The sequence below is a fragment of the Erythrolamprus reginae genome, chromosome 5 (assembly GCF_031021105.1).
Source record: "Erythrolamprus reginae isolate rEryReg1 chromosome 5, rEryReg1.hap1, whole genome shotgun sequence".
NCBI classification, from domain to species: Eukaryota; Metazoa; Chordata; class Lepidosauria; order Squamata; family Dipsadidae; genus Erythrolamprus; species Erythrolamprus reginae.
The window spans coordinates 113,262,073-113,321,663 of NC_091954.1; the positions used below are offsets into that span (position 1 = coordinate 113,262,073).

The following is a 59,591-nucleotide window of genomic DNA, read 5'->3' on the forward strand; positions in this document are numbered from 1 at the left end:
TGACAGAGTCATGTGATAGCTTAGTCAACCAATGAGAAAACCAGTGCTACTGAGCATGTGCAAAGACCTAAGCTTGGTGTGGTCTCCAGTCTCAGTCTGTATGTGTAAAGTCTTCATTGTGCTATGATGTCTATAAAAGGTATGCTCTCAATTTACTGTAAAGGAGAATGTATGGTATTGTAAATATTTTGATATAATGATAAATAAGTTATTTGAATCAGCTAAATACAATCGACTGAAAGCTTCTGATTTATATTCTTTAACAGAGATAAAATTATCTGATAGATGGACACAAAACACTGCTATCTACTAGCAAAATAATTCTATAGTTGTTGCAATACAAAATACATTCTAACAAATAGTGAAATATAATAATGATGATGATGATGATGATGATGTATGGATCATCAACATCGCAATCCCAGGGGACAGCAGAATTGAGGAGAAGCAGCTAGAAAAATTAGTGAAATACGAAGATCTAAAAATCGAGCTGCAACGACTCTGGCATAAGCCAGTGAAAGTGGTCCCAGTGGTACTTGGCACGCTGGGCGCAGTGCCAAAGGATCTCAGCGGACATTTGAAAACCATCGGAATTGACAAAATCTAGATATGTCAATTGCAAAAGGCCCCTTTACTGGGATCGGCAAATATAATTCACTGCTACATCACGCAGTCCTAGGTGCTTGGGAAGCGCCTGACTGGTGATGAAATACGAAATCCAGCACAGTGATCTCATTTGCTGTGTTGTATTGACATAATAGTAATAATAGTAATAATAGTAATAATAGTAATAATAGTAATAATAATAGTAATAATAGTAATAATAGTAATAATAGTAATAATAGTAATAATAGTAATAATAGTAATAATAGTAAGAAGAAGAAGAAGAACAACAACAACAACAATAACAATAGTAATTTATTAGATTTGTATGCCGCCCCTTTCCGAAGACTCACAGCAACAGTAAACAATGTATAACCAATCCAATAATTAAACTATGACTAAAAATCTGCTTAGGTAGGAAACCTTATACCTGTTCTGCCAGTGTGTCTCAACCGCCCGTAATTACAGGGTAATTAGTCCAGAAAGACACACACCACACGATAGAAGGAAAACCCAAAAGTCTTTATCAACAGAAAAACAGAAACAGCTCCCTTTTTAAATGTCAAAGGGATTTTCTGCTACACACAAGGCACAGGTTAAACGCAATCCAATTTCTCACCCAATACAGTAACTGGAGGGACTCATGGAGCTCAAGAGAGGAGAAAGGTGGGAAAATGAGCAGGACAGGGTGGGTAAAAACAGGAGGTACCCATGGAGCTCAAGAGGAGAAAGGTGTTGGGAAAATGAGCAGAACGGGGTAGGCAAAAACGGGAGGGACTCATGGAGCTCAAGAGGAGAAAGGTGCAGGGAAAATGAGCAGAATGGGGTGGGCAAAAACATGGACCCATGGAGCTCAAAAGGAGAAAGGTGCAGGGGAAATGAGCAGAACAGGGTGGGCAAAAACGGGAGGGACTCATGGAGCTCAAGAGGAGAAAGGTGCAGGGAAAATGAGCAGAACGGGGTGGGCAAAAACTGGAGGGACTCATGGAGCTCAAGAGGAGAAAGGTGTGGGGAAATGAGCAGAACGGGGTGGGTAAAAACGGGAGGGACCCATGGAGCTCAAGAGGAGAAAGGTGCAGGGAAAATGAGCAGAACGGGGTGGGCAAAAACGGGAGGGACTCATGGAGCTCAAGAGGAGAAAGGTGTGGGGAAATGAGCAGAACGGGGTGGGTAAAAACGGGAGGGACCCATGGAGCTCAAGAGGAGAAAGGTGCAGGGAAAATGAGCAGAACGGGGTGGGCAAAAACGGGAGGGATTCATGGAGCTCAAGAGAAGAAAGGTGTGGGGAAAATGAGCAGAACAGGGTGGGCAAAAACAGGACGGAAAGACCCATGGAGCTCAAGAGAGGCTCTTTTCGCCTTTATTCATTGCCGGAACCAATTAAGTTCATAAGACAAGGTATTACTGTACAAAGTAGATATAAAAAAGATCTAGTAGAATTCGGAATAAGTAAAAAAATAAATGAAATAGATAAAATTTTAACAGGCCCCAACAAGAAATTTATTACCAAAATGTATAACTATCTACTAAATTACAAAAATATAGAAGAGATAGTTAAACACAATATGATAGCGTGGATGACCAATTTTGGTTATGCTATCCAATTGGAAGACTGGGAAAAATTATGGAAAATAAATTATAAGATAACACTATCTATACCTTACAAAGAAAATCTATACAAAATGTTTTTCCGTTGGCACTACGCCCCGGCAAGATTAGCTAAAATTTATACCAATACAAGTAACAAATGCTGGAAATGCAAAAAAGAGGTAGGGACTTATTATCACATGTGGTGGCTATGTCCAGAAGCAAGGAAATTTTGGAACCAAATTCAGATCTGGATGGAAGAAATATTAGATTATAAATTAGAGTGGAAACCTGAAATGTATTTACTAGGAATAATTAGAGGACAACACAGTAAAGGAAATTATTATCTAATAATTCATATATTAACTGCAGCAAGATTGGCATTTGCGCAAATCTGGAAGCAAGAAAAGACGCCAAATGAAGAGATGGTAATTAAAAAAATATTAGACTGCGCCAAATTAAGCAAATTAACTTACGAAATACAAAATCAACAAAATAAAAACTACTACAAAGTATGGGAAAAATTGTACAACTGGATCAAGAGAAAAAAGAGAAACTAGCAGTAAAAGATTATTATGTACAGTAAATGAAATTGTAAAAAAGTCAACTTGTGTTTTATGTATATAGGGAAATGTTAAATGTTAAATGTTGTCTGTGTGTTGGTTTGTCAAAAAACTCAATAAAAACAATTATTTAAAAAATAGACTGAACAACCATTTGGCTGGGATGATCCTGATTCTTGTACAAATCGGTTTGTTTGTTTGTTTGTTGTCAAGTACGTATTGGTAGTATACATAGATATTGTTGTGAATGTTCCCAGTCAGCCTGTGGAAATGTCAGATTCAGAAGACGAAAACATTAAAGTTGTCTATTACGCTGATTTAAGAGAGGTAGGAGAGGATAGAGGCATTGAGAATTTAATAGAAATTCCATCAGACGATAATATGCATAGTGATATTTCTTCAGATAACGGGGGTATAGCAGATAGTCCTTGGTTAAAAGACAAATTTATAAGGTCAAAGAAAAGGAGGGAAGAACTTGGGAGGAAAGAGGTTGTGAAATAATATTCCAAGTGTGTAATTAATTAATTACCCCACATCCGGAATTGACCGGAAGAGACGGATGCTTTCTTCAAAGTGAAATAAACAAGATGGATGCTTTTGCCGTTTCTCCAGATAAGTGAGTCTTTGCTTTGCATAATAAAACTGTTTTTAAGTAGTGTTAACCTGACCCAGAGATAAGGAGATGTTTGAAGTCACCAGCCTGTTAATTTAGAAAGAATTATGACTTTGTAGTTTGCCTGAAAGTTTGGAATGCATATTGCATGCCGGAGATATACTGATGAATTCCAATGTGGAAGAAAGTAAAATGAAGTGTTATTTTAAAAATTATAAGCCTGTAAAGAGCGTATTCTTGGAACAGCCAGCCAGACCAAAGCAGATATAATGTTGTTTATGTACATGAGATTGGTACTAATAAGAGGGAAACATTAGGACCGGGATAGTAGACATGCTGGTGCACTTATGCACGCCCCTTACTGACCTCTTAGGAATCGGGAGAGGTCAACAGTGGATAGTTTAAGGGAAAGGTTTGGGGGCTTTGGTTAATAGGAGAGACTGGATTTATTATAAAATACCTTCCTTTGCAGGGCAACCATTTGACCCTTCATTTTCAATGCTAAATGCGGTTTCTAACGTCATATGTGCTTTGAGTTTTGGACATCAGTTTTCTGCAGAAGACGAAGAGTTCCAGAAGCTGGTTCAAGCCCTTCAAATTATTTCCAATTTCTTTGGTGACTCTTTTCATGCGGTGAGTCATTTTTTTCTACTAAGGAAGCAACAATCTCCCTCCACTAAGCAAACTATGTTTCCACCATTATTTTCATAGAATCCTAAAATGGATATCATGCAGGACGTTTTGGAAATCCTCTCATCTCTTCTCCTCCTCCTCCTCCTCCTCCTCCTCCTCTTCTTCTTCTTCTTCTCCTTTTCTTCTTCTCCTCCTTCTTCTCCTTCTTCTTCTTCTCGTTTTCTTCTCCTTCTCCTTCTATTCTTCTTCTTCTTCTTCTTCTTCTCCTTTTCTTCTCCTTCTCCTTCTATTCTTCTTCTTCTTCTTCTTCTTCTTCTTCTTCTTCTTCTTCTTCTTCTTCTCCTTTTCTTTCCCCAGCCAGGAAGGATGCCTCAGTGATGTCAAAGCTCCGCCCCCGGAATCCCCTCATGGGATTCCCCACCTCCTTTTGTGCCTCCTGACTGGCCGACAGCTTCCCGGCTGTTTCTGAAGGTGACAGCAGGGTGGGAGTGCTTCCCGGTATTCTCCCAAACCCGAACCCAAACCCGAACTTTTGCCGAACTTTCAAGTTCGGCGTTCGGGAGAGCACTGGGAAGTGCCGCCGCCCAGCTGTGACCTTCAGAAACAGCCAGGGCGCTTCTCGGCGGTATCCCGAAAGCCGAACTCAGAGGTTTGGCAAAAGTTCGGGTTCGGGAAAACGCCGGGATGCGCCCCAGCTGTTCTGGAAGGTGACAGCTGGGCAGCAGCACTTCCTGGCACTCTCCCGAACCCGAACTTTGGCCAAACTTTTGCAAAAATTTGGGTTTGGGTTCAGTATACCAAACCTCACAAAGTTCGGTACGAACCCGGATTTTGCGAGTTCGGTTCGCCCAACGCTATTGACTATTTCAGTCCATTTAATAGCTTGGAATATCCCTCTCAAGCTTTCCATAGCTTCAAACCATAAGTCATTCCTACCCTCCTGTCAAGCACCAGGGAAATCAGGAGATTCAGGCAGTTCAAATGAGCGTGAAGGTTTATTGGAAGCTTAAGTTCTCTACAAGAATCTAACGGTCCAGGGATATTTGTGAGAGCAAAGAAAAGCATTCAAGGCATTCTCTTGTGGGCATGCAGTGACTCAAGGCTAATGATATGTTTTACACTTCCCTGCTTTACTTGTGGTAGGGAATAAATAACTTTCCCTCTTCTCTCCCTGGTAGATGTACGATTTGTTCCCACAATTAATGAAGCACCTGCCAGGTCCTCACAAGGAAGCCCTGGCTTCTGTGGATATTATCCTTGCATTTGCAAAGCAGGAAGTGGAGAAACACAAGGAATCTAACTCCCTGCATGAGCCACAAGATTTCATTGATTACTATCTTTTTCAGATGGAGAAGGTATGAGTTTATTGTGGTTCAATATACAGGCAATAAATTATTGCTGTAAATAAACAGGCAGAGCTACTTTACTTCATCTTGGATTTTTCTTTCCTTCTTATTCAGTTCCCATTGTGAAGATACTATGCTTTTAAATATGTTGTAAGTCTGGTTTTGTTAGATGTGAAGGTGGTATTTTTTTAAAAAAAATTCTGCATAATTTCCATATATACATCAATGCATGTACAGTGGTACCTCTGCTTACAAACTTAATTTGTTCCATGACCAGGTTTTTAAGTAGAAAGTAATAAGAAGCAATTTTTCCACAGGAATCAATGTAAGAGCAAATAATGCGTACAATTGGGGAAACCACAGGGAGGGTGGAGGCTCTGTTTCCTCCCAGGAGATTCCTAGAGAGGCCCCATGGAGGCTTCTCCCTGCCTTTTCTGGCCCTGTTTCCTCCCAGGAGATTCCTAGAGAGACCTCATGGAGGCTTCTCCCTGCCTTTTCTGGCCCTGTTTCCTCCTAGGAGATTCCTACAGAGGCCCCATGGAGGCTTCTCCCTGCTGATTTTGGCTCTGTTTCCTCCCAGTAGATTCCTAGAGAGGCCCCATGGAGGCTTCTCCCTTCTTTTTCCGGTTACAGTTTCGGAGGCTCGGGTTTGTAAGTGGAAAATGGTTCTTGAGAAGAGTCAAAAAAATCTTGAACACCTGGTTCTTATCTAAAAACGGTTCCTACATAGAGGCGTTCTTGGGTAGAGATTCCACAGTACCTTAAAATAGTCAGTATAAACATAATTATACATTTTTATTCAATCCGTCGTAAATTAATATCCTATTTTGCACCTATTTTATATTTCTGTTATTCTTCTTTTCTTTAAACTCCCCTCCCTCTATCTGCCAGTCTTAGATCTTAGAAATTAAAAATAAAAGAGATTGGGGGGAGATTGTTTTGTTCCAAGAGACTAAAAAAAAGAAAAAGAGACGCATTACTTCAAAATATTATATTTGTTATTTTTCAGGTTCTTCCTGCCTTAATCCTTTCAACAAGCTACAAAGTTCAAAGCAGGGGGGGGGAGAGAAAAAAGGGTCTGTTACTCCAAATAGATGTATAAACCGGTACTCCAAACCCAGACAGCATATGAACATCAAAAAGACTCTCTTTCTTAGAACAAAACAGATTAAAAAGTTACTTTGTCACACAATCAAGAAACCCCCAGCTGTTTTCAAATTTATATTCCAACGTGTTCCACTAGATGGCACTGTGATTCATTTAAAACTTCCAATGATCCAGCACAGCTTAGCTTAGCAAGAGGGGGGAAGAAGGGGAAAAAGTAACACTCTGGTGTCACATTGAAAATTGACTTTTCATCAAATCTTCTCTCCAGTCAATATCAGTTGTGAGTCTAGGAGAAAGTCAGAAACAAAAACAACCATAGGAAAGCTACATAGAATTCATGGTAATTTTCATTTTCTCTTTCAAACATCAGAGCAGGAATGACACCAACTCAGCCTACAATGAAGAGAACCTGTCTCAGTGTATTTTTGATTTTTTTGCTGCTGGAACAGAGACAACCTTCGCTACTCTGATGTGGGCTCTGCTGCTCTTGACAAATCATCTTGACATTCAAGGTGAGTGAAATCTGGATTATGGGAACAAGGGTCAGTCTCAGGTTTTAAAACACAGAGGAATTATTTGGAAGTATGTAAAATAGCAAAGGCGGTTGAATGATGAACTGAATCTATTCTTCATAGTAATTTTCCTAAGTGGATTCCTGAATTATGAACATGATCTTAACATGATTAAATGAAAACGTAAAAGGTATCAAGGTGCCATGTAACACCTCAATGAAAGAAGACTCTGTGACAAGCAGTTCCTCAAAGTTCCACTTTATTAGAGATGTCATATTGGCACATCTGGGAAAACCAAAATCTGAAAGTTCCTGGGTTTTCCCCACCCAAAAGAGAGTCAAAAACCCAGCCCCTCCATCCACATGTCCATCCCCATGCTCCCAGTCACACCTCTTCAGGTGCAGGCTAAATGTCCTTGACTCTTAGAGAAAGAATATTGTTATGGCTAAATAACTTTACCAACTCCATGCAACTGCCCTACCACTTTCCCACAGTGTGGCAGTCCTGAAGATCCAAAGAAAAAGATGGCCTCAAGGACTGACAGAGGGGCTGCATGAACACTTGTATAAGATAGTTTAGTTTATCTTGATGATATATTGATTTATACTGAAACTAAGATGCAACATGTTAAATTGCTACAAGAGGTTTTGAAGAAATTAAGGGCAGCTAAGTTGTTTTGGGATATGTTTTTTATTTTTTTCTCTCCACATACAATCACACAATGCAATGTACCATCTATTTTTCATTACAATAAAAGGCAGTATCATGTTAGTAAAACATATGATCACAAAAATTCATATTTATTGATTTCGGTATACATCATTTTTCATGTTGCCAACTTTCTAATTTTGTCAACCAGATAAACTAAGTTGTTTGCCAAACTATGTGATTTTCAGTCAGCCTCTAGGGCTGATAGAAGTTACATACGGGGAGACTTCTTTGATATCCTCATTCAAGTATTCAGTGAGGAACTAAAAACTGGAACAATTGTGTATATTTTAAATGCAGAAATCTACCAAAGTTTTCAGATTCTTCCCCTCAGCCAAAATTATGTGTAGGAGAACCAATTAGGATGATAATGAGTATCTACATCTACATCTATATTTATCTCTATCTATATTATCTCTATCTCTATATCTCATCTCTATCTCTATATCTCATCTCTATCTCTATCTCTATCTCTATCTCTATCTCTATCTCTATCTCTATCTCTATATCATATCTATCTATCTATCTATCTATCTATCTATCTATCTATCTATCAATCTATCCATCCATCCATCCATCCATCCATCCATCCATCCATCCATCCATCCATCCACCTATCTATCCATCTAATCTATATCATATTGATATACAATTTGATAAGTTGATATTAAATCCTCTCTAAGCAATTTACAAAGTCAGGCTACTCAAACCACAGTTCAGGTCCTGTTATATTATTCTCTACATAAGGATTCTGCCCTTATGTTAGAACTCCTTATCTGGTAAAATATTCGGGGAAATTCTTATCTCCTTTATAAACAAGTTTTACTATTGGATCAGTATGACACATTTCTTTGAATGTGGCTACATTCCTCTCTAAAGAGGTAAAATTATACAGAATTGTCCACTTCTCAATGATCTCAGCATAAGCTGTAAGGTAAAATTCTGTCTTATTCTGTTCAATTGTTTATAAAGTCTTCATTTTTAACTCTGGTCTGTGATCATAATGATGGATTGATGGATACCTCTGAGGATTAAAATTGGGAAATGAATAAATAAATGAACAAAGGAATTAAAAATGCAATATTGAACATAAAGCTTCTGTTTACCTCCTCCTCCTCCTCCTCCTCATTATTCCAGAGAAAGTCCAGAAAGAGATTGAAGATGCGTTTGGTTCCTCAGGGTCAATTTCCTACCAGGATCGGAAGAAGCTGCCCTACACCAATGCTGTGATTCATGAAATGCAACGTTTTAAATATATCTTGCTATATGGGGTTCCCAGGCAAAGTACAAAGGATGTGACCATGAAGGGATATCACATTCCAAAGGTGAGAATATGTCCAGGATGCATTGTAGCAGCCCATAATGAAAGAAAAAGGGAAATATGGCCCTTGGACAGAAGGTGGCAAACGACAATTAGCCTTGTAAAATTAAATAAGCAAGAATATCAAACATTTTTGAGGGATGAATTATGGGTGTAAATCCAAAGACCTCTCTGATTTTAAAATTAGAACCTTAAATGTTTTATATTTATCCTAGGAAGTTGATAAGAGTTTTAGGGGCTAAATTTTTAAATATTACCAACAAATATGAATAAATCATAGCACTATTATACCATTGAAACAAGAAGGATATATGACTGATAAAATGATATGAAGATCACAAAATGTACCTATGTAATAAATGTATAATAACGTATCAAAAGGAAGATTTTCCTTTGCAAATTAGACATAAGCTGCATGTAAAATACACTACTCCTTGAGTAGTTCTAATTGTAAATAATGATATCAAATATGTAATATATAAAGCAGAATGCTTTATCTCTCTCTTTTTTACTTTTCTATTTTCTTTCTCTTTCTCTCTATCTCGTATCTTTTCTTCTACATTCTTTTTGTGTTTATACTTTTGTTCTTTGTTGTGTAATTTTAATGTAAATATTCAATAAAACTTTTTTCAAAAAAAAAGAAAAGAAAAAAACATCCAAGAACTGATAAACGCTAAAATTCCAAAACAAGTGCCTTGCTCCACCCCGCCACCACCTCTCAACACCCAGTCCAGGCCTCCAAAACCTCTATCTCCAAACCCTACTACTGACATCTCCTCCCTGGTGCAAGATGCCGTGGAACGGCAACAAAAACGCCATAACGCCGTACTTTTTAGCCTAGAGGAAAATGGGGAAACCGATCTATCAAATATTTGTAGCATCATCCACAACCATCATCCTCAATCAATCGCCCCTGATGATATCTTAGAGGTTTCTAGAAGTGGCCCTGTACTAAAGTACAGTGATGGATCAATGGCTCCCCGGTTGTGCAGAATAGTCTGCAAAAATGAAACTACCAAACAACAGTTCATTAAGACCATGAACTCCATCGCCAGAAATAATGCAAAATGCAACAAACTCAGATCCAGACCAGACCTAACACTACTCCAACGTATCTGCTCTCAGGAACTATGGGCCAAACTCCGGAGACGTTGTGACCAAGGTGAAACTAACCTTTACATTGACTAACGCTCTGATTGCATCAGGACCAAAACTCATAACCCTCCCTTCATCTCCAAACCAACTGTCCCTCCTCAACCATCCCACACTTCTCCACTCACCATCCCTCATCTACAAACGGACCCCCCAGCACTTCAAGCAACAAATAGGATAGCGCGCCTCTTACTACCTCATTTCAATCCAATTTCAACTCAACTCAATCCAATCTCACCCCTGATCACAAACTCAATCTCAAATGTAAACTAATCAATGCAAGAAGTATTATCAACAAGTTGTCTGAATTCCTCATCCTACTTGACACTAACATATTTGACTTAATCTTTGTTTGTGAAACATGGCTGAATCCTTCCTATCCTGACTCCTTGATCACACAAAGTAACTACCTGGTCTTCTGGTCTGACCGTGAATCCCGCAGAGGGGGTGATGTAGCCATATTCTACAAAAGCTCACTCAATCTAAAAAACATTCAAGTTGCACATGATCTTATCCTCCCTGAAAGTCTAGTTTGTGACATTTCCCTCAACACTACACTCTATTTCCTACTGTGCTACAGAGCTCCAAACTACGACATTACCCATGCAACTAAACTAACCTCCCTCCTAACTTGGGCAACCTCCAACCCCATCCCATTATCTTCCTTGGTGACCTCAACCTACCACACATCAACTGGTCACTAAATGAATGCTCCACTGAACCTATACATACCGCCATCTATAACACCGTCACCAGCCTAGGACTGGAACAATTAGTATCAAACAACACCAGACTCAACAACTGACTCGACCTCATATTCTGCAACAGCAAAAGTGCTATCTATGGACTACACACAAAAGAACCCTTCTCCAACAGCGACCACAGTACGATCAACTTCAACCTCAACCTACATCATCTAAACACTCACCGGAATAACGTGGCTCCTAAGTACAATTTTAGGAAAGCCAACCATGATCTCATAGATGTCAATCTCTCAATCCTTAACTGGCAATCCTTGTTCTCTAACTATATCACCACTGATGATCTCTACAATATGTTCTTAATCCAAATCAAAAGGCTTATAGAGCTACATGTGTCAATCACTTCTTCCAGAGGTAAACGAAAAAATAACATACCTGCCTCGACAAAGAAACTACAAACCAAAAAAAGATCCCTCTGGCGTAGAAACAAAAAAGGACCAGTAACCAACTTTAAAGTCCGCTACAAAAGCTTATGCCAACAAATAAAAGCAGAATGCCTCAACTATCACAGCAAACAAGAGGAAAGCCTCCTTCGTAACAAGTCTAACCGAGCGTTCTATAACTTCGTCAACAACAAACTCAATGACTCAAGACCTATTCCACCACTCGTAGGACCCAATAACAAAGAATACCATGATGACCCATCCAAAGCCAACCTCTTCAACTCTTTCTTTGGCTCTGTTTTTGTTAACAGCAATGGTTCTTCCCCCATCTTCGCAAATTGTACCTCAAACCCACTAAAAAACCTAACCCAAATCGTCTTCACTGTAGACCGTGTAGAAAAAGCAATCCGTGACCTCAAACCCTCCCTATCTGCCTGACCAGACGGTCTCTGTGCATACTTCCTAAGGAAACTTTCTTCTGCTCTTGCTGAACCCCTAAGCATTATCTTCCAAAAATCCTTCAGAACCAGCACGCTCCCCAAGCTGTGGTCAAAAGCAGGAGTCATCCCCATTTTCAAAAAAGGAGACCCTTCACTAGTGGACAACTACAGACCAATATCTCTCCGTTGCTAAATCGATCAATCACCCTCTACTTAGAATCTAATAACCTACTCTCAAACAAACAATTTGGATTCAGAAAGAAATTATGATGCAACCTACAACTACTTCACTGCAAAAACATTTGGACTACCCACCTCGACCAAGAAAAATCCATTGATGCAATTTATATAGACTTCTGCAAAGCCTTCGACTCAGTGGTCCACGACAAACTACTCCTAAAACTCAAATCCTATGGCATCTCAGGACTCCTCCACAACTGGATTACTGCATTCCTGTCAAACAGGCAACAAATTGTCAAAATTGGTAGCGCAATCTCCACCCCCGTCCCTGTCATAAGTGGCGTTCCCCAGGGAAGCGTACTAGGTCCTACTCTCTTTATTCTCTACATCAATGACCTCTGTGACCATATTGAAAGCAACTGTGTTCTTTTTGCCGACGATGTGAAACTTTTCAACACCACTGACAACACACTCACTCTCCAAAAAGACCTGGACTTTGTTTCAGACTGGTCTAACACCTGGCAACTTCAAATATCAACCAGCAAATGCTCTACCCTCCACATCGGGAAAAAGAATCCCAACCGCACATACAAACTGAATAAACAATCTCTCACTGCCAACCCACACTCAGTAAAAAACCTTGGAATACTAATATCGAATGACCTAAGTGCTAAAGCCCACTGCAACAATATCGCCAAAAAAGCTTCTAGAGTTGTTAACCTGATCCTACGCAGCTTCTGCTCAGGCAATCTCACACTACTCACAAGAGCCTACAAAACTTTTGCCAGACCCATCCTAGACTACTGCTCATCTGTCTGGAACCCATACCACATCTCAGACATCAACACCCTTGAAAATGTCCAAAGATATTTCACCAGAAGAGCCCTTCACTCCTCCACTTGAAACAGAATATCCTACAAAAATAGACTAACAATCCTGGGCCTAGAAAGTCTAGAACTACGGCGCCTAAAACACGATTTCAGTATTGCCCACAAGATCCTACCGTTCAATGACTACTTCAGCTTCAACTGCAACAACACAAGAGCACGCAACCGATTCAAACTTAATATGAAATGCTCCAAACTTGTCTGTAAATATATGATTTCAACAATCGAGTTATCGAAGCGTGGAACTCATTGCCGGACTCAATTGTGTCAACCCCTAACCCCCAACATTTCTCCCTTAGACTCTGCATGATTGACCTCTCCAGGTTCCTAAGAGGCCAGTAAGAGGCGTACATAATTGCACTGGTCTGCCTTTCGTCCCCTGTCCAATTGTCTTTCCTTTCTCTCACTTATCATATATACTTTCTGTCTTTCATATATCCTCTCCTCTAAGTTCACTTTACCCTTATATATATTACTACATGTCTATTTTTCTTCCTATGTATTTGTGTATTGGACAAATGAATGAATGAATGAATGAATGAATGAATGAATGAATAAATAAATAAATAAATAAAATACATATATAATTACAGGGGACCTTTATCGTCGCAGACCTGCGCTCTGTTCTCCTTGATCCTGAACAATGGGAGACTCCTGGAAAATTCAATCCAAATCATTTTTTAGATAAGGATGGTAAATTCATTGACCGAGAAGAGTTTCTGCCCTTTGGAATAGGTAAATCTGTGAGCTCAAAGTGGCTTACTCAATTCTTATTTCATTTATTCATTTTTTAAAATTACATTTATATTTCACCCATCTCATTAGCAAGGGATTCTCGGTAGCTTACAACTTAAAGATTCCCACGACCACATCTCCTGAGCTGTCCTGAGGTCATCCTGCTCTGAACAGGAAATCAATGAATCCTAATTTCTTCTAGTAGTTGGGGAAGATTCATGGCAAACTTTACATTCTGGACCATTCCTGAACAGACAAGATGACCATGAAACATAGAAGACTGATGGCAGAAAAAGACCTCATTGTCCATCTAGTCTGCCCTTATACTATTTTTTTGTATTTTATCTTAGGATCGATATATGTTTATCCCAGGCATGTTTAAATTCAGTGACTGTGGATTTACCAACCACGTCTTCTGGAAGTTTGTTCCAAGGATCTACTACTCTTTCAGTAAAATAATATTTTTTCATGTTGCTTCTGATCTTTCCCCCAACTAACTTCAGATTGTGTCCCCTTGTTCTTGTGTTCACATTCCTATTACAAACACTTCCCTCCTGAACCTTATTTAACCCTTTGCCATATTTAAATGTTTTGATCATGTCCCCCCTTTTCCTTCTGTCCTCCAGACCAGAGGTCCCCAACCTTTTTTGCACCAGGGACCGGCTTTAAGCTAGACCAGTTTTCCATGGCCCGGTGGGGGGGGGGAGCTAGCTGTTAGCGGCGCCGTAAAAGGGGCGATCAAGAGAGGAATGGGTGAATGAATGGACGGAGGGTGGGAAGGAAGGAAGGAAAGAGGGAAGGGACAGGAACAGAAGAAGGGTGCAAAGGAAGCAAGGAAAGGTGTGAAAGGGGAGAGTAAGAGAGGAAGGAGTGAAAGAAGGGAATGAGGGAGGAAAGAAGGGAGGAAGGAAAAGGAAAGCAAGAAATGGAGGGAGGAAAGGAAGGAAAGAAAGAAAGAAGGGGGGAAGGGACAGGAACAGAGGAAGGAAGCAAGGAAACTTATGAAAGGGGAGAGTAAGGGAAGAAGGTAGGAAGGAGAAAGAAAAGAAGAAATAGAGGAAGGGAAGGTAAAAGAGAGAAAGAAAAAGAGCAAGAAAGAAAGCAAGAAAGAGAAAGAAAAAGAAAGAAAGAAAGGGAACTTCAAAGAAAGGCTCACTGAGCATCTCTCACTCTCTCTCTCTTTCTATCCCTCTTTCTTTCTTTCTCTTCCTTTCTCTCTCTCCTCTTCCTTTATCTCCTCTCTCTCTCCCTCTCTCTTTCTCTCCCCCCTCTCTCCCCTTTCCCTCTCTCTTTCTCTCTCTCCCTCTCTTGCTATCTCTCCCCCCTTTCCCTCTCTCTTTCTCTCTCTCCCTCTCTTGCTATCTCTCCCCCCTCTCCCTCTCTCTTTCTCCCTCTCCCTCTCTTTCTCTCTCTCTCCCCCTCTTTCTCTCTCTTCTTCTCACTTTCTCTCGTTTTCTTTCTGTCTCTTTTGCTTTCTCTCTCTCTCACTCTTTCTTGTTTTCTTTCTCACGCTCTTTCTCTCTCTTGTTCTCTCTCTTGCTATCTCTTTCTCCCCCCCTTTCTCTCACTCTCTCTTTCTCACTTTCTCTCTATCTTGCTGTCTGTTGCTCTCACTCACTCTCGTTCTCCGTTCTTCTCAGCGGTGACGCGCGCACGCCCTGCCCGCCTCACCTTTGCGAGAGCACTTTCGCCCCGGGCTCTCAGCAAGGGGGTTTGCAGGAGAGGTGGGGCCGGCGAAGGTGATATTCAATGTCGGGGGCGCACAGGCGGTTGCACGCGCTCCCTATCTCCCTGCTAGCCCACTCGGAATATTCAAAATAAGAAAAGCCTTCGCCGGCAAAGGTTTTTCTTATTTTGAATACTCCGAGTGGGCTAGCAGGGAGATAGGGAGTGCGTGCAACCGCCCGTGCGCCCCCGACATTGAAGACCTCCGCTGAGAAAAGCCTTTGCCGGCATTTCCTCTCGGCGTCAAGGAGGCGCAGCGGCGGGCGGAGAGAGGGAAGGGGGGGCAGCGGCGTCCCTCCTGGCCTTGGCGGGCCGCCCGACCCTCCCCACCTCCTGCAAACGCGGCGGGCGGCGGGGGGAGAGCGAGGAGCCGGTTCCGGCGGGCGCGGGGCTTGACTGGCTGGCGGGGGGAGCGCCGCTGGTGGTGCGGAAAGGCCGAGGGGGCCCTGGCGCCGCGGACCGGCTGAAAACCCCCAACGGCCCGGTGCCGGTCCGCGGACCGGCGGTTGGGGACCTCTGCTCCAGACTATACAGATTGAGTTCACTAAGTCTTTCCTGATACGTTTTATGTTTAAGACCTTCCACCATTCTTGTAGCCCGTCTTTGGACACGTTCAATTTTGTCAGTATCTTTTTGTAGGTGAGGTCTCCAGAACTGAACACAGAATTCCAAATGTGGTCTCACCAGCACTCTATATAGCAGGATCACAATCTCCCTCTTCCTGCTTGTTATACCTCTAATTATGCAGCCAAGCATCCAACTTACTTTTCCTACTGCCTGACTCCAGAACTCAGAACTGAAGATTTAAGTCCCTGGCCAAAAAAAAAGGTCAAATGCGATCAGCGGTGGGCCACCATTGCCCGGCACTATTTATTTATTCATTTATTGGATTTGTATGCCGCCCCTCTCCGCAGACTCGGGGCGGCTAACAACAATGATAAAAAACAACATGTAACAATCCAATTTAATAAAACAACTAAAAACCCTTATTATAAAAACCAAACATACATACAAACATACCATACATAACTTGTAATGGCCTGGGGGAAGGAATATCCTAACTCCTCCATGCCTGGCGACAAAGGTGGGTCTTGAGTAATTTGCGAAAGACAAGGAGGATGGGGGCCGTTCTAATCTCTGGGGGGAGTTGATTCCAGAGGGCCGGGGCTGCCACAGAGAAGGCTCTTCCCCTGGGGCCCGCCAAACGACATTGTTTGGTCGACGGGACCCGGAGGAGGACAACTCTGTGGGACCTTATCGGCCGCTGGGATTCGTGCAGTAGAAGGTGGTTCCGGATGTATTTTGGCCCAATGCCATTTAGGGCTTTAAAGGTCATTACCAACACTTTGAATTGTGACCGGAAACCGATTGGCAGCCAGTGCAGGCCGCGGAGTGTTGCAGAAACGTGGGCGAATCTAGGGAGCCCCACGATGGCTCTCGCGGCCGTATTCTGCATGATCTGAAGTTTCCGAACACTTTTCAAAGGTAGACCCATGTAGAGAGCGTTGCAGTAATCGAACCTCGGGGTGATGAGAGCATGAGTGACTGTGAGCAATGACTCCCTGTCCAAATAGGGCCGCAACTGGTGCACGAGGTGAACCTGGGCAAACACCCCCCTTGCCACAGCCGAAAGATAATGTTCCAATGTGAGCTGTGGATCGAGGAGGACGCCCAAGTTGCGGACCCTCTCTGAGGGGGTCAATAGTTCTCCTCCCAGGGTAATGGACGGACAGATGGAATTGTCCTTCTTGGGAGGCAAAACCCACAGCCACTCCGTCTTCTCTGGGTTGAGTTTGAGTTTGTTGACACCCATCCAGGCCCCAACAGCCTCCAGGCACCGGCACATCACTTCCACTGCTTCGTTGACTGGGCATGGGGTGGAGATGTATAGCTGGGTATCATCGGCGTATTGATGATATCTCACCCCATGCCCTTGGATGATCTCACCCAGCGGTTTCATGTAGATATTAAATAGCAGGGGGTAGAGGACCGACCCCTGAGGCACCCCACAAGGGAGAGACCTAGAGGTCGACCTCTGACCCCCCACTAACACAGATTGTGACCGACCGGAGAGGTAGGAGGAGAACCACTGAAGAACAGTGCCTCCCACTCCCAACCCCAGAAGGATACCATGGTCGATGGTATCGAAAGCCGCTGAGAGGTCAAGAAGCACCAGGACAGAGGACAAGCCCCTGTCCCGGGCCCGCCAGACATCATCCATCAATGCGACCAAAGCAGTTTCCGTGCTGTAGCCGGGCCTGAATCCAGACTGTTGAGGACTGTTGAGGAGTGCTCCTGGCAGATGTGCCCTCCTAGTGTGGGATTTGGCTTCCTGAGCATGCCCATAAGTCAAATCTTGCGCAAGAATGCTTGTGCACGCAAACGTTTGCCCATTTTCAGCTTTTTTGAGCACTGTAGTTTAATCCCCAAGCTTTTGATCCTTTTAGTTGCCCTTCTTTGAACGTTTTCCAAAGTCTCGATGTCTTTTTGATAATATGGTGGCCAAAATTGGTTGCGGTATTCCAGGTGTGGTCTTACTAGGGTTTTTATAAAGGTTTTATGATGATGGGGTATAAATCTGTAGAACAGATTATTATCCTCTTTATGCATGTTTTGTCTCACATACAGGTGAACGTGTCTGTGTGGGAGAGCAGCTGGCAAGAGTTGAGATCTTCATCTTTCTGACCATCCTGTTGAGGTCCTTCAGCTTCCGGTTGCCTGAAGGAGTGAAAGAACTCAATGAAGAACCTGTTCCAAAGGTCGCAATGCATCCTCACCCTTACAAACTATGTGCTATTCCAACACAGGCTTAAACTTTTAAAAACACCATAAAAGGCATAAAACTATTTTCTATATGCCTCTTCACTTAATTTATTTTTCCCCCCTTCATTTATTCTACATTAAAACTTTGTCACAAACATACCCAACCACGTCAAACCAGAAGGTCATGTTTGAACAATATGCTAAGTAGGTTTGTTACATTTTGCCTTATTTTCCTTTTGCATGCCAATAAAGAACAAAATTGTCCCTGTTGCCATCATTGTCCTTGTGGAACTTTCTCTCTGGCGCTTCCAAGTCAAGCTTAAGGTACAGTAATACCTCGTCTTACGAACCTAATTGGTTCCGGAAGTAGGTTCGTAAGGCGAAACGTTCGTAAGACGAAACATTGTTTCCCATAGGAAACAATGTAAAAGCGATTAATCCATGCAAAAAGAAAAGAAAAAATCGCAAAATGGCACTCCGCTGGGCGCCACCGCCTGGCTGTCACCTTTTAAAACAGTCGGGGGGGCTTCTCGGCGTTCTCCCAAACTCGAACTTTTCGTGTTCGTGTTCGGGAGGCCGCCGAGAAGTGCCGCCGCCTGGCTGTCACCTTCTGAAACAGCAGGGGGGCTTCTTGGCGTTCTCCCGAACGCCGAACCCGGAAATTCAGGTTTGGGTTCAGGTTCAAGTTCCGGAGGCCGCCGAGAAGCGCCCATCTGTTTCAGAAGGTTACAGCCGGGCGGCGCCGCTTGGCGGAGCGCCGTTTTTGCGATTGGCGGCGGCGTTTTTGGCCGATCTGGAGGCTAGAAAGAAGGTGGGGAATCCCAATAGGGAATTCCATAGGCGGAGCTTTGACGTCACGAAGTTCGTAAGAAGAGGCAAAAAATTTCCGAACCCCGGGTTCATATCATGAGGGGTTTGTATCACGAGGAGTTCGTATCATAAGGTACCACTGTAGTTATTTCCTTTTGTCTAACACTTTTTGTTTTTCTTCCTGGTTTCTGTACTTCATTGATTGGAAACAAATAGCAATGCATCTTTCGATGACCTGTAGGATTTAGCACTGGTATCCTGTCAACAAGTGATTGCCACATTCATTCTCATACTTCTGACCTTTTGCCACTTAAGTAGCAGAGGAAGAGAGGGTTTTTTGTTTTGTTTTTTTAAATCAAGGACATGAGGTGAGAGTCAAAGCAGTTAGGGAAAGAAAGTCATGTATTGTATACCTTCTAGAGCAGTGTTTCTCAACCTTGGCAACTTGGAGATATTTGGACTTCAACTCCCAGAATTCCCCAGCCAGCATTCGCTGGCTGGGGAATTCTGGGAGTTGGAGTCCAGATATCTTCAAATTGCCAAGGTTGGGAAACACTGTTCTAGAGCCATTTTGGTGAATGACGACCTTTATACATGAAATAAATAATTAAATTAATAACAAGCAAGAAGGTCATTCAAGTAAGGTGACCAGATGGCCTGCTTTTGGCGGGATGGTCCCTCTTTTGAATAATTTGTCCCACGTCCCGCGATGTTTCAAAAATGTCCCGATTTTCTTCGGCCAGAAAAAGACTCTCTTCCCTCCCGCCCCCTTCCAAGAGTCTCCAACTTCACAGCTGCCACTGCCCTTAGCCTCCCTTGCCTGCCCGCCTTGCAGAATCTGCGATGGGGAGGTGCCGGAAGAAGCTTCCCCTACAGCCGCGCTCTCTCTCTCCTCAGCAGGGGAGAGAAACTACGTTCATGGTTTTCCGACAGAAAAGTAACAGCTTGTTTGTTTGAGGAAAAGGAAAAGGGCAGAAGCTAGGACCCAGGGGGAACCTGCTAACCAGTCCAGTCCTGTACATGGGCGGGGTTTTAGGCCCAGAGGAGCCTACCTGCAACACTCACGGAATACTCGGTAGGGCATTTGAAAATCTTTTGGGAGGAAGGAAGAGAGAGAGAGAGAGAGAAAGGGGGGAGGGAGGAAGAGAGAGACAAAGAGGGAAGGGAGGGGGAGAGAGAGAGAAAGAAAGAGAGAGAGGGAGGGAGGAAGGAAGGAAGGAAGGAAGGAAGGAAGGAAGGAAGGAAGGAAGGAAGGAAGAGGGCAAAATTTAGTTTGAAACTACAAGTTTAGTCAACCAAAGCTTCAGTCCTGCGTATTCTGCCAAAATTAAGTGACAAGATCTGGGTTGCAAAAAAATCCGAATGACCGCTGGAAAGTTAAGCCCTTTGCAATGGTCGGGTGGATTTTTGCAATCCAGGCAGACTTGTTGGTTTACCTTAAGAGAGTTAGGGTGCAACAGAAATAAAGTCCTCTTAGCTTTTAAAAAAATATATAAATGTTTGTAATGCTTGCAATATAAAGGAAAAATCCCCAGTTTGAATTGATGCTGCCAAATCAAGTCCACATTTTATCATAAACAAGCTATTACTACATTGGCCAGATTCATCCTTGGTTCTATGGCTGCAATTTTTAAACTTTTCACTATCAAGTCCTAAATTCTGGTTTCTTCTGAAAGCTTCTATCCATGCTTCTTTTTAGATTCCCAAGTAATTTTCTATTTCTAATTTTTCTGTACCTCTTTCCATTTTTTTAAAAAATATAACATTTAACTCTCAAACGCAAGGATCATCTAGATTTGACTTACTTATCAAATTTCTGTACCAACAATCAGTCTTGCTTGCCTCTGAAGGCATTTACAATTTAGACCAAATTTTTAATCACAAAACCCACCCCTACCCCTCCCATTCCAACCCTTCCCACCCTCGTCAATGGTGTCCCACTTTATCAATCTTAAAATCTATTCACCTTATATTCAAGGGTAGAATTGGGGACAATTGTTATCCTTCAGGCATAGGCCAGGTGAACCTTTTTTCCCTGGGGTGCCGAAAGATCGTGGGTGTGCACTATAGCACACGCATGAGTGCCCACATCCTTAATTCAATGCCTGGGGAGGGCAAAAAGTAGCTTCTCTCGCCCTCCCCAGAGGCCCTCTGGAGGCCGGAAATGGCCTGTTTCCCAACTTCTGGTGGGCCCAATAGGCTCGCGTTTCGCCCTCTTAGCTGGAGCCAGGGGAGAATAAAAACACCCTTCCCTATCCCCCCTGGAGTCTCTCTGGAAGCCAAAAACGCCCTCCCAGAGCCTCTGTGTGAGCCAAAAATCAGCCAACTGGCACACACATGCACGTTGGAGCTGAGCTAGGCCAGGAGCCTGGAGGATGTTGGGGCCTGAATGAGTGTCAACAAACTCAAGCTCAACCCAGACAAGACGGAGTGGCTGTGGGTCTTACCACCCAAGGATAATTCCATCTGTCCGTCCATTACCCTAGGGGGAGAATCACTGGCCCCCTCAGAGAAGGTTCGCAACTTGGGCATCCTCCTCGACCCACAGCTCACATTAGAGAAACATCTTTCAGCTGTGGCGAGGGGGGTGTATGCCCAGGTTCGCCTGGTGCACCAGTTGCGGCCCTACTTGGACCGGGAGTCACTGCTCACAGTCACTCACGCCCTCATCACCTCGAGGCTCGACTACTGTAACGCTCTCTAAATGGGGCTACCTTTGAAAAGTGTTCGGAAACTTCAGATTGTGCAGAATGCAGCTGCGAGAGCAATCATGGGCTTCCCCAAATATGCCCATTGTAATAACCGAGAAATACGGTCTCCAAGTTAAACTCTTTATTTCTCTTAGGCGCTTTACGAGCGGCTGAAACACTTTCACTCCAGGCGCGAGTGAAGCAGAAGGCGCGTAAGACAGGGAGCGCTCCTATTTAAAGACTTTCACCCAGCAACAACCGGCGGCTGACAGCTCTTCCATTTTGGCGCCTGCTACAGCGACCAATAGGAAGCAGGTAAACAATTCCTATGGGTTATTACGATTTCTGCTTAACAACACCTTTTAACAAGTTAACCTAGATATAGAAAATTACAGTAACTTCAGGATTCAACACCCCTCCCCCTTCTGGTCAGTTTTACAGATATTTACTCGGACAAATATGTGACGAAGTCGTCCAAATGAGTAGGTCTTCGAGGGGTCCGATCCGATCGCCGGGGGTCGCTCATGACCTGCGTGTCCACCGACGATGATGGTTCCTCGCGTCCAGCAAACGCATTACTTCCACGCCCAGGAGATGGCAGAGCAGGGGCAGCGCTGGAGTTGCCATTTCCCCCAGGTAAGTCCCAATCAACTGGTTCCGGGTTCCTGTTAGATCTCGCGTAAGTCCCTGTGGGGAGTGGATGAGTGTTAGCCCTGTTTCCTCCGCTCTCGACTTTTTCCACTCTCCCCCGAATGTGGTCTATGTGCCTCTTCCAGAGGCGGCCATCCAGTAATTTGACCATATACGTTTTGGGACCCATCTGATCTTGCACTATGCCACTTTCCCAATGTTTACCAGCATCAAAATTCTTAACATATACATTTTGCCCCACAGCCACTGCACGCTCAGGCATTAACACATTGTCCGGTTCTAATTTAATATAGGAGGGGTGCAGCCTATCAAGGGAGGACCTCAACCTTCTCCCCATAAGCAGCTCAGCAGGACTTTTTCCGGTAGTAAAACTGGGCGTTATGTGTTGGGTCAGCAGGAATGTATCTAATCTTTCCTGCATGTCACCTGGTGCTGACCTCTTAATGGCCTCTTTGGCCACGCGAACATACCGTTCCGCCGTTCCATTCGACCAGGCTGCGTGGGGAGATGTGAGTGCGTGCCGGACCCCTAGATTAGCTAAGAACACCTCAAACTGTTTAGACGTAAATTGGGGCCCATTGTCCGAGACTAATATGTCTGGACACCCATGCGTTGCGAATAATTTCCTTAGCGCGTTTATCACTGCGGATGCGGTGGTAGATGTTAACAGCACTATGTCAAGCCATCTTGAGTATGCATCAATCACAATTAAGAACATGTTGTTCCCTACTGGCCCCGCCAAATCAATGTGCACTCTTGACCATGGCCCTTGGAGACTGTCCCACTGTGCAGGGGTGGTTTTAGGTGGGTCTGGCCGTGTTTCTTGGCACTGGCCACATGTTGCCACCCAATTCTCTATTTCTTTGTCCAAGCCAGGCCACCATAAATATCCCCTAGCCAATGCTTTCATTCGCACCACCCCTGGGTGTCCCTCATGCAACATTTTCATCACCCGAGGCCTCAGAGCAGCGGGGACGACTACTCTCTCCCCCCATAATATACAATCATGCATAACCGATAGCTCCAGCCGCTTTGTCTTGAATTCCCCTACTGAGGGGTCGTCTCCATTTGATGGCCAGCCTTTTAGAATATAATGCAAAACTCTGCTCAAAACCTGATCCCGCCTGGTTTCTAAGGCAACCTCCCTAGCAGTGACCAAAGGAGTCCTATCTAACTCAATGAGGAGCACCTCTGATGCTGGAGCTGGGTCCTCTACCCTCTGTCCCAATGGACAGCGACTTAGCCCGTCTGCGTGGTTGATAGCAGATCCTCCTTTATGAATAAGCATGTAATCATAGGCAGCTAGAAAGATAGCCCATCGGGACATGCAGGGAGACATGAAAGGAGGGGTTGGCCGTCTGCGTGGCTAACAGACCCAAGAGAGGCTTGTGGTCTGTCACTAATTGGAAAGGTCTCCCTAACAGATAGTGGTGAAATTTCTTCACCCCGGCCACCAATGCCAAAGCTTCCCTGTCTATCTGCGCGTAATTGCGCTCAGCCCCAGACAACGTTGTCGAAAAATAGGCAATCGGGGCTTCCTGACCATTAGGGAAGATATGGGCCAATACTCCACCCACCCCGTACGGAGAAGCATCGCATGTGAGCCTCAGGGGAAGTGTCGAGCTGTATTGAATCACTAGACTATGGGATGACAAGAGATCTTTCACAGTATTAAACGCCCGTTGTTCCTTCTCACCCCATTCCCACGATGTCCCTTTGTGGAGGAGTCGATGAAGCGGCTCAGCTGCGGAGGCTTTCTGTTTTAAAAAAACAGAGTAAAAATTTAATAGCCCCAAAAAGGCTTGCAGCTCCGCCTTACAGGTTGGGGCAGGGGCTTCCTTGATGGCTCTCACCTTTTCTTCCATGGGGTGTATGCCTTCAGCATCTATACGAAACCCTAAGAAATCCACCGAGGGAGTTCCCCACACACATTTTTCCGGCTTCAGTCTCAAACCCTTGTCCCTCAATCTCGTGAGTACTTGTCTGATCCTAGTATGCAGTTGGTCAGAGTTGTCACCACAAATCAATATATCGTCAAAGTAAGGGACCACCCCATTAAGGCCCCCTAACAAGCGCTCCATTAACCTTTGAAAAATGCCAGGAGCAACACTAACCCCAAATTGTAGATGAGTACACTTGAAGGCACCTCTGTGTGTGACAATAGTTTGAGATAAAGCAGTAGCCTCGTCAACGGTTAACTGCTGGTATGCCTGGGCAAGGTCCAGCCTCGCGAAGATTTTACCAGAACCCAAGGTGTGCAACAGCTGCTGCACTACTGGAATGGGGTACGAGTTGTGCTGTAGTGCCTTGTTAATGGTTGACTTATAATCCGCACAAACTCGAAGCGAACCATCTGGCTTAAGTGGGGTTACTATCGGGGTTTCCCATGGAGCATGTTCAACTGGTACCAATATGCCCTGTGCTTGCAGTTTAGTCAATTGAGCATCCAACTTACTGAGTAAGGGCAGCGGCACTCTGTGTGGCTTTAACCGTAAGGGGGGAACAGCAGGATCTAACGAGAATGATATGGGAGGCCCTTTAAAGGTACCCAGGCCATCACGGAAAACCTCAGGGAATTCATTCACAAAATTAGGAACAGTTGTACAGGTCAATTTGTTCAGGCCGGTGACCGCTAACCCCAAAGGAGCCATCCAGTCCAAACCCAGAAGGGAGTGATTAGCACCTTCCACAACTAAAATAGGCAGAACATGGTGAATGTTCCTAAAGGTTATAGGTACCCTGGTTTTACCCAAAACCCTAATAGGGTGACCCTGGAAGTCATTGATTGAAATGTCCAAAGGCTGTAAAGAGTCCCGTGACAAACCCGGTACATACAGATGCAATTTATGCCATGGCATTAGAGTATATTTGGAGCCAGTGTCCAACTCCATATGGCATGGCCGATGGTTTAAGAAAAGGGGGACAATAATTTTATTTGGGGCAGGAGGGTAAATTCCAGAGTCAATGAGAGTGCGGTTACCTCTGCCGTTCCATGGTCTTCGGTACCCCCGTCCTTGTGGCCGGAAAGGACGGTAGGATCGTTGAGATGAAAAAGTAGGCTGTTGACCCTGGTTGGAAGGGATGTCATCAGGCAAGGCTGCTCTGCAAGCGGCTGCGATGTGGCCTCTCTTCTCACATCTGTGGCAAAAGGCGTCCTTAAAGGGGCGTCGGGATCTCGGATGTTGACCCTTGCAACTGGCACAGGCAGGAAGAGTTGATCGGGCTTGTCTGTCCGGAGGTCCTCGCAGGTGACAGCAATGTTCGTCGTAGTCGTAGTCGGAGAGCTGATAGTCATTCTGGCGGCGGGCAGAGGCACGCTGAGTATCTGAGATCTTAAAAACTGTCTGCAGCTTGTCATTAGATTTCAAATCAGCTGCCGCAGCCTCAGCTACCTCAACTGTTTGAGCAGCCTTAATCACGTCCTGTAAGGACGAGTCTTCAGTTGCCAAAAGCTTGTTTCTTATCGTGACGTTCCGCATTCCAAATATAAGGGCGTCCGTCAATCTTGCCTCCGGATTGTCAAATTGACATTTTGCCAAAATAGTGCGCAAACAGGTAGCGAATTGGTTAATTGTTTCCCCATCCGACTGAGCCATACGCGAGAATTGGTGTCTGTAGACTATCGCTGGCTTAGTAGGTTTAAAATGAGCAGCCAATTTGGTTTGCAATGTAGTCCATGGCACAGCATTAGGAGGCTCAGGATCTGTCAAAGTACCTGCTAACTCAAATATGTGCGTGCCACAATAGTTCAAAAATAAGGCACGTTTTCTGCTATCCTCAGCAGTATGCAGACCTGCAGCTTCCAAGAATATTTCAAATTTGGCCATATAGGCCGACCAAGTGGACCTCTCTGGGTCAAACAGCTCCGGAGGCTGAATAATCGAAGGGGTCGACATACTGATTTTTTTTCTAAAAAAAAAATCACCTCTAAGACCCTCGTCGCCAATGTAATAACCGAGAAACACGGTCTCCAAGTTAAACTCTTTATTTCTCTTAGGTGCTTAACGAGCGGCTGAAACACTTTCACTCCAGGCGCGAGTGAAGCAGAAGGCGCGTAAGACAGGGAGCGCTCCTATTTAAAGACTTTCACCCAGCAACAACCGGCGGCTGACAGCTCTTCCATTTTGGCGCCTGCTACAGTGACCAATAGGAAGCAGGTAAACAATTCCTATGGGTTATTACGATTTCTGCTTAACAACACCTTTTAACAAGTTAACCTAGATATAGAAAATTACAGAAACTTCAGGATTCAACACCCATGTTACACCAACACTCCACAGTCTGCATTGGTTGCCAATCAGTTTCCAGTCAGAATTCAAAGTGTTGGTTATGACCTATAAAGCCCTTCATGGCACTGGACCAGATTACCTCAGGGACTGCCTTCTGCTGCACGAATCCCAGCGACCAGTTAGGTCCCACAGAGTGGATCTTCTCCAGGTCCCGTCAACTAAAGAATGTCACTTGGCGGGACCCAGGGGAAGAGCCTTCTCTGTGGCGGCCCCGGCCCTCTGGAACCAACTCCCCCCAAAGATTAGAATTGCCCCCACCCTCCTTGCCTTTTGTAAGCTGCTTAAAACCCACCTCTGCCATCAGGCATGGGGGAATTGAGACCCTCTTCCCCCTATGCCTTTATAATTCTATGCATGGTATGTATGTATGTATGTTTGGTTTTTTTTAATATTAATGGGCTTTTAATTATTTCTAACATCAGACTACTATTGTACACTGCTTTATTGTTGCTGTTAGCTGCCCCGAGTCTCCAGAGAGGGGCGGCATACAAATCCAATAAATAAATAAATAAACAGTTCGCGTACCAGCAGATATGGCTCCGAGTGCCACCCGTGCCATAGGTTCGCCATCACTGCCCTAAAGGAAGTCCCATGAATGGATAATTGTGTAATGACCCTGGGAACCCAGTGAAACCTGAGTCACTCTTAGAGTTCTGCAGTGTACATAAGGGGAAAATGAAAACATCTGGATCCCAGGAACAAGAGCAGATGTGAGTCTTTCAAAGGTACGTCTTTCAGGCTATGCTCTTCAGAATGAGGCTTAGCAAGGCAATCAGTAGTTTGGTGGTAAGGAATAAAAAGCATAATAAAAGTATTGGGTCACAAGGCAAAACACAATACCACAAAGGATGGCTAGATTGCTAATGAAGCCAACAAGAACCTATTGGGTTTAATGAGGCTTCAGAGTTGGGCAATTGTTCCTTGTAGAGCTTTAGCAAGAATCAGTTCCAGGAGGTAATCAAGGATTAAGCAGCTGGATTGTTGACATCGTTTTTTAAATAGGTATTTCTAAACACCCACTGCGCTCTACCTATAATTTACTGCATGGATTCAGGTCGCCTTTCTATCAATAACAGCTACTGCTGAATCTATTAGAACAGCCTTTCCTTTATAGCATGGTGGTTACACTTGTTTCGGTTGCAAAATAGCAATAGCATTAATAATAGCATTTAGACTTACATACCACTTCACAGTGCTTTGCAGCCCTCTCTAAGTGGTTTACAAGAGTCAGCCTATTGGCCCCAACAATCTGGGTCCTCATTTTACTGACCTTGGAAGGATGGAAGGCTGAGTCATCCTTGAGCCTACTGAGATTCACTCCTCCACTCGAAACAGAATACCCTACGAGACTAGACTTTCAATCCTGGGCCTAGAAAGCCTAGAACTAAGACGCCTTTAAAACGGTCTAAGTATTGCCCACAAGATCATATGCTGCAACGTCCTGGCTGTCGGCGACTACTTCAGCTTCAACCACAACAACACAAGAGCACACAACAGATTTAAACTTAATATTAACCGCTCCAAATGAGACTGTAAAAAAATATGACTTCAGTAACCGAGTTGTCGAAGCGTGGAACTCATTAGGGGCGAGTACAAGTGCACTAGAGTGCCTTCCGTCCCCTGTCCTATATCTCCTATTCCTTTCTTCTATTCCTATATCTCTTCTTCTATTCTTTCATTGATATGTTCTATTACTATACCTTCTTTTCTATTATTTCTTAGATATATTTTACTATGAGTATCTCCTCTATAACCTTCATCATGCATTTTACCATGTGTATATAGATATACAGTGGTACCTCATAATACGAACTTAATTGGTTTCAGGAGGAGGTTCGTAAGGTGAAAAGTTTATAAGACGAAACAATGTTTCCCATAGGAATCAATGTAAAAGCAAATAATGCGTGCAAATCCTTCAGGAAAATCCCAAACTTTAGAAGGGAGGCGAACAGAGGGTAGGGAGGAGCAGCCTAAGGGGGCGGGTGGAAGAAGCAAGGCTAGGCTAAAGGGTGAGTGGGAAGGAAGAAAGGCAAGGGGATCGCCCCTCCCTTTTCTTTTTTCAAAAGACACCCTTTCAGTGCCTCTGCAAGCACGCTGTTCTATTTTTGTTAATGCAAAGTCTTTCCCCCTCCAAGCCGCCCCTCCCTTTTCTTTCTTAAAAAAAGGGGGGGAAAGAAACCCCTTCATCCCAGCAGCAGCGGCTTGGGTTTGTAAGGTGAAAATAGTTCGGAAGAAGAGGCAAAAAAATATTAAACACAAGTTCGTATCTTGAAAAGTTTGTTAGAAGAGGCGTTCTAATAAATAATAAATAATAAATAAATAAATAGATAGATAGATAGATAGATAGATAGATAGATAAACAAACAAACAAACAAACACACAAACATACAAACAAACAAACAAAAAAACAAACAAATAAATAAATAGATTCGATCTGCCAAACTGCTCGACAGCTGGTGATCAGCAACAGTAGCTTGCAGTACTGAACTTTAACCACTGCACCACCGAAGCTGCAGAGCAACCATAGATGGTGTTCAAGAGTATGAGGACTTCATGAAGATGTTCCCTTATTTGCAAGCAAAGTTGAGTGAGGTTTCTCATGGATATAGTCCTGATGCTGGGCTTGGAACGGTAAGTATGAGATATAATCCTGGACTAGATAATATCTTTGCGCCCCAACAAGATTTTTCTGTGTATTAGGTTACATTTCATGGATAAATGGGACACCATGATTTTTATCTTAATTTCATCAGGATTTTCAAATAATGCTGGCACACTCTCATGTGAAGGACATATTTGAATTATATGGTCCTAGATTTTTAAAAAAAATTAAATTATTATTTGAGTGACTCGTGGTCAGAGAGAAGAACATCCTTCATGTGAATTAATATAATTTGTTGACAAACTGCCAGTGATATTAAAACTAATGATCAAAACACGCCTTGCTATTCATTCCCATCGATAAAACAGGAGGAAGAACAAAAAGCACCAGACTAAAGGATAGAACCATCTCTAAATCTACTAGTGATCATCAAAGAAAAAGAACTAGCAGAACAATGATGATGATAGGGACAATTTTGTTTGTTTTGCTACTTGCTTTGTTGATTCTCTTCTTCCTGAAACAATTTTGGACCCAAAGAAATTTGCCTCCTGGTCCTTTGACTCTGCCTCTGATTGGGACTTTCTTCGCCGTTGGGCTTTGGCTCCGTGAAGATTACTTCCGTAAGGTATTTACTTCTAACCAGTAGTAATCACGATAGTTCTCAATTGTTTTCTTTATTCCAAAATTATGGTATAATTAATCGTGCCACGACATCCAGGTAAGACTTCTTTATAATAATAATAATAATAATAATAATAATAATAATAATAATAATAATAATAATAATAATAATAAATAATAATAATAATAATATTTATTAGATTTGTATGCCGCCCCTTTCCGTAGACTCGGGGCGGCTCACAACACAATAAAAACAGTTTATAACAAATCTAATAATTTACGATTTAAAATATTTTTAAAAACCCATTATTAAACAGACATACACACAAGCATACCATACATAAATTGTATAGGCCTGGGGGAGATATCTCAGTTCCCCCATGCCTGACGACAAAGGTGGGTTTTAAGGAGTTTGTGAAAGGCGAGGAGGGTAGGGGCAGTTCTAATCTCTGGGGGGGAGCTGGTTCCAGAGAGTCGGGGCCACCACAGAGAAGGCTCTTCCCCTGGGGCCCGCCAACCGACCTTGTTTAGTTGACGGGACCCGGAGAAGGCCCACTCTGTGGGACCTAATCGGTTGCTGGGATTCGTGCGGCAGAAGGCAGTCTCGGAGACATTCTGGTCCAATGCCATGAAGGGCTTTAAAGGTCATAGAAACATAGAAACATAGAAGACTGACGGCAGAAAAAGACCTCATGGTCCATCTAGTCTGCCCTTACACTATTTCCTGTATTTTATCTTACAATGGATATATGTTTATCCCAGGCATGTTTAAATTCGGTTACTGTGGATCTACCAACCACGTCTGCTGGAAGTTTGTTCCAAGGATCTACTACTCTTTCAGTAAAATAATATTTTCTCATGTTGCCTTTGATCTTTTCCCCAACTAACTTCAGATTGTGTCCCCTTGTTCTTGTGTTCACTTTCCTATTAAAAACACTTCCCTCCTGAACCCTATTTAACCCTTTAACATATTTAAATGTTTCGATCATGTCCCCCCTTTTCCTTCTGTCTTCCAGACTATACAGATTGAGTTCATTAAGTCTTTCCTGATACGTTTTATACTTAAGACCTTCCACCATTCTTGTAGCCCTTCTTTGGACCCGTTCAATTTTGTCAATATCATTTTGTAGGTGAGGTCTCCAGAACTGAACACAGTACTCCAAATGTGGTCTCACCAGCGCTCTATATAAGGGGATCACAATCTCCCTCTTCCTGCTTGTTATACCTCTAGCTATACAGCCAAGCATCCTACTTGCCTTTCCTACCGCCCGACCACACTGCTCACCCATTTTGAGACTGTCAGAAATCACTACCCCTAAATCCTTCTCTTCTGAAGTTTTTGCTAACACAGAACTGCCAATGCAATACTCAGATTGAGGATTCCTTTTCCCCAAGTGCATTATTTTACATTTGGAAACATTAAACTGCAGTTTCCATTGCTTTGACCATTTATCTAGTAACGCTAAATCATTTACCATATTACAGACCCCTCCAGGAATATCAACCCTATTGCACACTTTAGAGTCATCGGCAAATAGGCAAACCTTCCCTACCAAACCTTCCCCTATGTCACTCACAAACATATTAAAAAGAATAGGACCCAGAACAGACCCTTGTGGCACACCGCTTGTAACCTGACTCTGCTCAGAATACTCGCCATTAACAATAACTCTCTGATGTCTATGCTTCAGCCAGCTTGAAATCCACTGAACTATCCAGGGAGTAAGTCCAATGTTCACTAATTTATCTATCAGCTCTTTATGTGGAACCATATCAAAGGCTTTGCTGAAGTCCAGGTAGGCAATATCCACGGCACCACCTTGATCCAACACCTTTGTGACATAGTCAAAGAACTCAATGAGTTTAGTCTGACATGATTTGCCTTCAGTAAAGCCATGCTGATTTGGGTCCAATAAGTTGTTGTTTTTTAGATGCTGATTTATCCTCTTTTTCAGTAGAGTCTCCATCATTTTAACTACAACTGATGTCAAGCTAACTGGCCTGTAGTTACCAGCTTCTTCTCTACTGCCCTTCTTGTGGATAGGCACAACACTGGCCATTCTCCAATCCTCAGGAACATCTCCTGTTAACAGGGATTGGTTAAACAAATCAGTCAGGGGGGTAGCAATGACAGATCTGAGTTCTTTAAGAACTCTGGGGTGGATGCCATCTGGACCCATTGCCTTATTTATCTTTAATCTTTCAAGTTCTTCTAAGACATCGGCTTCTAAGATCACTGGAGCTGAATCCGTACAGCTGGAAGCAATGCTATATCCCTCTATAGTATTATTTTGTAAGGTGTCTTTTGAGAAAACTGAACAGAAGTAGCTATTGAAATGGTCAGCGATCTCCTTATTCCCATCAATGCATGTATTATTCCCGGTACTAAGCTTTGTGATGCTGCAGTTTTTCTTCTTCCTATCACTAATATATCTGAAGAAGGTTTTATCCCCCTTCTTTACAGATTTTGCTATTTCTTCCTCTTTTGAGGCTTTAGCAGCATATATTATCTGTTTCGCCTCATAACCATCACTTTGAATTGTGACTGGAAATTGATCGGCAACCAATGCATACTGTGGAGTGTTGGTATAACATGGGCATATAATAATAATAATAATAATAATAATAATAATAATAATAATAATAATCAACAGACGAACCAAAGTGCAGACTCTGTAAAGAAACAGATGAAACAATCGATCACATACTCAGCTGCTGCAAAAAGATCGCACAGACTGACTACAAGCATAGACATGATGCTGTGGCACAGATGATCCACTGGAACTTGTGCCGGAACTACCATTTACCAATGGCAAAGAACTGGTGGGATCATAAGCCTGAAAAAGTGGTTGAAAATGATCAAGCAAAACTACTGTGGGACTTCCGACTTCAGACTGACCGAATTCTGAAGCATAACACATCAGACATTGTGATCGTGGGGAAAAAGAAAGTATGGATCATCGACATCGCAATCCCAGGAGACAGCAGAATTGAGGAGAAGCAGCTAGAGAAATTAGTGAAATACGAAGATCTAAAAACCGAGCTGCAACGACTCTGGCATAAGCCAGTGAAAGTGGTCCCAGTGGTACTTGGCACGCTGGGCGCAGTACCAAAGGATCTCAGTGGACATTTGAAAACCATTGGAATTGACAAAATCTCCACCTGTCAATTGCAAAAGGCTTTACTGAGATCAGCAAACATAATTTGCCGCTATATCACGCAGTCCTAGGTGCTTGGGAAGCGCCCAACTGGTGATGAAACACGAAATCCAGCATAGTGATCTCGTTTGCTGTGTTGTACTGACAGAATAATAATAATAATAATAATAATAATAATAATAATAATAATAATAATAATTTATTAGATTTGCATGCCGCCCCTCTCCAAGGACTTGGGGCGGCTCACAACAACATAAACAGTGTACAAATCCAATTTTAAAATGCAATTTAAAACCCTTATAATAAAATAAAATAATCACACAACCAATCAAACCATACACCAGCCTTGACAATTGGTGTGTGTGTTAGTATCCCCATGCCTGGCGGTAAAGATGAGTTTTTAATAACTTACGAAAGGCGAGGAGGGTGGGGGCAGTCCTAATCTCTGGGGGGAGTTGGTTCCAGAGGGCCGGGGCCGCCACAGAGAAGGCTCTCCCCTTGGATCCCACCAGACAACATTGTTTCATCGACGGGACCCGAAGAAGGCCCACTCTGTGGGACCTAATTGGCCGCTGGGATTATAGTTGCTTCACCGAGAAATATAAAATAATGGGGCTGAATGATACAATGTAGTGGTGTTCATAAAATAGATAAATACTTATACATGAGATAGACAACATGTAAGGGAATACAAAATTAAGTGGATATGTAGTAATACCTTTTCACGTATCCACTTCTGTACCTACTTGTTATGTCTATCCAATTACCTATTACTCATTTATTTTGCTTACTATACCTATTCTATCTTCTGGAATATATAGGTGTTAATGAGGAATACAATAGAATGGATTATGATTTGTAAATGACAAACATGAACCAGATCTATTTTAAGAAATATATGTAAAAATCAATAAATAAACCTTTTTTTAAAAAAAGACTTGTTTATAGTTGCTTCACAGAGAACAAATTTATTATTATTATTATTATTATTATTATTATTATTATTATTATTATTATTATTAATTAGATTTGTATGCCGCCCCTCTCCGGGAACTCGGAGCGGCTCACAACAACACAACAGTACAAATCCAATGGTTAAGAACAATTTAAAACCCTTAATATAAAAAACAATCATACATCTCATGCAAACCATACGTAAAGTGGAAACGGCCCAGGGGAATCAATTTCCCTATGCCTGATGACGGAGGTGAGTTTTAAGGAGTTTGCAAAAGGCAAGGAGGTTGGGGGCAATCCTAATTTCTGGGCGGATTTGATTCCAGGGGGTCGGGGCCGCCACAGAGAAGGCTCTTCCCCTGGATCCCGCCAGACGACATTGTTTCGTCGATGGGACCCGGAGAAGGCCACCTCTGTGGGATCTAATTGGTCGCTGGGATTCGTGCGGCAGAAGGCAGTCTCGAAGATATTCTTTAAAATAACACATGGCATATACAGCATTAAATGGGAATAATTCATGTATCTGATTTGTAACATTTCTCAACTTTGATTCACTTGACAGCCTGTAAAACGACATGGAAATATATACCGCTTGTGGTATGGGCAACAACTTATGGTAGTTCTCTCGGGGTTCAAAGCTGTGAAAGAAGAAATGACCAGCTTCCCAGAAGAATTATCTGATCGACTAGATGACCCTTTCTTGAATGATTTTGGGAAAGGAAGGGGTAAGAAATTCTACCTTAATAGCCATCAAAGTCGTCTAATTTGTGGTAACATTATGCACAGCACAGGGGGAAACAAGAGTAAGATGTAGTAAACAAAATGATTTACATGAAGGTGACAAGCAAAAGAAATATTGCTTAATTCACTTTACTCCAAAATATTATAGATGTCAATAACTTGCTATCTGGACTATTACATTCATATCAGTGAAAGACTGCCATCTTTGGCACTACTGGTGCGCCATCTTCAGCCTTCGTGGGTGCATTTGTGCCAGGCAGGCATTATGTGCCTGTCAGTGTGAGATTTCATTTCTATGCATGCACAGCCAGAGAAATCTCATGTGAGGAAAGGTTTGCGAGCAAGATTTTGGCGATTTTTGCCGATATTTTTCTTGCAATGCCCTTAGAATTGCCCCTCGTAGCAATTTAATTTAATTTAATTTAATTTAATTTAATTTAATTTAATTTAATTTAATTTAGTTTAGTTTAGTTTAGTTTAGTTTAGTTTAGTTTAGTTTAGTTTACTTTACTTTACTTTACTTTACTTTACTTTACTTTACTTTACTTTAATTTAATTTAATTTAATTTAATTTAATTTAATTTAATTTAATTTAATTTAATTTAATTTAATTTAATTTAATTTAATTTAATTTAATTTAATTTAATTTAATTTAATTTAATTTAATTTAATTTAATTTAATTTAATTTAATTTAATTTAATTTAATTTAATTTAATTTAATTTAATTTAATTTAATTTAATTTAATTTAATTTAATTTAATTTAATTTAATTTAATTTAATTTAATTTAATTTAATTTAATTTAATTTAATTTAATTTAATTTAATTTAATTTAATTTAATTTAATTTAATTTAATTTAATTTAATTTAATTTAATTTAATTTAATTTCTAAGCCACATTTGGATAGATGTTTGGTAAGAACTGGACCTAATTGGTTTTTTTTAAAAAAAAACATGAATGTTATAAGGAATCACTTACCATTGTCTACTGACACCCTCAGGAATTTTATTCTCCAATGGCCATACCTGGAAACAGCAGCGACACATTGGTATTACTTCTCTGCGGAAGCTGGGCCTGGGGAAGAAAAGCATTGAGCATCAGATAGAAGATGCAGCTCAGATATTGGTTGAGATCTTTAGAGAAACAAAAGGTATGTTGTTTGGGGTAGTGATTCAAATCCCCTTCTGCCGAAATCTTTTTCATTCTGAGCATTTTAAATATTTTTTTTTAGAAATTCTATTTTTGGTAAAGTACCACAGAGAGCAAAGAACGATAACAGTCACCATGTGCTTTACAGCTCAACCATATTACTATAACAGGAAACAGGAAACTCCAATCAGAAAATAGAAGAAACCATGGATTATGGTTGGAATATTCATGAGCTCACAGAGTCATGTGATAGCTTAGTCAACCAATGAGAAAAACAGTGCTACTGAGCATGTGCAAAGAGCTAAGCTTGGTGTGGTCTCCAGTCTCAGTCTGTATGTGTAAAGTCTTCATTGGAAAGAACCTTGGACTACTTCTAATCCAACCTCCTGCTTAGGTAGGAAACCTTATACCTGTTCTGCTGGCGTGTCTCAACCGCCCGTAATTACAGGGTAATTAGTCCAGAAAGACACACACCATAGAAACATAGAAACATAGAAACATAGAAGTCTGACGGCAGAAAAAGACCTCCTGGTCCATCTAGTCTGCCCTTATACTATTTTCTGTATTTTATCTTAGGATGGATATATGTTTATCCCAGGCATGTTTAAATTCAGTTACTGTGGATTTATCTACCACGTCTGCTGGAAGTTTGTTCCAAGGATCTACTACTCTTTCAGTAAAATAATATTTTCTCATGTTGCTTTTGATCTTTCCCCCAACTAGCTTCAGATTGTGTCCCCTTGTTCTTGTGTTCACTTTCCTATTAAAAACATTTCCCTCCTGAACCTTATTTAACCCTTTAATATATTTAAATGTTTCGATCATGTCCCCCCTTTTCCTTCTGTCCTCCAGACTATACAGATTGAGTTCATTAAGTCTTTCCTGATACGTTTTATGCTTAAGACCTTCCACCATTCTTGTAGCCCGTCTTTGGACCCGTTCAATTTTGTCAATATCTTTTTGTAGGTGAGGTCTCCAGAACTGAACACAGTATTCCAAATGGGGTCTCACCAGCATTCTATATAGCGGGATCATAATCTCCCTCTTCCTGCTTGTTATACCTGTAGCTATGCAGCCAAGCATCCTACTTGCTTTCCCTACCGCCTGACTGCACTGTTCACCCATTTTGAGACTGTCAGAAATCATTACCCCTAAATCCTTTTCTTTTGAAGTATTTGCTAACACAGAACTGCCAATACAATACTCAGACTGAGGATTCCTTTTCCCCAAGTGCATTATTTTACATTTGGAAACATTAAACTGCAGTTTCCATTGCTTTGACCATTTATCTAGTAAAGCTAAATCATTTACCATATTACAGACCCCTCCAGGAATATCAACCCTATTGCACACTTTAGAGTCATCGGCAAATAGGCAAACTTTCCCTACCAAACCTTCCCCTATGTCACTCACAAACATATTAAAAAGAATAGGACCCAGAACAGACCCTTGTGGCACACCGCTTGTAACCTGACTCTGCTCAGAATACTCGCCATTAACAATAACTCTCTGATGTCTATGCTTCAGCCAGCTGCAAATCCATTGAACTATCCAGGGATTAAGTCCAATCTTCACTAACACACCACACGATAGAAGGAAAACCCAAAAGTCTTTATCAACAGAAAAACAGAAACAGCTCCCTTTTTAAATGTCAAAGGGATTTTCTGGTACATTATTATTATTATTATTATTATTATTATTATTATTATTATTATTATTATTATTGTTATTGTTGTTGTTGTTGTTATTGTTATTGTTATTGTTATTGTTATTGTTATTGTTATTGTTATTGTTGTTATTGTTGTTATTGTTGTTGTTGTTGTTATTGTTATTGTTATTGTTATTGTTATTGTTAATTGTTAATTGTTAATTGTTATTGTTAATTGTTATTGTTATTGTTATTGTTATTGTTATTGTTAATTGTTCTCATTGTTAGGAAATTCAATTCAATTTCAATTTATTAGATTTGTATGCTGCCCCTCTCCGAAGACTCAGGGCGGCTCACAACAATAATAAAAATAGTATAGCAATGGAACAATGGAACAATGGAAATTTCTTCTTAGTTCAAGGTTACTTCTCTCCTGGATTAGTTTTCATCCATTGCTTCATGTCTTATTCTCAGCTACTTTGCAGAATAGCTTGACTCCCTCTTGTGACCCTGGAAAGTTTTCCACCAATAAGTCAATAAACAGACACATTGACATCTACTCCGTCTACCAATGGCTGAGAACGAAAGAACTGTGTCAACCACGACCCCAAAAGTAGCATTTAAAATGAACAAATAGGCACCCTATTGCACAGCAACAAAATTATAACCCATCAGCCCTCAAGAAATCTGACTATGTCTTAGTAACAACAGCCAGCCACTCAAACCAGACCATGACTCAGAAGAACCCAGATAAACAACTCTAATCTTAATCTGCATCATTACATATGGTATTTTAAAACCAAAGGCTAAAGTCCAGCAAGAACATCCACCCAAATGGTCCAAATTAGACCATGACTCAGAACTATCTGGACAAACAACATTCAGGCTAATTTGCACCTTCTAAAAACATATTCAAAGATTTCTGGTCTGATAGAGGAGCACAATTCAAAATGCACTGATGATGTCTTTTCAAATAGTGATGAAATTTTTGCAACCAAATTGCCAAACAGCCTAACCCCTGGAAAGTGTAGAGAGAAAACAACAAAACATCTGGAGGTTAAATAATATGATGAACAGCTGTGGAATTTAGATATGTCTAATCTATAGTGTTCTGCTTTGGGTCTTCCACAAACAAAGGGTTCAATTCAAACACTTTTATATAGTTAAATATGCTTTGTACAGACAGGAGCAGATTTATCAGTTCATGTTGGCAGAGGCCTTGCTCCAATTGGCCATAACAAACAGCCGGCAGCTTAAAGGCAGAGCTAATTAGCACATTCTTCCTTTAGATAAGATCTATAAATCACACACTTTTCTTGGCATCTCTGCATGACTCTTAAAGGAGCCAGAACAGTTTCTCAGCACAGCAGTTCTGGAACTCCGGATCTAAGTCCTCCACCATGACAAACATTGAAACTCCATGCCTCTTTACCCAGAAACCCTCCCTTATATACAGACTGGGCGTGGTCAACTGTTTCCTATAACTATAAATGACTAGACTTTCTTTGATAGATTCACTTTCTGCACTTTTTCCCATAAAGATATTCCTGTCTGCTTCTTGACCTTCTGACCCAGGCATCTAATGGGGGCTCCTGATCCCCAATGTCTCCCTCCTCCTCTGACTCAGATCTTACCATCCCCGGGGTTTCTGCAGTCCCTGGAGGTTCCTCAGGTTCCAGCTCACTCTCCGACTCAGTAGTCAAGAACACTGGCCTAGGGTACCAAGATGGACCTGGTTCATCCTCCTCAGAATCTGTGACTAAGTGACCTGGTTGTGGACCACTCACAACATATAGTAGAGGAGGATCAGCAGGAAGATGATAACTGTCTTCCAGTAGTTGAGGGGCTGTCACAAAGAAGAGGCTTTTGACTTATTCTTTAGGCCACCAAAGGGCAGGACAAAAAGCAATGGGTAGAAGCTTGTCAATGAAAGAACCAACCTAGAAATAAGGAGTACTGCAATTTTCTGACAGCGGGGCTGATTAATCAGCAGAAGAGCTTGCCTCTATGGTTATAGGTCCACTAGCACGGGAAGTTTTAAAAATAGACTGAACAACCATTTGGTTGGGATGATCCTGATTCTTGTACAAATAGGTTTGTTTGTTTGTTTGTTTGTTTGTTTGTTGTCAAGTATGTATTGGTAGTATACATAGATATTGTTATGAATGTTCCCTGTCAGCCTGTGGAAATGTCAGATTCAGAAGACGAAAACATAAAAGTTGTCTATTACACTGATTTAAGAGAGGTAGGAGAGGATGGTGGCAATGAGAATTTAATAGAAATTCCATCAGACGATAATACGCATAGTGATACTTATTTATTTATTTAATTTATTTATTGGATTTGTATGCCGCTCCTCTCCATAGACTCGGGGCGGGTAACAACAATGATAAAAACAGCATGTAACAATCCAATCCAATACTAAAATAACTAAAAAAAACCTTATTATAAAAACCAAACATACATACAGACATACCATGCGTAAATTGTAAAGGCCTAGGGGGAAAGAATATCTCAGTTCCCCCATGCCTGACGGCAGAGGTGGGTTTTAAGAAGCTTACGAAAGGCAAGGAAGGTGGGGGCAATTCTAATCTCTGGGGGGAGTTGGTTCCAAAGGTCCGGGGCTGCCACAGAGAAGGCTCTTCCCCTGGGTCCCGCCAAATGACATTGTTTAGTTGACGGGACTCGGAGAAGACGCACTCTGTGGGAACTAACTGGTCGCTGGGATTCGTGCAGCAGAAGGCGGTCCCTGAGATAATCTGGTCTGGTGCCATGAAGGGCTTTATAGGTCATAACCAACACTTTGAATTGTGACCGGAAACTGATCGGCAACCAATGCAGACTGCGGAGTGTTGGTGTAACATGGGCATATTTGGGGAAGCCCATGACTGCTCTCGCAGCTGCATTATGCACGATCTGAAGTTTCCGACCACTTTTCAAAGGTAGCCCCATGTAGAGAGCATTGCAGTAGTCGAGCCTCGAGGTGATGAGGGCATGAGTGACTGTGAGCAGTGACTCCCGGTCCAAATAGGGTCGCAACTGGTGCACCAGGCACCAGTATCTTCAGATAACGGGGGTGTAGCAGATAGTCCTTGGTTAAAAGACAAATTTAGAAAGCCAGAGAAAAGGAGGGAAGAACTTGGGAGGAAAGAGGTTGTGAAATAATATTCCAAGTGTTTAATTAATTAATTACCTCACATCCGGAATTGACCGGAAGAGATGGATGCTTTCTTCAAAGTGAAATAAACAAGATGGATGCTTTTGCCATTTCTCCAGATAAGTGAGTCTTTGCTTTGCATAATAAAACTGTTTTTAAGTAGCGTTAACCTGACCCAGAGATAAGGAGATGTTTGAAGTCACCAGCCTGTTAATTTAGAAAGAATTATGACTCTGGAGTTTGCCTGAAAGTTTGGAATGCATTTTGCATGCCGGAGATATACTGACGAATTCCAATGTGGGAGAAAGTAAAATAAAGAAGTGTTATTTTGAAAATTATAAGCCTGTAAAGAGCGTATTCTTGGAACAGCCAGCCAGACCAAAACAGTTACAATGTTGTTTATATACATGAGATTGGTACTAATAAGAGGGAAACATTAGGACGGGGATAGTAGACATGCTGGTGTACTTATTCATGCCCCTTACTGACCTCTTAGGAAATGGGAGAGGTCAACAGTGGATAGTTTAAGGGAAAAGTTTTGGGGGTTTGGTTAATAGGAGAGACTGGATTTATTATAAAATACCTTCCTTTGCAGGGCAACCATTTGACCCTTCATTTTCAATGCTAAATGCAGTTTCTAACGTCATATGTGCTTTGAGTTTTGGACATCAGTTTTCTGCAGAAGATGAAGAGTTCCAGAAGCTGCTTCAAGCCCTTCAAATTATTTTTAAATTCTTTGGTGACTCTTTTCATGCGGTAAGTCGTTTTTTTCTACTAATGAAGCAACAATCTCCTTCCACTAAGCAAACTATGTTTCCACCATTATTTTCATGGAATCCTAAAATGGACATCATGCAGGACGTTTTGGAAATCCTCTCATCTCTCCTCCTCCTCCTCCTCCTCCTCCTCCTCCTCCTCCTCTTCTTCTCCTCCTCCTTTTCTTCTCCTTCTCCTTCTCTTCTTCTTCTTCTTCTCCTCCTTTTCTTCTCCTTCTCCTCCTCCTCTTCTTCTTCTTCTCCTTTTCTTCTCCTTCTCCTTCTCTTCTCCTTCTCCTTTTCTTCTTCTTCTCCTTCTCCTTCTCTTCTTCTTCTTCATCTTCTCCTCCTCCTTTTCTTCTCCTTCTCTTCTTCCCCTTCTCTTCTTCTCCCCCTTCTCCTCCTCCTTTTCTCCTCCTTCTCCTTCTCTTCTTCTCCTTCTCCTTAATCTTCTTCTTCTCCTCCTCCTTTTCTTCTCCTCCTCCTCTTCTCCTCCTTCTCCTCCTTTTCTTCTCCTTCCCCTTCTCTTCTTCTTCTCCTTCTCTTCTTCTTCTTCTTCTTCTTCTTCTCCTTCTCCTTCTCCTTTTCTTCTCCTTCTCTTCTCCTCCTCCTTCTCTTCTTCTTCTTATCCTTCTCCTCCTCCTTTTCTTCTCCTTCTCCTTCTCTTCTTCTTCTTCTTCTCCTTCTCCTCCTCCTTTTCTTCTCATTCTCCTTCTCTTCTTCTCCTTCTCCTTAATCTTCTTCTTCTTCTTCTCTCTCTCTCTCTCTGTGTTTGTGTTTGTGTGTTGTTTCAGTGAATCTTGACTCCTGACAAGACCCTGGATAAGTTTCTGCAGATTTCTTGTCAAGATTTTGGAAGTAATTTAACATTGTCCATTTCCTAAAGAATGACTAAAGGTCACCTAATTGACTTAGTGCCTGATTATTTATTTATTTATTTATTTATTATTTTATTTGTTTGTTTTGTCAAGTACGTATTGGTGGTATACAAAGATATAACAATATTTATATACATGATACTAGTAAAAGAGAAACACACAGGGGATGGAAGGCACGCTGGTGCACTTATGCATGCCCCTTACCAACCTCTTAGGAATTGGGAGTGGTCAACAATGGATAGTCTAAGGGTAAATTTTTGGGGGTTAGGTGATGATACTACAGAGTCAGGTAGTGAATTCCATTCATCAACTACTCGGTTATTAAAGTCGTACAGCTCCCTGACTGTTTCTGAAGGTGACAGCCGGGTGGGGGCGCTTCCCGGCATTCTCCAAAACCTGAACTTGAACCCAAACCCAAACTTTTGCTGAACTTCCAGGTTCGGTGTTCAGGAGAGCGCTGGGAAGTGCCGCCGCCCAGCTGTCACCTTCAGAAACAGCCGGGGCGCTTCTCGACGGTCTCCCGAATGTCGAACTCGGAAGTTCGGCAAAAGTTTGGGTTCGGGTTCGGGAAAATGCCGGGATGCGCCTCAGCTGTTCAGGAAGGTGACAGCTGGGTGGCAGCGCTTCCTGGCACTCTCCTGAACCCGAACTTTTGCCGAACTTTTGCAAAAATTTGGGTTCAGGTTCAGTATACTAAACCTTGCAAAGTTCGATACGAACCCGGACTTTGCGAGTTCGGTTCGCCCAACACTATTGACTATTTCAGTCCATTTAATAGCTTGGAATATCCCTCTCAAGCTTTCCATAGCTTCAAACCATAAGTCATGCCTACCCTCCTGTCAAGCACCAGGGAAATCAGGATATTCAGGCAGTTCAAATGAGCGTGAAGGTTTATTTGGAAGCTTAAGTTCTCTACAAGAATCTAATGGTCCAGGAAAATTTGTGAGAGCAAAGAAAAGCATTCAAGGCATTCTCTTGTGGGCATGCAGTGACTCAAGGCTTATGATATGTTTTACACTTCCCTGCTTTACTTGTGATGGGGAATAAATAACTTTCCCTCTTCTCTCCCTGTTAGATGTATGATTTGTTCCCACAATTAATGAAGCACCTCCCAGGCCCTCACAAGGAAGCCCTGGCTTCTGTGGATATTATCCTTGCATTTGCAAAGCAGGAAGTAGAGAAACACAAGGAATCTAACTCCCTGCATGAGCCACAAGATTTCATTGATTACTATCTTTTTCAGATGGAGAAGGTATGAGTTTATTGTGGTTCAATATACAGGCAATACATTATTGCTGTAAATAAACAGGCAGAGATACTTCACTTCATCTTGGTTTTTTCTTTCCTTCTTATTCAGTTCCCATTGTGAATATGTTATGCTTTTAAATGAGAAATATGTTGTAACTCTGGTTTTGTTAGATGTGAAGGTGGTATTTTTTAATTTTTTTCTGCATATTTTCCATATATACATCAATGCATGTACAGTGGTACCTCTGCTTACGAACTTAATTCGTTCCGTGACCAGGTTTTTAAGTAGAAAGTAATAAGAAGCAATTTTTCCGCAGCAATCAATATAAGAGCAAATAATGTGTACAATTGGGGAAACCACAGGGAAGGTGGAGGCCCTGTTTCCTCCCAGAAGATTCCTAGAGAGGCCCCATGGAGGCCTCTCCCCAACTTTTCTGGCCCTATTTCCTCCCAGGAGATTCGTAGAGAGGCCCCATGGAGGCTTCTTCCCGCCTTTTCCGGCTGTTTCCTCCCAGGAGATTTGTAGAGAGGCCCCATGGAGGCTTCTCCCTTCTTTTTCCAGTTACAATTTCATAGGCTCGGGTTTGTAAGTAGAAAATGGTGCTTGAGAAGAGGCAAAAAAATCTTGAACACCTGGTTCTTATCTAAAAAAGGTTCTTACATAGAGGTGTTCTTGGGTAGAGGTTAAAATAGTCAGTATAAACATAATTATACATTTTTATCCAATCAGTCATAAATTAATATCCTATTTTGCACCTATTTTATATTTCTGTTATTCTTCTTTTCTTTAAACTCCCCTCCCCCTATCTGCCAGTCTTAGATCTTAGAAATTAAAAATAAAAGAGATTGGGGGGGGGGAGATTTGTTTTGTTATAAGAGACTAAAAAAAAGAAAAAGACACTCATTAATTCAAAATATTATACAGTGATCCCTCGATTTTCGCGATCTCGATCTTCGTGAAACGCTATATCGCGATTTTTCCCACCCGATGACGTCACTCTCTTCCTTCCTTTCTCATCTTTCTTTCTCTCTCTCTTTCTCTATCTTGCTTCTTCCTCTCTCACACTCTCTTACTCCCTCTCTCATCTCTTTCCTTCTCTCTCTTTCTCTATCTCTCCCCCTCTTGCTGGCGGGCGGCGGGCGGCGGGCGGGCGAGTGGGGGCATCAGCGAGGAGCCGGGGTTTCCCCTTTGCATGGGCGGCGGGGAAAGCCGGATCTTCGTCTGCTCGCTGCTGCTGCAGCAGCAGCGAGCAGACGAAGATCGGGGTTTTCCCGCCGCCCAGGCAAAGGGGGAAGCCCGATTCGGTTCCTCGCTGCTGCCGCCGAGCAGATCAGCTGCTGGGCGGCCGCAGCAGCAGCGAGCAGACGAAGATCCGGGTTTCCCCGCCGCCCACGCAAACTCCACCATCTGCGCATGCGCGGCCATGGAAAAAGGGCGCGCATGCGCAGATGGTGTTTTTACTTCCGCAACCCTACATCGCGAAAAATCGATTATCGCGAGGGGTCTTGGAACGGAACCCTCGCGATAATCGAGGGATCACTGTATTTGTCATTTTTCAGGTTCTTCCTGCCTTAATCCTTTCAACAAGCTACAAAGTTCAAAGGGGGTGGGGAGAAAAAAGGGTCTGTTACTCCAAATAGATGTATAAACCGATACTCCAAACCCAGACAGCATATGAACATCAAAAAGACTCTCTTTCTTAGACCAAAGCAGATAAAAAGGTTACTTTATCACACAAACAAGAAACCCCCAGCTGTTTTCAATTTTACATTCCAACTTTTTCCACTAGATGGCACTGTGATTCATTTAAAACTTCCAGTGATCCAGCACAGCTTTGTTCAGCAAGAGGGGGGAGGAAGGGAAAAAAGTCAATATTCATATTAAAGTTTAAAAAAATCAGGTACTTAACACTCTGGTGTCACATTGAAAATTGACTTTTTATCAAATCTTCTCTCCAGTCAATATCAGTTGTGAGTCTAGCTACATAGAATTCATGGTAATTTTCATTTTCTCTTTCAAACATCAGAGCAGGAATGACACCAACTCCACCTACAATGAAGAGAACCTGTCTCAGTGTATTTTTGATTTTTTTGCTGCTGGAACAGAGACAACCTTCGCTACTCTGAGGTGGGCTCTGCTGCTCTTGACAAATCATCTTGACATTCAAGGTGAGTGAAATCTGGATTATGGGAACAAGGGTCAGTCTCAGGTTTTAAAACACAGAGGAATTATTTGGAAGTATTTAAAATAGCAAAGGCGGTTGAATGATGAACTGAATCTATTCTTCATAGTAATTTTCCTTAGTGGATTCCTGAATTATGAACATGATCTTAACATGATTAAATGAAAACGTAAAAGGTATCAAGGTGCCATGTAACACCCCAATGAAAGTGTTCTGTCGGGCTCTCTGGTAGAATCCTCCCAAAAATTCACAGGTACAAATTTCAGACACACACACGTTTGAAAATTCAAAACAATGTTCTTTATAATGAAAATTCACTTAAACCAAGCCCTCTTTTGGTATAGCAAAGAGCACTCGTCTCCAAACAAACTGGTAATTGGTACAAGTCCCTTATCAGTTCTGTGATACTTAGCTTGCAGCTGTGAGGCAATTCATAGTCCGTCTTCTTTCACAAAGTGACACACACTTTGCTCTGGTTTAGTTTCAAAGCGGGGGAAAATCAGCACACAAAAGGTCAAAGTCAGCAAAGCAGTCATGAAACACAACGATCAGATAATCCTCCACAATGGCCAAACCCACAGGCTGCTTTTTATAGCAGCCTCACTAATTACCACAGCCCCACCCAACCACAGGTGGCCTCATTTTCTTTGATAATAATCTCTCAGTTGTTGTTGCCTATGCATCGCTCTCCGCATGCGTGGCTGTATCATTAACTCGAACCAGAATACCTCCGGAACCGCCTGCTACCGCATGAATCCCAGTGACCGATAAGGTCCCACAGAGTTGGCCTTCTCCGGGTCCCGTCGACTAAACAATGTCATTTGGCGGGCCCCAGGGGAAGAGCCTTCTCTGTGGCGACCCTGGCTCTCTGGAACCAACTCCCCCGGGAGATCAGAACTGCCCCCACCCTCCCTGTCTTTCATAAACTACTCAAGACTCATTTATGCCGCCAGGCATGGGGGAGTTAAGATATTCCTTCCCCCTAGGCCATTACAAGTTATGCATGGTATGTTTGTGTGTATGTTTGGTTTTATTATAAGGGTTTTTAGTTGTTTTATTAATTGGATTTCTACATGCTGTTGTTATCATTGTTGTTAGCTGCCCCGAGTCTGTGGAGAGGGGCGGCATACAAATCCAATAAATAAATAAATAAATAAATAAATAAATGAATGAATGAATGAATGAATAAAAATAAATAAAAATAAAAAAATAAAATAAAAAATAAAATAAAATAAAATAAAATAAAATAAAATAAAATAAAATAAAATAAAATAAAATAAAATAAAATAAAATAAAATAAAATAAAATAAAATAAAATAAAATAAAATAAAATAAAATAAAATAAAATAAAATAAATAAAATAAAATAAAATAAAATAAAATAAAATAAAATAAAATAAAATAAAATAAAATAAAATAAAATAAAATAAAATAAAATAAAATAAAATAAAATAAAATAAAATAAAATAAAATAAATAAAATAAATAAATAAAAAACCATGAAGCTTCTTTTTCCACTATTATTATTATTATTATTATTATTATTATTATTATTATTTTCTAGAGAAAATCCAGAAAGAGATTGAAGATGTGTTTGGTTCCTCGGGATCAATTTCCTACCAGGATCAGAAGAAGCTGCCTTACACCAATGCTGTGATCCATGAAATGCAGCGTCTAAAATATGTCTTGCTATATGGGGTTCCCAGGCAAAACACAAAGGATGTGGTGATGAGGGGATATGACATTCCAAAGGTGAGAAACATGTTCAGGTTGCATTGCAATAGCCCAATATGAAGGAAAAGGAGAGTAGGGCACTTGGACAGAAGGTATCTATGCAGGAAGTGCCAATTAGTCATGCAAAATTAAATAAGCAAGAATAGCAAACATTTTGGAGGGATGAATTATGGGTTTAAATCCAAAGATTTCTCTGATTTTAAAATTAGAACCTTAAATGTGTTATATTTATCCTGGGAAGATGATAAGAATTAAGGTCTGGACTTAGAATCAGAATTATAGTTACCGGTATGTATAGCCATGTTTCTTTGTCTCCTTCTTCAAGACTTTTAGACTTTACTTATGAGAAAGGAAGTTAAACTGTTGAGCAGCCACAAAAAATGAACAAACACAGATCCATAAAGGCAGGTTATGTGCAAGGGTTTCATTATAGATGGGGAACTCATCAAATTTGCAGATGACACCAACCTGGCAGGAATGGACAACACTCCAGAAGGTAGGCTCAAGATACAGAAGGATCTTGATAGACTTAAACATTGGGCCCTAGCTAACAAAATGAAATTCAATGGTGAAAAAAGTAAGGTTCTACATTTAGGCAAGAAAAATAAAATGCACAGGTACAGTATATGTGGTACCTTACACAACAGTTGTAACTGTGAGAGGGAGCTTGGAATCCTAGTGGGCAACCATTTAAATATGAGCCAGCAGTGTGCAGCAGCTGCCAAAATAGCCAACACAGTTCTAGGCTGCATAAACAGGGGGATAGAATCAAGATCACATGAAGTGTTAATACCACTTTATAATACCTTGGTAAGGTCACACTTGGAAAACTGCATTCAGTTTTGGTCATCATGATATAAGAAAGGATGTTGAGACTTTAGAAAGAGTGCAGAGAAGAGCAACGAAGATGATTAGGAGAATAGAGGCTAAAATACAGTGATACCTTGTCTTACAAACTTAATTGGTTCTGGGACAAGGTTCTTAAAGTGAAAAGTTTGTAAGATGAAACAATGTTTCCCATAGGAATCAATGGAAAAGTGATGAATGCGTGCAAGCCCAAAATTCACCCCTTTTGCCAGCCGAAGCGCCCATTTTTGCACTGCTGGGATTCCCCTGAGGCTCCCCTCCATGGGAAACCCCACCTCCGGACCTCTGTGTTTTTGCGATGCTGCGATTTCACTGAGGCTTCCCTCGCTGGGAAACCCCACCTTCGGAATTCCGTTGCCAGCGAAGCGCCCATTTTGGCACTGCTGGGATTCCACTGCAGCATCACAAAAACACGGAAGTCCAGAGGTGGGGTTTCCCATGGAGGGGAGCCTCAGGGGAATCCCAGCAGCACAAAAACAGGTGCTTCGCTGGCAACGGAAGTCTTAAGGTGGGGCATCCCAGCGGCGGCGGTGGGTTTGTAAGGTGAAAATAGTTTGTAAGAAGAGGGGAAAAAATCTTAAACCCTGGGTTTATATCTCGAAAAGTTTGTATGACGAGGCGTTTGTAAGACAAGGTATCACTGTATATGAAGAATGGTCACAGGAAATGGGTAAGTCCAGTTAAATGAAAAGAAGGACTAGGGGAGACATGATATCAGTGTCCCAATATCTCAGGAATTGAGGGAGTCAAACAATAGGTAGAAACTAAACAAGGACAGAAGCAACTTAGAACCAAGGAAAAATTTCCTGACAGTTAGAACAATTAATCAGTGGAATAACTTACCTCCAGATTATGTGAATGCTCCAACACTGGAAGCGTTTAAGAAGATATTGGATAACCATCTGTCTGAAGTAGTGTAGGGCTTCCTGCCTAAATAGTAGGTTGGACTAGAAGACCTCCAAGGTCCTGCCCAATTCTGTTGTTGTTGTTGTTGTTGTTGTTGTTGTTAACAACAATATTGTTTGAACTTCTTTGCCTGTTTTCTTTATGAAACCATTCTGTGTTAAGCGCATATATATATATATTTACGAAAACAAATATATATATATATATATATATATATATATATATATATATATATGTAGATTGTTCTGAGTTCGGGTTTTGCCCTGTGTAATGTTTTGCATGTCTATGCGACGTTTCGGCGAAATCACATTCACCATCATCAGGCTGAAGTTCCAATCTTTGTGTTGTTGTAAAATGGAATGTTAGCAATTGTCATTTCTTCCTAGTATATAGTGTGGGGGTGGAGATTTGTTTTGAATGTAGCAAATAGATTGGGTGATTATGTTTCAGTGATCTGATTGGTTGGTGTAATCATAGTTATTAGAAGGAATGACATGGAGATTTTTATGAAGTGTTTTGTTTAAGGCTGATTTCCAAATATAAAATTCTAAAATCATAATTATTAGAAGGATTGACATGCTGATTATTATGAAGTGTTTTTTTTGTTTAAATATATATATTTACAGGGGACCTTTATCATCCCAGACCTGCGGTCTGTTCTCCTTGACCCTGAACAATGGGAGACTCCTGAAAAATTCAATCCAAAACATTTTTTAGATAAGGATGGTAAATTCATTGACCGAGAAGAGTTTCTGCCCTTTGGAATAGGTAAATGCATGAGCTCAAAGTGGTTTATCCAATTGCTATTTCATTTATTTTTTTTAATTACGTTTGTATTTCACCCATCACATTAGCAAGTGATTCTGGGCAGCTTACAACTTATAGATTCTCACCACTGCATCCCTTGAGTTGTCCTGAAATCCTTGTGCTCTGAATAGGAAATCAATGAATCCCAATTTCTTCTAGTAGTTGTGGAAGACTCATGGCAAACTTTACATTCTGGACCATTCCTGAACAGACAAGATGAGCATGAATATTTAAGTCCCTGGCCAAAAAAAAAGCTCAAATGTGGTCCAATTACATACTGATGCACCGTGAAATAAGTTGCTGGACAGAAGGTGAGAAAGTGACTTCCTTCTTGTATGCAGTCTCTGGAAAGATACATATGAGATCAGTCTTTTCATGGGTGCATAGCTTTATAGTTGAAATGGAGCACCGTCTAGTACGACCTGAATTAAAATCATCCCCCTGATAAAGTAGGTGCTAACAGAGTTAAATGGAAGAAAACATCCCTAAGATAATAGAATAGAGTAGAGTAGAGTAGAGAAGAGAAGAGGGGAGAGGAGAGGAGAGGAGAGGAGAGGAGAGGGGAGAGGAGAGGAGAGGAGTGGAGTGGAGTGGAGTGGAGTGGAGTGGAGTGGAGTGGAATAGAGTAGAGAAGAGAAGAGTAGAGTAGAGCAGAGCAGAATGGAGTAGAGTAGAGTAGAGAATAGACTAGAACAGAACAGAACAGAGGTGTCAAATTTGACTTTATTGAGGACTGCATCAGGGTTGTACGAGGGACCAGAGTGGGCATAGCCATCTCAATGTCACTTGTGTTGGGGACACCTGGGGTGACCAAGTGGTAAGGTAGGACTTCTCTCAGACCCTCCCTCCATCTCATTATATTCTCCTTCCTTCCTTCCTTCCTTCCTTCCTTCCTTCCTTCCTTCCTTCCTTCCTTCCTTCCTTCCTTCCTTGCAGACATTCTTGATATAGTTTAATCTGCAGGCCTTTGATCATTTTAGTTGCCCTTCTTTGAACTTTTCCCAAAGACTCAGTGTCTTTTTGACAGGCTCAAGCTCAACCCAGACAAGACCGAGTGGCTGTGGGCATTTACTCCAAAGGACCATTCGATCTGTCCATCCATTGTTCGGGGGGCGGGGGGGACACTGACCCCCTCAGATGGGCTCTGAAACTTGGGTGTTTTTCTGGATCCACAGCTGAGCCTTGATCACCACCTCTCGGCTGTGACCAGGGGGACTTTTACCCAGGTTCGCCTGGTTCACCAGTTGCAGCCCTACCTGAACCAGGAGGCTCTGTCACCCCGGCCCTCATCACCTCCCGTCTTGATTATTGCAATGCGGTCTTCATGGGGCTACCCTTGAAGAGTGTTCAGAGACTGTAAATAGTCCAGAATGCAGCTGTGAGAGCTATCGTGTGTTGTGGTTGTCTCTGGCCCAGCTCCTGCCCCAAGGAATGTGGAGGAAACATCCCCATGCCACAGGCCTGTTCTGCTCCCGATAGAATCTCCCGACGAAGGCTCCTCTGACGAAGGAAGCATGAGTAGCAGGGAAGAGGGGAGTTTGGCAGACAGCCCAGGAGGAGATCAATCATCCTTATCATCCCTGGATTCCGAACAAAAACTTATGACAGACCCACGCATGCGTATAGTGATGCATAGGAGAGCAAAACTGAAGGATTATTACTGGAGATAAGTGATGCCACCTGTGGTTGGGTGGAGCTGCTGTAATTAGTGCTACAGATAAAAGAGCAGTGTCCTGGTTTAGCCTCATGGCTGTTTATCTGATTCATAGTTTCATTAAGATCGTGGTTTTTGCTGTTTCCCTGTTCAAGTCTGTGTGTGGACTTTCTGGACTTTAGAATTGGACTCAATTTCCCAGTTATTTGGTGAGAAATTGGATTGCATTTAACCTGTGCCTTGTGTGTATCAGAAAATCCCTTTGACATTTAAAAAGGGAGCTGTTTCTGCTTTTCTGTTGATAAAGACTTTTGGTTTTCCTTCTATCGTGTGGTGTGTGTCTTTCTGTAATTATGGGCGGTTGGGACACGCCGGCAGAACATCATGGGTGTACATCGGTACACCCATATAACACCTACGCTCCGCAACCTGTATTGGTTTCCTATTAGTCTCTGGGCATAATTCAAGGTGTTGGTTATTACCTATAAAGCCCTACATGGCTCAGGGCCAGACTATTTGCGAGATTGTCTCTTGCCACATACCTCCTAGTGACCAGTAAGAGCACCCAGAGTTGGCCTCCTTCAGGTCCTGTCGACTAAGCAATGCAAGTTGGCGGGACTGCAGTGGAGGGCCTTCTCTGCTGCCACCCCAGCTCTATGGAAGCAACTTCCCCTCGTTGTCCGTACTGCTCCCACCCTAATGGCCTTCTGTAAGGCCACGAAGACCTGGCTTTGCCAGCAGGCCTGGGGGCCATAAACTAACAACCATCATGGCCAAATTGTATGAATGGTATGTATGCATGTTGTTGTGACTGTTCTATCACCCTTCTAATTATTGTTTTGGATTTTATATTCGACTTTATTTTTATTGTATAGTGGTACCTCTACTTACGAACTTAATTTTTTGCATGACCAGGTTCTTAAGCAGAAAAGTTTGTAAGAAGAAGCAATTTTTCCCATAGGAATTAATGTAAAAGCAAATAATGCATGTGATTGGGGAAACCACAGGGAGGGTGGAGGCTCTGTTTCCTCCCAGGAGATTCCTAGAGAGGCCCCATGGAGGCTTCTCCCCACCTTTTCCACCCCTGTTTCCTCCCAGGAGATTCCTAGAGAGGCCCCACAGAGGCTTCCCCCCACCTTTTCCAGCCCTGTTTCCTCCCCGGAGACTCCTAGAGAGGCCCCACAGAGGCTTCTCCCTGCCTTTTCTGCCCCCGTTTCCTCCCAGGAAATTCTTAGAGGCCCCATGGAGGCTTCTCCCTAACTTTTTCTGTTACAGTTTTGGAGGCTCAGGTTTGTAAGTGGAAAATGGTTCTTGAGAAGAGGCAAAAACCCAGTTCTTATCTAGAAAAGTTTGTAAGTAGAGGCATTCTTAGGTAGAGGTACCACTGTATTGTATTTATATTGTTTATTGTAAGCCGCCCTGAATTCTTTGGGATTGGGCAGCATAAAATTTGAATTAAATAAATAAATAAATAATATATGGTGACCAAAATTGGTTGCAGTATTTCAGGTGTGTTCTTACTATGGTTTTATGATGATGGTGTATACTCTGTTGAACAGATTATTATCTCCTTTATTCATGCTTTGTCTCATCTACAGGTCTACGTTCCTGTGTGGGACAACAGCTGGCAAAAATTGAGATCTTCATCTTTCTGACCAGCCTGTTGAGGGCCTTCAGCTTCCAATTGCCTGAAGGAGTGAAAGAACTCAATGAAGAACCTATTGCAAAGACGACAATGCATCCTCACCCTTACAAACTATGTGCTATTCCAACACAAGCTTAAACCTTTACAAACACCATAAAAAACATAAAACTATTTCCTATATGCATCGTCACTTAATTTAATCATTTTCATTCATTTATTGTACATCAAAACAGTTTCTGCCTATTGTTAGGTTCACAAACATACCCAACCATGTCAATCAGAAGGTCATGTATGAACGATATGCTAACTAATTGAGTTGTCGAAGTGTGGAACTCATTACCGAACTCAATAGTGTCAACCCCTAACCCCCAACATTTCTCCCTTAGACTATCCACGATTGACCTCTCCAGGTTCCTAAGAGGTCAGTAAGGGGCGTACATAAGTGCACTAGTGTGCCTTTCGTCCCCTGTCCAATTGTCTTTCCTAACTAAGTTTGTTACATTTTAGTTTAGTTTCTTTTTGGGTGCCAATAAACATATTACTTTCCATTTTAGTCCTAGAATCTTATTTTTTCATTTCTAATTTTTTTTTTTAATTTATTTATTTATTTATTACTTAGATTTGTATGCCGCCCCTCTCCGAAGACTCGGGGACATTTTTAAATGTTTTTTTATTTTTCCCCATATTGATATTTCATATCTTTATCATTTCATTCCTCATTCCATTCTTTTACAATATCTTTACACATACTGTATATTTTATATTTATCTTTTAATGTTAATCTGTCCATTTCAGCACAGTCCAAAATTTTTCTTTATTAACTGCCCATCTCCAGGAATGATTCCTGCTTTCCAGTTTTGTGAAATACAATCCTAGCTGCTGTTACTATATGTATTATTAAATATGTATCTTGTTTTTTGTATTTTGTATTTTTCTGGTAAAATGCCTAATAGCATATTTTTGGGTTTTAAGTCTGGCTTCTCTTCAAACACTTTCCCTAATCATGTTTGCATCTTAATTCAAATTTTATTGCTTCTGTATATGTCCCCCACATATGATAGTAAGAACCTGGTATTTGCTGTCATTTTGAACATTTTACTGATTTATTTTTAAACATTTTTGATAATTTTTTGGTGACACATGCCATCTATAAAACATTTTATTTTATTTATTTATTCAATGTCTATGCCACCCAACTCCCTATGGAGTCTTGGTGGCTCACAACAGGAATATAAAGCAACAATAGTAATACTGGCATCCTGTATCTGTTAACAGCAGTGTCCTCTAAGGTTGGTTGTTTTAGGACCAACATTCTTTACATAAATTACTTAATTTAATTTAATTACATAAAGTAAATTTACATTTACTTTACATAAAGGATCTTTGCAATCATATTATAAACAACTGCATTTTCTTTGTTGATCATATTAAACTATTTCACACCATGGACAATGCTGCTACACTTCAAAAAGACATTGACTATGTGTCACGACGGTCAAACAAATGGCAACTTCAAATCTCAATCTTACATATTGACAAAAATAATCAGAACACAAAATACAAACTAGATGATCACCTTGTTGAAGATCCTTACTCAGTTAAGGACCTTGGAGTACTCAACTCTACTTATCTAAATGCCAGAGCCCACTGCAACAGCATTGCCAAAAAGGCATTGAAGAGTGGTTAACTTAATCTTGCATAGCTTTTCTTTGATAATATTGTAATTTTATTTATTATTTATTAATTGGATTTCTATGCCGCCCCTCTCTGAGGACTCGGGGCGGCTCACAACACATAATATACAGTATACAAAATCTTAAACCAGAGTATATAAAATGTTTGCCAGATCAATTCTCGAATTCAGCTTATCTGTCTGAAATCAGACATTAATACAATTGAGAATGTCTAGGGATATTTCATGAGAAGAGTCCTCCACTCCTCTATTCGCAATAGAATACCTTATGCCACTTGACTTTGGGACCTACCGTAGAAAATTTAGAACTATGCTGCCTTCGATCTGACCTAAGTGCAGCACACAAAATTATATGCTACAATGTCCTACCTGTCGATAACTATTTCATCTTCAAAGACAACAATACACAAGCACACAATAGATACAAACTTAACATAAACTGCTCCAAACTTGATTGCAAAAAATATAACTTCAGCAACAGATTGGTCAATGCCTGGAATGCATTGCCTGATTTTGTAGTTTCTTCCCCAAACTCCGCAAACTTTAACCTTTCAACTTCACAGGGCAAGCTGGTATTACAATCATGTAGCGGGAAGCCAGCAGAAGCAAAAAGTAGGGCCAGTGTTCAGTAGATCATTGACTGGTGTTGTGGTGAAGGTTAGACATTAGCGTCCTCATTGTGTTTCCCTCCAAGTGCGAAGCGTGAACTGTCATACGCTACCTGATTATTGACTTTAGGAGAAAGAAAGATGTATACTCACCATTGCACATAAATGGCGAGGAGCTGGAGAGGGTTGGTAGTTACAAATTTCTGGGCACTTATATCTCAGAGGACCTCTCATGGACTATGAATGCTACCCTGTTTCCCCGATAGTAAGACACCCCCGATTGTAAGACGTATTGGGGGTTTCAGGGGGGTCAGCTAATATAAACCGTACCCCGAAAGTAAGACATATGTCTTACTTTTGGGGAAACACGGGGTGTTGCCGGGGGGGAGCCCGATGACGTCGCTTCCAAGCTCCCCACGCGCCCTTTGCCTTCGCCTCAGCGCGGCGCAACCGCCTCTTCCCCGGCTTGGCAAAGCAAAGGACGGCGCTGGTCCGAAGCGAGCCGAGCGGGCGGCGGCTTGCAGCGAAGGCGCTCGTCCCAGCAACCGAGTCCTGCCGAGGCTCGGCTGCAAGTGGTCAGCGAGGCCAACCAGCTCCAAGGCGAGCGGCCGGAGCTGCGCCCTTCTTCGCCCGCCTCCTTTCCGGCAGGCAGGTGGGGCTGCCCAACTGCGCAGAGCGGCTCCTCCCCTCCAGACACACGCTTCCCCGACACGCGTCTGTGGCTCCACAGATGCACGCCGCTTGGAGCCCTGAGGTTGAACTTGGAAAAGGGCTCACGAGGCTCCTGTCCCGCGGCTGCCCTTCTGGACTCTGGGGAGATGCCTTCGGGAACGCGACCCTTTCAATTTTTTTTCCAATGTAAGACATACCCCGAAAGTAAGACGTAGTGGGGCTTTTGGGGGTAAAAAGAAAGTAAGACACTGTCTTACTTTCGGGGAAACACGGTAATATGCTTGTGAAGAAGGCACAAAAGAGGCTGTACTTCCTGAGAATGCTCAGGAAGATAAATTTATCTCAGCATCTATCTATCTATCTATCTATCTATCTATCTATCTATCTATCTATCTATCTATCTATCTATCTATCTATCTTTCTATCTATCTATCTATCTATCTATCTATCTATCTATCTATCTATCTATCTATCTATCTATCTATCTATCTTTCTTTCTATCTATCTATCTATCTATCTATCTATCTATCTATCTATCTATCTATCTATCTATCTATCTATCTATCTAGTCCAATACATAATACACATTGAAGAGAAAGATATGTAATAATATAAGTAAAGAAAAGAATAGAAGAAAAGATATAAAAGTATAGGTGAACATATTTGAAAGGAAGAAAAGATAAATGAGATAAGGAGAGAAAATAGGACAGGGGACGGAAGGCACACTGGTGCACTTATGCACGCCCCTTACTGACCTCTGAGGAACATGGAGAGGTCAATCGTGGATAGTCTAAGGGAAAAAATGTTGGGGGTTAGGGGTTGACACTACTGAGTCAGGTAATGAGTTCCACGCTTCGACAACTCGGTTGCTGAAGTCATATTTTTTACAGTCAAGTTTGGAGCGGTTAAAATTAAGTTTGAATCTGTTGCGTGCTCTTGTGTTGTTGCGATTGAAGCTGAAGTAGTCATTGATAGGTAGAACGTTGCAACATATGATCTTGTGGGCAATACTTAGATTGTGTTTTAGGCTACGTAGTTCTAAGCTTTCTAGACCTAGGATTGATAGTCTGCTTTCGTAGGGTATTCTGTTTCGAGTGGAGGAGTGAAGGGCTCTTCTGGTGAAGTATCTTTGGACATTTTCAAGGGTGTTGATGTCCAAGATGTGGTATGGGTTCCAGACAGATGAACTGTATTCAAGGATGGGTCTGGCAAAAGTTTTGTAGGCTCTGGTGAGTAGTCTACTGTTGCCCTACTATCGCAGCACCATTGAGAGTGTCCTGACATATGGCATTCTAGCTTGGTATGGGAGCAGCTCTGTAGCGAACAAAAAAGCTCTACAGAGAATTATTAAAACTGCCCAGAACATCATTGGGCTCCAGCTACCCACCCTGGATGACATCTTCACATCTCGCTGTTCTAGGAAGGTGCATACCATTCTCAAAGACTCTTCTTATCCTGCTTACAATCTCTTTGAACTGTTGCCTTCTGGCAGAAGATACAGAAAAACTAGAACTCCGACCACACGTTTCCTGAATAGTTTTTATCCCAGAGCTGTGCTCGCACTTAACAACGAACTAAAGGGTCACCATCAGTGAACTGTTGGACAATATTACTCGGTTTGTCATGTAGATGGTTGAGTGGTTCAGGGTGGGGAATTTGTAGTGGGTGGGACATTTTATTCTACTTTTAAATTTACCTATTCTGATTTTATGTATGGTGGGACTGGTCTCTGGGTGTCACACAACTTTCGTTGCCAATGACAATTTGTTGTTTTGACAATGACAATAAATTTATTATTATTATTACCTGAATGCTAAGGGCATGAACGCTGCTGCAATTCATTGTGAAATCATTCCAGTTTGTGGAGAGGATGCCAAAAAATTCAAACCCCAGCAATTGGTGAGATAAATCTTGAGAAATTGTTGAACGGCGATCAGAGAGAAGATTTTTTTCAATCTGATGCATCACATCATCAGTTACTACAGACAGCCGCCCACTTCTGTCTTCATTGTGAATTTCCATCCTTCTGAAATTGAAATTCTGTACCCATTTTGTCATATGCTGTCTTGACATTGCGTCCTCTCCATAAACTGAAAGGATTTCGCGATGAATCACAGCAGCGTCTATGCCCTTAGCATTCTTATTTATTTATTTGTTTGTTTGTTTTATCCAATATACAATAATACACAATGAAGGTTATAGAGGATATATACGAGTAGAATGTATCAAAGAGTGTATAGAAGAGAAAAATATAGGAGTAAAATACAGTATAACTAGAGAGAATAGCAGAAAAGATAGAAGAGATAGAAGAGAAGATATATAGATATGGGAGAGACTATAGGACAGGGGACTGTAGGCACTCTGGTGCACTTATGTACACCCCTTACTGACCTCTTAGGAACCTGTTGAGGTCAACCATAGATAGTCCAAGGGTAAAGTGTTGGGGGTTAGGGGATGATACTACGTAGTCCGGTAGTGAGTTCCACGTTTTGACAACTCAATTGCTAAAGTCATATTTTTTACAGTCAAGTTTGGCGCGGTTAATATTAAGCTTTAATATTATTTTAATATTAAGTGGTTAATATTTTTTAAAAAATAATATTAAGCTTGAATCTGTTGTGTGCTCTTGTTTTGCTGCGGTTGAAGCTGAAGCAATCATTGACAGGCAGGGCGTTGCAGCATATACTCTTGTGGGCAATACTTAGATCGTGTTTGAGGGAGGCATCGTAGTTCTAAGGTTTCAAGATCTAGGATCATAGTTCCCTCTAAGCTGAGCAGTGAGCAATCGCTCACTTAAAAATCATCACCAACTCAGAGTTTTCCAAACCTGCCCAGAAGCCGAGAGGGAAAGAGTGAGAGGGAAGGAGAGAGAGAGGAAGAGAGGAAGAGAGAGAAACAGATAGAAAAAAGAGAGGAAGGAAAAGAGAAAGAAAAAGATTGGGAGTAAGGAAGAGAGAAAGAAAATCAAAATCTAGTTTGAAACTAGCTCAACTATTTAAGTGGCATTTTGATATTGATAGAGTTGCCCTATTATGAGCTCACTGTTATAGACACACAGTACAGTATTTTATTTTGAAATTCTCTGAGGCAAAACAGGGTGGGTTTTTTGTTTGTTTCTTTGTTTGTTTGTTTGTTTGTTTGTTTTATTTATTTATTTATTTATTTATTTATTTATTTATTTATTTATTTATTATTTCTGTGCCGCCCAGTCCCAAAGGGACTGCTGCTCAGACACTATACTTTTCCGCCCACCCCGCAAAAAAATTAGAGGGAACACTGTCTAGGATTGTAAGTCTTGATTCGTAGGGTGTTCTGTTTCAAGTGGAGGAGTTAAGGGCTCTTCTGGTGAAGTATTTTTGGACATTTTTGATGATGTTAATGTCAGAGATGTGGTATGGGTTCTGGTAGTATTACAGCATGCACTTTGCACTTGGAGGGAAATGGAATGAGGAC

General features: G+C 41.7%; 2 protein-coding genes across 2 annotated transcripts in view; both read left to right on the plus strand.

Annotated features, from left to right (window-relative positions):
• Positions 1-18,070, plus strand: part of LOC139168234 (cytochrome P450 2J2-like) — a 63,959-nt gene extending 45,889 nt beyond the window's left edge. Inside the window, exons 7-12 of the mRNA XM_070753749.1 lie at positions 3,839-3,999; positions 5,178-5,354; positions 6,823-6,964; positions 8,810-8,997; positions 13,390-13,531; positions 17,885-18,070. Of these exons, the coding sequence (XP_070609850.1) occupies positions 3,839-3,999; positions 5,178-5,354; positions 6,823-6,964; positions 8,810-8,997; positions 13,390-13,531; positions 17,885-18,069 (995 nt within the window). The 3' untranslated portion in view covers position 18,070. The remainder of the gene's footprint in view (positions 1-3,838; positions 4,000-5,177; positions 5,355-6,822; positions 6,965-8,809; positions 8,998-13,389; positions 13,532-17,884) is intronic.
• An 11,445-nt stretch (positions 18,071-29,515) lies between these two features.
• On the plus strand, positions 29,516-53,303 carry LOC139168544 (cytochrome P450 2J5-like). The gene is made up of 9 exons (XM_070754166.1): positions 29,516-29,686; positions 34,357-34,519; positions 35,537-35,686; positions 41,086-41,246; positions 43,199-43,375; positions 45,399-45,540; positions 47,117-47,304; positions 49,686-49,827; positions 53,119-53,303. Exons 1-9 carry the CDS (start codon positions 29,516-29,518, stop codon positions 53,301-53,303), a joined length of 1,479 nt encoding a protein of 492 aa, XP_070610267.1.
• The last annotated feature ends 6,288 nt before the right edge of the window (positions 53,304-59,591 follow it).

What these genes read in the sequence shown, in the direction of transcription:
- LOC139168544 (XM_070754166.1), top strand. Translation starts at nt 29,516, where the DNA reads ATGATGATGATAGGGACAATTTTGTTTGTTTTGCTACTTGCTTTGTTG. An exon ending in TGATTTTGGGAAAGGAAGGG is followed by an intron (nt 34,520 to 35,536) that starts GTAAGAAATTCT and finishes TGACACCCTCAG; the next exon opens with GAATTTTATTCTCCAATGGC. An exon ending in GGGGATATGACATTCCAAAG is followed by an intron (nt 47,305 to 49,685) that starts GTGAGAAACATG and finishes ATATATTTACAG; the next exon opens with GGGACCTTTATCATCCCAGA.